The following is a 72,089-nucleotide window of genomic DNA, read 5'->3' on the forward strand; positions in this document are numbered from 1 at the left end:
TCCCAGTACATCACTAATGAAAATATACATATTCGATGTATCAAAATTACAAATTTTTTTTTTGCAAACCATCATAAGTATTGAATACATGTAATTCAAAGAGAAGACTAATGATGATGAGATATGGATGGCTTGAGATTTAGAAATCTTCCATTTTGAATATTCTTCTTCATTAATTAAAAAAATCCAAATAATGCAGGGGAACCAAAAAATATCAGCACTATTGATGAGAATTATTCACCTAGTGATAATTTGACTAAGCTATGGTAGCTCATTACACAACAATCTTTAATAAGGTGCTAGCTGAGCTTCCTTCTCATTTTACTAGTCGAGCAAGCACATCAAGTATATCGGGGGACTATGATGTCGCAGGAATAGTTTCAACAGAATTTGCATTTGTCTCTACCGGAGCTAATTAAAGGCTATCTGAAATTTCCAAGTCAAATTCTTCGGCTCACTCAAGTATTGGAGATGGTCATGTATTTGTGGGAGAGTCCATTCATTGCAGTTATGATGCTTATGTGGAATATAAAATTACCCATGTATTTGTGGGAACTAATTAAAGGCTATCTGATGCTTATGGTCATGTTTTGACAAGAAAGAAGTTACAAATGCATTACAAATACAAAATTACTAAATCCTAACAGGAAAAAGACATCAAATGGAAAATGAAGAAGAAAAATATATGAGTTTCAATTACAACAACAACGTTAAATGTCAGTTTGCAAACCCAAAAGAAGTATCATTAGGAACTTCGTGTAATGAGATTGTGAAGCTTTAGCTTTTGGTAAACCAACACATATTCTGGATGCTTGTATACCTTTGCCATTAACTGGACGTGATAATCGTGAGAACTGTCTGTATCTTTATATTAACTATATACTCATTCATTGTTCGATTACGGAAAGTATGGAGCTATTTCATCGAATTCTCGTGGAGAAAACATTACTGATAAGTTGATGCAACTATTGGATTTTACTACATATGGTAAGCATCTTGTTAGTGCTATCGAGGATGGAGAAATTCAAAGTCAGGACACACAAACAAGGAAATATTCTGGAATGCCATTCAAAGGACACAATAAATGGATTACTTCTGAAAAGAAGATGGTACGTACCAAGTACACCACCAACTTTTACATTCGACAACCTGAAAAACCTAGTACAACTGCAACAAGACCAATTTAATGATCCTTGATAATATGTATATAAAGTTTTATATCTCTATCTCTTGTCAATAAAAAAGTCTATACAATGGAGCCCGTGAACCTGACTGTTAAGAAGAGTACTTGGTTGATCTAAAAAATGAATATCCAAGATCAATCTAGTCATGTCTAAATATTCAGATCCAAATTATGCCAAGCAGGAAACTTGTTATATATCTTTCAAAATACGAATTCTACAAGAAACAAGTCTCTAATTGATCTTAATTATATAGATGTATCTACTAGAATTGAATACGTACTACTTGTGTAAATCCTATTATAAAGATAAACAATATAATGCGGAAAAGAAAAAAATACAAGACACCAGAAGTTTTGTTAACGAAGAAACCGCAATAGCAGAAAAACCCCGGGACCTCGTTCAAATTTGAACACCAAACTGTATTAAGCCGCTATAGACATTAGCTTATTATCAGGCTTCAGAATGGAATGTAGTTGAGACCGAATTCACCCTCCAAGCGATTCAGTTTGAGTCGCACTCCTTACGTCTCTTGAACCTCGCGAGGTTCCACGCAATTGATTCCCTTAGATGACGTCCTTTACAGGCTAAGAGTTTCTTCCACCTAAGTGAAGAATTTTCATACCAATTTGCCTCTAACAAATAAGCCTATTTGGTTTCCCTTTAGATCAGAGGTCAAGGATTGGAAATCTGTTTACAACAGACAAATCTAGCAAATCTCACAAATCTAGAATACTTGCACGCAGTTAGATGAGAAGCAATGATTCTTAACTACCTATCAAGAATAGTTTTCAGATAGCTATATTGAGGAATCACATAGTATTAGACGAAGAGAAATTTGTGATTTCTATCTATCTTGTCTGAAACAGAATACGAGAACCTCATTAATGAAAAAACAAGATCAGGATAGATGAATTATCAAGGTAAAGATGGTCGGACTTGGCTTCATGAATCCCCACATAAAGTTATCAAGTCATAGACTTAATTATGTTTCTCAGAAGAAATTTAAGAAAATAGAGGACGACTCTAGTAATCAACTAGGACACAAAGTGTCAGGGATTGACTTTCCCAGCTGAAAGAGTCTCTCTATTTATAGATGTTCAGGACTGGGGGTTGCTTAAAATTCAAGCTAAGATAACTTGAGATTCAAGCAAACACTTTCTATGTTTAAATGAATATCTAGTTAGAGTTTTAAGTAAGCATGTAGAAAGTTTGTCTTGAAATTATATAGAATAATATACACGGTGGTCCGGGTATACGTGAACCGTGTATAAAGATAGTTCTCGAAAAATATGCCTTTTGAACTAATAAACATGTCGTGTTCATTTAAACACTTAAGAATTTAATCTTGATACACATAAAAAAGTGTTTTAGTTATCATAAATGTCTTAGAGGTGTTTATGTGAGTCATAAAAATGCTAATCATATTTATAAAAGTAAGTCTTTGAGCATCTGCTAAAAATCCACCGGGATCGTTAATGAAGCGGTTCGTGAACTCTTAAGAAAAATCATTAATACGGGAGCTACGGTTCATGAACGGGGTTTCGCCAACCGTTAATGACTCGTGAACTCCGGGCGCTACGATTCGTAAACTGGGTTCGCCAACCGTTAGGCATTTCACCAATTTCAGATCATCAGGGTTCGTGAACTGTCCCATTCTGAACTGCTTCAAAAGGACCAATGAACATCCATTGCTAGAATCATATTTTGAGATATTTAACAAGACAAGCTTGACACGAAATTTATTATTTGCAATAAATCTACTAGAAGTCATACGACATAGTCTCAAATAGATAGAATGGTAAATCTTGTGAGTAAATAGAATGGTCCAGTCTTCACATACCTTGTTGATGAAGTTCTTCAAATATCTTCTTCAATCTTTTTCTTTTTTGAAATAAATCTACCAAAAGTCATACGACATAGTCTCAAATAGATAGAATGGTAAAGATTGTGAGTAAATAGAATGGTTCAGTCTTCAAATACCTTGTTGATGAAGTTCTTCAAATATCTAGTCTGAGAATTGACTTAGTAGACTAGAAATGAAGATATGGTTTTGTTCATCTAACATTGAAACAATCTTGAGATATAAAAATTTGTGAGTTCGACCAAGTAATGCTTTAAAAACTTCCATATCAAGGGAGCACAAAATTATTGTCTTATCTGATGTTCATATTCTCAATAGAGACAGACTCAACTGAAAGGAGTTCGGGAGCTGGATACCACCCACACGTGCAAGACATTCTACTATTGATATATAAGAACACTTGTTTATCGGTGGTTGCAGTGAACATCTCGTTGGGCTGAGTGACATGCCCTATTGGCATACACAATTACCGGTGTAAAGTGAAGCAAGACAAAAATTAAAGAGAATGTCACATGAATTTCATGACAAGATTCAACTGATATGGATTGAATATAGAACGCATGAATATGGATGGATAACACAAAAAGTTTTTTATTTGATGAACTTTATCGCAAATATAGTGAAGGTAATTGTCATCTAATTCCATAAAAAAATTCACGATTTAAACCAAAGTATACAGAGAGACTATTTCAATTGAATTTGGCTGCGACTGTTGGAAACTGTGAAGAATCTTTTGAGGATATTTCTGCATTATTTTTGGCATTAATAGTAATCCACTGTAAGCTTCCAGGTGAAGACTATTATTACCCTTGTAAAGGATTCAAACTTAATCATGAGAGTTTTGGAGTTATTACTCGTGACTATCATTCAGACTATTAAGACCATGCGAATCCATTGTCGCATACTCTATATATGATGCAAGTTTGCTTTCATAAATTTATCATGAAAAGCATGGAACAACAAGAGATACTCAAGGTTATGTCCCAAGTTGTTAGAGCACTGCTTGGTCGAACTCGCAAGTGTTGCTATCTCAAGCTTGTTTGTCAAGTTTAGTTTCCAAAATTATAAGTCTTGATTTCTAGTCTACTTATAGCTATGTCTTGGATTAGGATAGAATGTGTAGTTGAGCTTTAGACTTCACGACGTTCATCGATTGAAGACGAAAAACTACTAAAGGGAGCTTGTGGAACTTCATCAACAAAAATTATGTAGAGACTTGAACTTATCTATCACCCAGAAGTCTATTTTTATTCTATCTCCTATTGAGACAAAAGTCGTACATCTATATAGACTTTATATTATACACATTTGATATTTCGAGCTGAGTTTAACTCGCTTACATATTTCTCGAAATATGTGTTGGTAAGCTTTCGCTTTAACCAAGTTCATCTTTATTCTTGATGAAAGTCAAAATATGATCATGTGAAAATTTCCTGGTAACATCTTACATGATTTGTGTGAGACAGTCATTTGATGTAGATTCGAAATGTTTCGTATTGATCCATTGATCACTTGAAAATTGCTTTGAAGCTAATAGTTTGTGTGAGATAGCTATTCCCGTCTTCCAAGAATGTTTCAATGATTAATATGGAGTTTAGAATGATTAACCATTAATTGGATATAGCATAGTACGCGTACTTGTATGCTAACTGTTGCAAGTTATGCCAAGTATGGGAACCATAGTATGCATACCCGTATGCGTACTGGTTGGTTAGATGAAAGTACGGGAACTTAGTATGCATACTAGTATGCGTACCGGCGTAATAGTTCAAGTCCGGTAGTTCAACTGAGTTTGGTGGTGTATGACAGTATGCATTCCCGTTCACATACTAGCGAACCCAGACCAAGTCCGAAACTCTAAGTATGCGTACCCATTTGCATACTTGAGTGGGTCAAGTTCTAAAATCGGTTTGTTCATGAACAAATACATTTATATATTTAGGAATAAAATCTTTTGCAAACCGTGGCTACAATGTTCATGAATTGATTCAAGTGAATCAAAATCGATTTTGCTTCAATTATGTCTTGTATACTTCTATGATAATATAAACAATTGAACAACTCCATAACTAGTTTCATTCGAGTCATTTGAACTAGTTATGTTTAAGATGAACAAGGTTGATATTAAAGTGTTCATATGGCTAACTTCGGTTAACTATTGTGTTGATCCAACCATGTGCACACGTTTGGGTACGGTTACTCATACCTAAATGAAGTCACATTTCATTTGTGTATAAAAAGCTAAGTTCGATCTAACGGTTTAAATATATTAGCTTGATTCTAATCTGGTTTTCATCTAAAGATGAATATTGAATGCTTTGTTACCAAGGTAGCATTGATTGTAAACCCTAATTTGGAGACTATATAAGGGAAAACTCTAGAAACTGGGAAACCTAATCCCCACACCTCCTGTGTGATACTAGTTGCGACTAGAGTCGATTCTCCTTTAACCTAGGTTTTTCTTAAACCATTATAGGCTAACTACTTAAAGACTTCAATGGGATTCTGAAGCCAGACCCAACTATTTTCTCTGTAATTGTGCGTTCTGATCTTACTTTGTTCTATCGTATTTAGTACTATCTTCTCTAAGATTTGCTCGAGATTTAATCTCCGATAGTAAGATAAAAAGTAACCACAAACATCTTTGTCTCATCGTTTGTGATTCCACAATATCTTGTTTCGCTTCCATACGATTAAGATTATTGTGAGGTGATTGATATTACTAGGTTGTTCTTCGGGAATATAAGACCGGTGTATCAATGGGTTCCTGTTTTTTGTGGGAGACATATTTATCTATTCAATAGACTTTTCTGTGTGAGACAAATTTGTTTATCAAGTCTTCGACTTTGGGTCCTAGGAAGTCTTAGTTGTGGATGAGATCAACTAAGGGAATCAAGTGCAAAGAATCCAGCATGGTTTAAGAGGCGTAAGGAACGCGACTGTACCTTAATCAGTGTGAGATTGGTTAGGGATCAATTACATTCCAGTCCGAAGTTAACTTGTAGTAAGCTAGAGTCTGTAGCGGCTTAATACAGTATGGTGTTCAAATCTGGACTAGGTCCCGGGGTTTTTCTGCATTTGCAGTTTCCTAGTTAACAAAATTTCTGGTGTCTGTGTTATTTCTTTTTCGCATTATATTTTTATATAATTGAAATATCACAGGTTGTGCATAGTTCACAATTATATAATCCAACCTTTGGTTGTTGATATAAATTGATTGACACTTGGATATTGGTATTTGGTACCATCTTCCGCTCACAGATTTCTATCTGTTCGATTGCAGATTGTTTTGAGAAATTAAGATATAACTCTTGAATGTATTTTCCTTGATTGAATATGACTGTCTAGTTGATACTCTTGGAAATATATTGGAGTTAGTCCATACAGATTTCCTAAACGAATTATTGGGTGTGGTTGTTAGACCCCCGCTTTTTTCAATTGGTATTAGAGAAGGCAAACACGTTTAAGACCTTATAAGTCTGTATTTGTAAGCAATCTGGTTTATGTAGATAGATTGTCTCCTTCTCACGCACATAGAAATGTCTTTCAAAGTTTTTGTTTACGCCAAATGTCTTGGGCTTACCTCAAAGGATAAATCCTTATATGATTCTTCCGAATCCCGAGGAGAGTTCTTGCTATCAGATTCTGGTAACATTCGCCCTGATGAGACAATTGACACTATGTCAAAAGCTGAAACGGAACTCACCAGAACTTTAAAAAAATCTGCTGAGATTATTGATTTTCAAGATTCTAAAATTAAGTCTCTTGGAGAAAAACATGCTCAGCTCAACAATACTGTAGAACGGAACTCTACAGTATTGTTGAGTCTTTCTCTAACAATATCAAAAATCTTGTTCAAGAAACTACCCTACAGTGTGAAAAAATTAGTGTTCTTGAAGGTATTGTTAAAAAAAAAGATTCAATTAGAAAAAAACGTTTGATCGAGACTCATTTATCAGATCTGAACAACATTCGTGCTGAAAAAGAGAAACTGGTCGCATCTCTTCTCCTTTCCCAAGAACAATGCAATTCCTTGAAAATGGAAAACTATGTCTTAATGAGCAACTCTTTTTCTATGTCTTTCTCTACTTCTCACAAGGGATTACAGTACATGAAGAAAATTACTCCAAAGGAAGCATCTGCTAAGAAATGTTTACATAACTTGCAGTCTTCCAATAGGGTTATGAGCTTACAACAGGTTCCTTCCGATGTCTCTCATCCACGATCCTTTTCTTTTTGCGGGAAAAAAAATCATTATGACTCACATTGTTTTGCTAGAAAGAAACAGATTTATGATCTTCAAAATATACTTCTTTTTGCTGTTGACAGGGTGAATTTCCTGACAACATCCACAATGGATTTTATTCCTGTAGAAAACCAAAACTCTCATGCACAAGGTTTCCAAAGTAACTTTTCTAGAAATCTTTACAGGAATCGTGTCCCTCTTAATGGTGCTAATGTACACATTCCAAGTGCAAATGAGAAGAAGTCTGATAGGCCTAAGTCTAGAAGAAGTAATTTTCTTAATTACGATCCACTGGAACCAATCTCTAGAGGTCCTAGATTTTTTCCTCATAAATATCCTTCTGATGGATACTCAAAAAGGTTTATGTCTTATGCCTCTGGGATAAGAAATAACCGAAGAAAGGTAAGCAATACCATACTCAAACATTTGGATGGTATTTACAACTCATCTATCAATGATCATGGTGGGATTACATCTCACCTTGCTACCTAGCTCAAGTTAATTTCATCCTTGTATCTAACTTGAAGTTGCAAGGATGACAATTGCGAGATGCTCAAGTCTATTGTAGGCTACCATATGTATTGTGTTTGTTTTTGCTGTTTTCTACTTTTGTGAATGTTGAGTCATATCTTGACTCCTAGTAACTAGTGTATCTTTTTCATATGCTCTGATTAAATCTTTTAATTGTTGAGCTTTGAAGGTAAAAGATATCTGAAAACAGAGTGTATTTCCTTATTCTTGGATCTTTTTTTTGATCCATTAACACTTGTTAACAAGTCCAGGAACGTCCATATCTTTCTTGGGAGTTTTAGGTTTTCCATAACAAGGGTGTCCTTCTCTTTTTCGTAAACATATATATTTTATATGGTTTTTCCTTCCCTAATATAAAAAAAATGGAGAACTCCTAAAGACCTCAGGGAATGGTGAATCTTGAGATGGAAGAAGACATTAAAGGATGCAATACTGTTCAAGAACTTGTCTTGAAAAAGATGATTGGAAAGAAAGAGTACAACTCCTGGATTGTAGAATCTGTCAAGGATTTAATTCTTTTTCATAATGACTCTAGGGTCGAATTTGCAAATCTTCAACTGCAAATGAATCAGCTTATTGATGGTTAGACCAAAATCCTTGAAAATCAAAAGACCTTGATCAAGAATCAGAAGAAACTCATCGTGGAATGTGTCAAAGCTAGGCAACTTTCCCTTACTGTTGATCGAAAAGTTAAGGTTCTAATCCATGAACATGGAGTTTCTATGGTCAAATGAATCAAGGATATCAGTGATACCTTTTATGATGAAGCTTTTCAAAGGTATGAAGTTATCAAAGAAACTTGAGTTTGTCTAGAAAACTTCTTATGAGAATTTATTCTTGTGTTTTAAGAAGGATAACTAGGATTTGGAATAACCTATTTTGTGATTACATATTGCTATTGCCAACGATTTTCATCTTGCAATGTTTTTAGATTTATTTGTTTAAATTCTAAAGTTTATTTGGAAGATGATTTTGCAGTATTAATCTTTATTGGTTTAATATATTGCAAATTTTTTTTATGGGATATGTGTGTTTGCGTCAGTGAACTATGGTTGTCCCATATATGTCAAAAACTAAGCCTATTGTGTCGTTATGAAAATATTGATGGAAGATAGGATGAACTTGTGATTGCAAAGATTAAGTCTATTATATCATTATGCAAATATTGATGTAAAATAGAATGAATCTTTGAATATTCTGCAGTATTGATCTATTCCTGATCCACTTTTATGTGAAAGTACTGTATGACTTCGTAAGTTCTCTCATGTTGAGCATTTCCGATTAAATTAATAATCGGTTTTCTTGTGGTTAATTTAATTGAGTTTTCTGGATACAAATTCCCATTTCATGTAATTTTTTAATGTCCAAATAAATCCTTCTTTTCTTGCAAAAGAAAGGTCGTTCATGTTGTTCTTTCGGGAATGACATTTTATGGGGGAGAGTTCTTTTTGAACTTGTACTTGATTGCCAAATATTTGTGGGGAGTGCGACTGTGGAATTGTAGGAGTTTTCTTGTACCTTTATAAACTCCTTGATGAATACACTAAGTTTCAACTATGTGAAATCATCGAAACAAAGTTGATATGTTCTCTTTTAGTCATGAAGTATCTCTATGAGAATTTCATTTTGATCCCACTAGTTTTCGTACATTTGCCAATTTATATTGTCAAAAGGGGGAGAGTTAATTAGTGTGTAGTTCACACTACAAATACATATGGTTTACAGATCATTATGTAAGGGGGAGTGGTTTTAATTTTGAGATGAAGTATTGACTAAGGGGGAGTGATACATATCACCGTAGTATTGTTGTAAAAGTTGTGATACAATTGAACTTTGATGCTATGTAACAATAATGTGACAGTGTATAACAATAATTGAGAATAAATATTTTCTTATTGTTATGGCTACGGATCTTGAACAACTATGATGTTGAGTTGAACACGTTCAAAATCACTGGAGTACTTGGAAGTGACGAAGATTTCGAGTAATGTTGAAGAACCAAGGAAATCAAGCATTTGGATGAGAAGTTACAAAGTTTATTTTTTTTGTAGTCCATATGTATTGATAGTTTTGTCATTAAAATTGACAAAGGAGGAGACTGTTAGAGCATTGCTCGGTCGAACTCTTAAGCTTTGCTATCTCAAGCTTGTTTGTCAAGTTTAGTTGCCAAAACTATAAGTCTTGATTTCTAGTCTACTTATAGCTATGTCCCAGATTATGATAGAATGTGTAGTTGAGCTTTAGACTTCACGTCGTTCATCAATTGAAGACGAAGAACTACTATGGGGAGATTGTGGAACTTCATCAACAAAAGGTATGTAGAGACTATAACTCATTTATCACTCAGAAATCTATTTCTATTCTATCTCCTATTGAGGCAAAAGTCATATAACTATATATAATTTATATTATACACATTTGATATTTCGAGTTGAGTTTAAATCGCTTACGTATTTCTCGAAATATGCGTTGGTAAGCTTTCGCTTTAACCAATTTCATATTTATTCTCGACGAAAGTCAAAAGATGATCATGTGAAAATCGCCTGGTAACATATTACATGATTTGTGTGAGACAGTCATTTGATGTAAACTCGGAATGTTTCGTATTGATCCATTGATCACTTGAAAATTTCTTTGAAGCTAATAGTTTGTATGAGACGGCTATTCCCGTCTTCCAAGAATGTTTCAATGATTAAGATGGAGTTTAGAATGATTAACCATTGATTGGATATAACATAGTATGCGTACTTGTATTCTAACTGTTGCAAGTTATTCCAAGTCCGGGAGCCATAGTATGCATACCCGTATGCGTACTGGTTGGTTAGTTGAAAGTACGAGAACTTAGTATGCATACCCGTATGCGTACCGGCGTAATAGTTCAAGTCCGGGAATACAAACGAGTTTGGTGATGTACAACAGTATGCGTACTCATTCGCATACTGGCGAACCTAGACTAAGTCCGGAACTCTAAGTATGCGTACCCGTTTGCATACTTGAGTGGGTTAAATTCTAAAATCGGTTTATTCATGAACAAATACATTTAAATATTAAGGAATGCAATATTTTGCAAACCGTGGCTATAATGTTCATGAATTGATTCACGTGAATCAAAACTGATTTTTCTTCAATTGTATCTTGTATACTTCAATGAGAATATAAACAATTGAACAACTGCATAACTAGTTTCATTTGAGTCATTTGAACTAGTTGTGTTTAAGATGAAAAAGGTTGATATGAAAGTGTTCATATGGATAACTTCGGTTAACTATTGTTGAGCCAACCATGTGCACACGTTTGGGTATGGTTACTCATACCTAAATGAAGTCGCATTTCATTTGTGTATAACAAGCTAAGTTCGATCTAACGGTTGGAAGATATTAGCTTGACTCTAATCAGGTTTTCATCTAACGGTGAATATTGAAAGCTTTGTTACCAAGGTAGCATTGATTGCAAACCCTTATTTTAAGACTATATAAGGGAGAACTCTAGCAACTGGGAAACCTAATCCACACACCTCCTGTGTGATACTAGTTGAGACTAGAGTCGATTCTCCTTTAACCTTGGTTTTTCCTAAAACTATTATAGGTTAACGACTTAAAGACTTCATTGGGATTCTGAAGCCAGACCCAACTATTTTTTCTGTAGTTGCATGTTCTGATCTTAAATTTTTTTTATTGTATTGAGTACTATCTTCTCTAAGATTTGCTCGAGATTTTATCTCTGATAGGTTAGATAAAAAGTAACCACAAACATCTTCGTCTCATCGTTTGTGATTCCACAATATCTTGTTTCGCTTCCATATGATTAAGATTATTGTGAGGTGATTGATATTACTAGGTTCTTTGGGAATATAAGACCGTTGTATCAATTGGTTCATGTTCACCTTGATTTATCAAAAGATGGAACAAAAACTCGTAGGGTATTTATGTGGGAGACATATTTATCTATTCAATAGACTTTTCTATGTGAGACAGATTTGTTTATCAAGTATTCGAATTTGGGTCGTAGCAACTCGTAGTTGCGGGTGAGATCAGCTAAGGGAATCAAGTGCGCCGAATCCGGCGTGGTTCAAGAGGTGTAAGGAACGCGATTGTACCTTAATCAGTGTGAGTTTGGTTAGGGCTCAACTACATTCCATTTTGAAGTTAACTTGTAGTAGTCTAGAGTCTTTAGCGGCTTAATACAGTGTGGTGTTCAAATATGGACTAGGTCCCGGGGTTTTTCTGCATTTGCAATGTCCTCGTTAACAAAATTTCTGGTGTCTGTGTTATTTATTTTCGGCACTACATTTTTATATAATTGAAATATCACAGGTTGTGCGTAGTTAAATCAAATAGATAATTCAACCTTTGGTTGTTGATATAAATTGATTGACGCTTGGATATTGGTCTTTGGTACCATCCAAGTTATTTCTCATATTAATTCCGCTCACATATATCTATCTGTTCGATTGCAGATTGATTTGAGAAATTGAGATATAACTCTTGGATGTATTTTTCTTGATTGAGTCTGATTGTCTAGTTGATTCTCTTGGGAAATATATTGGAGTTAGTCCATACAGATTTCCTAAACGGAATATTGGGGGTGGTTATTAGACCCCCACTTTTTCACAAGTGATATTTAAAAAAATTTGAGGAGTTTAATGATTCCGTTAGTGATGCAAAACTAGCATTTTCTCCATGGGATTCACGAACTTCTATGATACTCGCTATACCGGTTATGAAATATGTTTGGAATAATTGTTTCTTAAGAGTTGTGCATGGCTCCAACGGTATTGTTAATAATTATGATCATGGTGACATTAAGGTTATATCATTCGCGGGTTCAAATATTACAGATAGCGTGCATATATATACAAGATCAGCAGTTAAGGTGGAATGTGTTCATCCAAAAGTGGAAGCAAAAAATCAACCAATTGTCATGCTTGATGCAAGCATAGAATTCATAAATGCTATAACGAATTCCTTTGTTACTGCTAAATTTAGTGCTTCATGTAGGCTTCGCGACTTTATTATATTGGTTATTGCTTTATATGGGTCAAACATCTCAAGATTATGGAAGATTTCCTGGCTAGCGTTGCAGAATGTAATAAATCATTTCGTCTTGCGATCGAACTTGAGGACAAGTTACATTTCATGGGGCTGGGAATTTTCGCACACCAATTCTATTTTTAGGCTAAATATATTTTGGAACTTATTTGTATATGTTTTACGAATGATTTAGTTTGGTCTTATGATCCAACTTGAGGAAAAGTTATGTCTCAAGGGGTTCGGGATGTTGGGACACCAACACCAATTATGAGAGTCTAGTTATCTCAGGAATAAGTATATGTTTCTTTATTTTTTATTTGCTTAGGACCCAAGTTATATCCTAGATTATAGTTTGTTCTAGGGTTTATGATATCAAAAAATTAATATAATAAATAAGCTTTGCTTAAAATGGTGGCTGCTCTCTAATCGACGGATTAAGATAGTTGATCGCCAATAAAACGATCAATTTATCTATCTTTAATATCATGATCCTCTATTTTTAATGTTGGATCTTAACATACAGAAGTAGAGTATAAATTCACAACCTTGTTTTCTGTCAGTTATGAATAATAAGAATAAACCCATGACCAAGATAATCTTATGAAATCGCTGGAATATATTCAAAGTATAATCCGAAGATTACATATTGTAATTTTGTTTCAAAAGTTTACTCCTCTTTTAGCTAATTACGAAAAACAGTAATTAGCAAAGAACCATCTCATAAAAAATAAGAAATACATAAAGATAGTCAACAAAGATCAAGTATTGCTAGCATGATCATCAAAATAAAATTTAACTAAATAGACTTCAATAATTGATAGATAATAAAAAGTAGTAATGCAAGAGAAACATTAATAAACTACTTCAGATACTAGTTTTTTCGTCCTTACAACAATAAGAATGAATCTTTACAAGTAGTTTAACTAGTCAATGCATCAAGTTTTTCCGAAAAGTTTGAACAAAGATTTCCTTCTTATTGTTGGTGAATTCGTTGATAAGGAGGTCATTAAATTCTTCTTCATCATCAGAGATACTGGTTAGATCACAGAGTCCAACTTTGAGATCATATAACTCTTTCTTGCATTGGTTATATTTTTTTCTCTCAGTGAATTAACTTCTTCAAGGTATGATTAATGCGAAATTTGAGAGAATTTCTTCGATCTACAAACTCGTGTACAATATCCTTTAAGTTTATTTCCCTATTGCAAGGACATGAAGAAAGTATAAAGAAGAGAGAAAATGGTTTTTTATCTTTGAAAGTTGATTCTTCTTTGATATTTAGTGACACATTTTCTTCATAAGAGGAAGTCTTAGCAGAATCAACAACATCTCTTTTTGCAACATTTCTAGTAATTGGAGCCATTGTTACAATGATTCAACTTCTCAAAGAGTTAAACAATATATAGAGAGAAGAATCATTTAAAGAAGGAAGTTTTTCAAAGCAAGGAAATTAGTCCTTAAATAGAACAATCTTTAAGGGAATTCTTGAACCAGTAAGAACCTGATACACAAGTATGTTCACAGACTCTTTCAATAATCATAAACTCAAAAGTTTGATTTTCATTATGATTACAATGAGTTATACAAGATGTCAGATGTTACCCAATCATAGAAAAAATATTTAAATTTTCCTTTTTTATTTTTAAGTTTAAATACCAACAATATGCTTAAACATTGTCTAAGATTATAAGTTTTATTTTAGCTTTGTTATGTAGAAATTCCCATGGATCATGTTCTTATCTCTTGCTTAGCAGTAAGATAGGAAGAGAGAACCGCTTCAATGAGCATAACATGTGTTGATACCCACATCGGGTCATTACTTTTTGGAGTCACTAATTATGTGGTATCACCACGGGACAACCACAAGGGATTATAAAATAAAGATGACAACCACAAGGGATTATGTGGTATCAGACATAAGTTGACTTAAATTATAAGTGTTTAGAAAACAAAGATGACAACCACAAGGGATTTTTAGAGTCATTTAAACAAATTGCGTAATTAATTTTTGAAAGTAATTCATCATTTTGGAGCAAGAGGATAAACAATTAAGATGTATCTTTTTATTGTCTTTCGTTTTTGGGAAAAAAAAAGGTAAATAACAATAATGGTTCTCACCAAAACAAGAAGTAAAACAAAATCAAATTATAAGAAGATTGTATAAAGATACACTTGAGCAACCTTGACATCGAAAAAGGAATCTCTCGATACTTTGTTCAATCTTCGTATTCTCAAGTCAATAAGGAAGATGCACCCATTACTACACTTAGGTAGTGATGGGTTTTGTGGGAGACTCATCACTAGCGTCAACAGAGGACACTTCAGGGTCATTAGGTTTATGATGAAGAGTTTGTTTCTTAAGCTTTTTCCATTTATTACACTTTGGATACAATTTTGTAAGGTCTCCTTTAGTAAAATTCTTCAAGGTTTGGTTCATTCCCTTTATCGTTTTTGAAGTTTCGTAACATGCTTGCTATTTTTCTTGAAACCTCGACATATTTCTTGGACAAGTCCAAAATTTCCATATGTTTAAAAGGATTTTCTATTTGAGTTTTCACTCGTTGCTAGTTTCGGACCTATAATATTTTCCTTTTGAAGTTCCTGCAAGAATGAAAGTTTATTCTTGGTGTAAGATGTGTTGCCATTAAATCATATACCGTTGGTGTTTCCAAAAGACTTTTGACCAAAAAGCATGGCCGAAATTTTATCAGAACTTCCGTATTGTAGATCATTTTCATGTTATTAATCTCTTCCTTCTTAAGAGATAGGTTTTTTAAAGTAATTCTTATAGAGTTTTTCATGTTTTTGAGTTTTCTTGGGAAGAGATTTTTCAGCCATGTCTAATTCTTTCTCCAGTTGAAGATTTTCTTGAATCAATTCCCCGAGTTTGATCAAAAAAATAAGAATTAGATCATACGATTCATCATGATCTGGATCATGACAAGAGTCTACAGATGTTTCTGCAACAAAGGCTAAATCATCTGCACAATTTTCGAAGATGTGTTGATCAGGCATGTATGAGCATTGCTCGGTTGAAGCCACCAAGCATTGGTATATCAAGGTTGGTTGTCATATTTTAGTATCAAAACTCATATGTCTCTTGATTAGATTACTAGAGTCAACTTCGTTAGGTTAGAATAGGAAGTCTAGACATGTTGATACATACAAGTATTATTCTGAAGACCTGAAGATTCCGAAGACACAACAACGATAACATCAGAAGCTTTGAACTTCGTTTTTGATTGAAAACATAACATGCGGAGTTATATATGTGAAACTCTAGTATAATACACTTGATCATCATATTGTGATCAATGTGTCAAGGAACAATATGATCAATGTGTCAAGGAACAATATATCAATAGTGATAAGTGCTTTATATTGAATTACGAAGTATAATGCTTATCTTTTGGACTTCGTAATTGCGACATCAACATAATCTTTGTAACTCCTTACTAGATTGTGTAGTGAACATATGTTTGATTTCATACCTAGAAAACTATGTTTAATTACATAAGTTTAAGGAAGTAGACATACGAACTTGTTTCGTAGTCGAAAGGAAATCAAAAGGATTGATGGTCCGGATTATGATAGTCAAGGTAGAGCCGATCTTAACTTATTTACTTTAGGTATCATGGTAGAACTGGTCCCCGCCAATGGAGAAATGTGTATTATGCATTAGAATCTCGAGACAGGTTTTTGCCATTAACTCATGCTTTTCAGTTTTTTTTTGCTTAATGATGCTTTTCAGTTCCTTCTCTGTAATCGATGAAGTCTTGGCAATCCGGACTGGAGTACCCTTGCAGATACTCACGGAACTGTTTATTTTTCTGCTCATGTGCAGGCATTTAGTAACACTTGATTTTCAGAAGGGTTTTAACTCTCTTGGAGGCGTAGAAGCTTGGGTTGAGAAGGAGATGGAAGAACTCAGAAAAATTCGTTCAAGTCCTTTTTATCATTTTCTACCCGACAAACTCTCCGTGCAAAATTCCCTCGCCGAGAATTGATGTATTCCAAATGATATTGGTGTTGCTTCCGTGAAAATGTAAAGGTATATATCATGTGAACCTTCATAAAGAGTATCTCTATCTTAATAGCCTCGAAAGCTTCCCCTAGAGAGATATATCAAAATGTTACTGACAGTGGGAGGCGGAAACTCTCTACTACAGCGACCTTCACTAGCAGCACCTTTACACAGATGTTGCTTCTCGTGTTGAGGGTGTAACAGCTGTGTGAAGATTATGGCCATGTAACATCTTCACTCAGCTGTTACATTCTCAACAAGAAAAGCAACATTCCTATAACTGATGGAAAAAAAATCACAATAACTTGCCCATATCAATGCAAAACAACAGCATCTAGGATGCTGAATCATCATTTAAAGGACGAATTTCAATTTCACTATTAGGTAATTCTTCTTTGAAAATGGTCTAGTTATTTGATTTTGCATGGTAACACACACGATTCTATTTTTGAATACCTTCCAAGTAGTTATGAATTCTGGATGGAGGTTGTTGTATAGAAGTTTATACTCATGAAGGGGTAGAGGTGTAGGCGTAGGCTCAAGCGTATGATTTAAGGGCGTCCCTTTAGAACTATACATTAGTGCAGTCGATTAGGAAAATTGATTAACTTTCTCTTGTTAATGTTCAGCTGATTTTCCTACAGGTCCACAAAGAGTATGTATAATAACTTTATGATCTGGTTTAGTTGATTCAACTTAGAATTTTGACTGTCGTAATAAGCTGAATTCCTGTTTTTTTTATTTAATTTCTTCTGTTTTGCTTTTCCCTCTCTTTGATGTATCGGTATTCTAATTTCGATCCATTCTTCTTCACTAATAATATTTCATATGCTGACTAATCCTTCATTGAGGAAATCACCAATCATTTCTGCACTACATAAATGGAATCTCTTGCAGAAGGATTTAAACATTGTTTCAAAGAAAAAGCATGACAAAATGATCAATACCAAGGAATTCCCTGAGTAATAAATACAATGGAAGATATTGGATGAGCCAAAAAGGAATGTGTATTGCAGCTCCTAACAAAATGATCAGTAAAGAATGAAGGAATACCCGACTTACGTCATTCTCAATTTGAGGTGATAAACGAATCTTGATTTACTTGGCCCATGCAACAGCATCAATCTCAGCCTGAGCACTTCTGTATAACTCTAGCCTCTTTGCAAGAGAAACTCTACGCTCCATAACAGCTGGATCCTCATTTAACAATGATGCCAATGCCTTAGACTGCAAAACAGAAAAAAAATCAGATAGAAGGTGCAGAGTCGATCCCTAATATTCTTCAACCTTTCCAAACACAAACCAGGATTACCTCTTTTTTACCCAACTCGGTGAAGAAATGGTAGAGAAGGGAGCGCTTAGCCTCACGTACTTGACAATGAACGATAGACTTTGGAATGGAGTTTCGCAGACCCGCACAAACCATGTTGACATAAGACAGGACATTTGTTCCTATAGTTAAAATGAGTTGAAACCATGATTACAGTTCGGACAAATAGTAAAACTAGCCAAGGGAGATAAGAGTCAGCATTCTGTGGGGGCCTAAAGAAAAGGCTCATTCTCCCACCCAAACTAAATGAAATTATTGGCTCGTCCTAAAAGTGTTTAAAATGCTTACCAACACCCAGTTAAGAAGTGAGAGAACAAAAGCATCTACAATGGGATGCCTGTTCTGGAAACTGGAACCACTACTCCATTTGGTTCCGAAGACAACCAGTCTGTGTGGTTGGTTTTATTCACCAATCTTACAGTTCAGTGAATAAAAGTGCAATCACAGAACATTATATGAGTGTAGATTCGGAATCCCAATTTTACATAAACTAAATAAAATCGAGCTTGAATAGATACTAACCTACTCGCCTGAGATATGAATCGTTGTATCTATCAAAAATTGAATGTGTTGGATTTCCACCCTTCTCGATATCTTGAGGAAGCTTCCGGAAAAATTCAACAGTTAGATAACAGCATTCCATATCAACCAGCTTAAGGGTAGCTTTCTTGCTCTCATCCCTCATCCTATCCAATGATTCACAAGCTGCACTTCCAACCTCCATCCTAAGGCTGGGGTACTGCTTTAGCTCCTGTATATGAGAACATGGAATCAAACAGAATACTCTCTTATTATCTTCTGATAAACCATGCTTCAAATCTCAAGGGGCTAAATTTTCTTCATGAATTGTACCCTCACGTGACAAAAAGTAATTTCATTTATCACTCTAAGCAGAATATATCAAAATGCAAATTCACAAGTTTGTGGATCTTCAAGTTATTGGCAAGGATACACTTACCACAGTCTCATCTACAGATTTATGGACCAGCTCCTTAAGTATTGAATGAACCTGGAATCATGGCAAAATAAATTCTTAATCATTATAACCTTAGTATTCTATCATAGAGCAGCCCTGCAACGTAAACTATCATAAATAGCACACGATAAAATTTGTTTGGTATTAAATGTGAGCTACATTTAAGTACTAAGCTAAAGAAAGGATTCATTATTGATGGCCATATCTATTATGAATTATGAGACTAGGACACCCTTGCCTTTGAAGGTAGAAATATTATAACACTTCTATTTGAACCATGTTTATGCGTACCGCGTCAACAGCTGTCTCAGCAGGACCTTTAATACAGACTAAAGAAGATTCAATAAGTCGACGATATCCTTGTTCTGGGGCTATCAAATGAGGCTGGTAACCATCTGCTTCAGTAATTAGCTTTCTCACATTATCCATTGACAGATACTTATCAAATTGCAATCTTTTCAGCGCTGCGGGGAACTGATTATCAAAAACGTTGTAGACTTTATCACCACCTGGACGGCTGCAGTTAGTAGTAGAGTGTAAAATAAGTTTGCAAGGAACCTTAAACCTAATAAGTGTTTAGAACATATTAAATCACATGGACTCCAATTATACATACACGCCATCAAGATGTTCTTTGTAAATTTGATCAAAAACGCGACAGATCTCCATGATCAAGTACAGCTTCCCCTGAATGGAATAACAAACCAAATGATCAAGCAGCATGTTAAAATATCAATAATAAACATAAGTGAACAGGTCAGCATAAAACACCAATAAGTCTCATTATTACAGATTCACACTCTAAGCTTCTTCCTAGGAACAACACCTATATAAGATATGTGAAGATATTAACGAGGTCGCGAAGAATGAAACATCCTGAAATAAATACAACTAAGTAAGACTTACTCCGGCATCAGCAGCAATAGGTTTTCCAAGACGGCCCAGTTCCGACTCTAGATCCGCAATACTTTTATTAATAAGTGACTGAATTCCTGGAATTCGAGATTTGATTACCGTTTCCAGGTGCTGCAAAAAGTATTTAGTATTCATTGTTAAGTAAGATTTAGTTGTACAGGCTGATTCTAGGTTCAAACTCTTAAAAAGTCACAGTAACTTTTAGATCATTCGCGTTTCTGTTCTTAGTCCACCCAGACACAAGTTACCAGAGATGAAAAGTAAACTTCACCTTTGAGAGCACCTTTCCTAGATGTTCAGAACCCATTCTGTCTGCTAGATGCTTGTACTCTGGAGAATTCATAAAATACTCCTTCTCTCTACGCCGAGCAGCAATCATGTCAACACTCTTATTAATATCAGCTTGGGATCGATTAACAACACCAATCCATGGGAATTGTAGACGGTAAGCTTTTCCTTCTAATATCTGAACCCGCAAAAAGTTTAGTCACAGGCCATCAAGCTCATGGAAATACGTCCATATAAGGCATAAAGCCATAATAAACTAACATAGAAACAAAAATACATTTGATCTTAACCTCCATGCTTATACTACAACAAAAATGTTTAAGAAGACATAAAATGTCCGCACGGCCATGTACTGTAATGCTTGTGTTGGCAATAAGCATACTTACATCAACTGCATCAGTACCCTTGTCCATAAGATCAATCTTTGTCAAAACACCAAACGTTCTCTCCCCTGAAACACGGACAAATGAAAGAAGCTGCTATTGTAAAACACATCCCCATATTCTTAAATCTTGCTGCAAAAGGTCTATTTGGAAGAAAAAAAACCTCACTTATTTACAAAGATACAGTGAGACTTGTGAAAATGGTACTTGAGGGGTAATCAGAGTCACCGTTGTGCTGACCAAAGGTGAAAGGACAGTAGTTATGAAATCTAACCTTTAGGGTCTACTTCCCGAGAGATCTTAATTGCATCGGACGTAGCAAGATCTTGATTGGCTGGTGAAATTGCCAGTATAATACAGTTGGGCTGCACAAAATACCGCAATGTACCAAATGAAGGAGGGTAAAATGCTGCCAAGCTATGTTTCCTGCAAACGCTCTTAGAAGATTCCGTTCAAAAAAGAGAAGAGAGAGTAACCTTTTCAATGTAGGAGCGAACCATGTTCTCAATGTCCATGACAGTGCTCTCAGGTTGACCCTCTAGAATTTCCCATTAATTTGTCAGTAACTTGGTATCCATTATAAAGTGAAACAGGATAAGCATCCACTACAGATAGCAAGAAACTTTACGACAGCTGAAACATCTATGAAATAAATGCAACTCACCGACTGCTACTTTTGTAAGTCCTGGAAGATCAATCAACGTCAAATTTACAACTGCCAAGGTTTAATCAATCATCAGAAGCCACAATCAGACACGAATTTCAAAATGAAAGAGTTACTCGGATCTGATATAAAATTGAATAAATAAAAGTATATACAGATTAATATTGATGTCAGATCAAAATTTGTTGTCACACACCAGGGATTTTAAACATGGGGGAGATAAATCTTGCAAGTTCTTCTGTAGCTACATGCTAAGTCAACAAAATTCAGAGAAAGAAGTCTCGTATATATGGGAAACAAGAAAACCAAGAATAGGATTCCCTTCAGTTGGAGCTTGTCCTTGGATATATTCTCATAAAAACTAAAAGCAAATCAAGATAGACTACTAGTGCATCTTGTCTCAACAAAAGTGGAACATGAGGTGTAAATGGTTAACCGTGGAAGCTCATAGCAGGAGTGGTGATATGGAACATTATTCAATCAACAACAACACAAAGGGAGTGAAGCTAGTGCACAAGCAGATGAGAACCAATACTGCATCCACATGCTTTTTCAGAAATAGTGTAGATACTTTCTAACAATGTACATGTGAGGATGTTTCAAGATGGACGTCCAACAATTACCAGTGCCATGATAAAATCAACTACATCAATTTCCAAATCTTTTGAAAAGCTGAACATGTAATCGATAGTTTCAGTACACTCCTTCAGTGAGTGGCCAAAGAAGCAAAATGCAATTCACATTTTTTTTCTTTCCCTCTCTCTCTCTCTCTCTCTGAATATGATAATACGACGTTAAATGAAAGAATGTCAAAAACATGAGCCTACCACCTGCACCTAAAAATGTGATACACATGGATATATGACCCAGGAAGTTCTCTATGAATCCGACTATTTCTTAGCCAAAACCCTGTAAACCCGAATGCACATGCAAACAAGATCCGATGCTCCATCCCCGATTATAGTAGGGATACATGTGAATTTTGTAAAATCATCTTACCATTCGGAGAATAGATGCTGAGATGAATTGGAACGGTGGAGATGGCTTTGGAGCGTCCTGTCTCTCTATCTGTTTCATCGGTGATTTCCTGTCTCAGAGCAGCTACGTAAATATAACAGATAAGTCAGTTGTACAGATTTTACTTACATTTCAGAATCAAACGTTCAAGGGGCACACCTTTATATACCAACCAGCATAATTAGTAGAATAATGACCAGAAAATAATTAAAATCATGAAGACTGGAAAATAATAGTTACCGAAATCAGTAAATTTCTTTCTTGGAAGGTGAAGGAATTCTCCATACTCTTTTCCTTCGTCAATCTGATGTAGTTGTAAGACAAGTGGACGCCGAGTCACAATGCCTGCACACACGTTGAACACAAAAACCAGTCAGTATTTGTAAAATAAAATGCAAGGTGTAATGCATGTTTGCCCTAGATTACCAGATCCACGAGGCAAGAAATCTTTTCCAACAATACTCTCCAACACCGAGGATTTCCCTGAGCTCTATTGCGAACAGAAACAAGCGAATTTAAGAGCGCACACAAATTCCTCAATGTAAAAATACGAAAACGTGAAGCATCAATAAACAAGACCTAGAAATCATTTCATTATCTTCGACTTCAGTGTAGAAAAGAAACTGAAAAAGATTACGCGAGAAAGATCTCACCTGACCACCAACAACAGCAATGGCAGGTAAAGAATCCCATAGAGTAGGCAAAGAACTTTCTTCACCATGATCACCTAAAGCAGTACAAGCTCTTTGTAACTTGTTTATCAATGAAATCAAACTCTCCATCTTCCTTTTTTTCTTTTAATTTTTTTTTGTTGAAGACGAAAAATGACGAATAAGAAAAAACTAACTAATTAACGAACTTATTAGAATATTTAGTTCCGAAATGTTTTCTTGTGTTTTTGTAGCCGAGTGAACCGGGCTACCCAGTGTTGTGTTAGTGCTCAAGTTGCTTTTAGCATCTGTATTGTGAAGCGTGCACCCACTAGCTTTCTCTTTCTCCTGTGTGTGTGGAATCAGGCTTGTCAATGTCTCTCGCACTCCGGGGTTTTGGCTACGAAGCTATTTTCTTTTTTCTTGGCGGTAAATCACATTTCCTCCATGCTTACAGTGCCGGTTTACGCCTTGTATTTTTTATATGGATCGCCATACACATTTATCTGTGGGAACTAATAAAAAGGTTTGCAAAGCAATTTTGATTTTTCTGTTTGACGTTAGCCTAACAGATCTCAAGTAAAGGGTGCATAATGCGTACATGAATCCAGTATCACAAGTCACGTTAGAAACACTTCACCAGAAACAATCACTTCCAAGATAAATTTCCAAGATATAAATTAATACAATAACATAATGTACATCTGTCTCTTACAAAAGCTTGTTACTACCCATGATATTTACCACAAAACCGATTAACCGGCCTAAGTTATTACATGTGTTAGTTTTGATTGGACAACGAGGTTAGCTACAAATACAATCAAAACTCAAAGAGAAGCCACACTGGCAATGGCGCAGAAGAGAAAGAAAAAGACTAATTTTATTAACAGGACATTTAGATGAATAAACCAACTAAGAACACTGTATAACCATCAACAGCCAACTAACAGACCCCAAATAATAGGTTAAAAGATTGGTGTAGAAAAGAATAATTATATATATATGAATAAGCTAGACTATATATATATAAGCTAAAGAGAGATATTTATATAGAAGGATGTGACGATGCTCAAAATCTGATCTAATCTGTCGTATCTGGAGGTCCATAGCCCCAAGGGTTCTTGCTAGCCCAGTTCCATTGATCCCGACACATCTCATCAACCCCATATTTCGCCCTACAAACCCATATCGTAATATTAGTTATGAAACAATGTGATGGTGACACTGAAATTCTTGTTATACAAGAGGAACATGCAAGGAATAAGGGACGGGTCACTGGGACTCCAATGACCACAGTCAGCATCAGGTAATATTTACGTGAAAACATGAACATCCATGACCCAGGGGAAGAGTGGGACCGCAAAATGTTGGGGATACCAGTCAAGTGACTAACTTAGAGGTGCAACTATGGTGCAAGGTTTAAGCCTTAGGTCCAGTGGAGATATCTAGGAACTCTGGATCAAATAACATAATCCCATAGCAAAGAAGGCACTTGGAGGGAAGTGGGGGCACTTCCCTCCCTTTGTTTCTTAAAAATATCATTAAAAGCCTTTGGAAGTGTGTTAACATTTTGTGGGGCCAAAAGGGTAAATATCACTAAATTACTATGTCTACTCCTCACTAGATTACTATGACTTGTCTCGTATTTTGGCAACAACTTCTCAAAGCAACCTAAAAGAAATAGGCACCTACTTTCATTCCATGGCACAAATATTAACCCAATAAGGTCTGGCTATGCCACTGCCAACATTCTATACATAATGCGAGGCTAAGCTGGTAAGCCCACCAAGAGAACCAAGCTCTAATCGATGTAGGTTACCCGGTATGGTAGTTAGGTGAATAAAAAATTTGATTCCTTGACACTATTGTTGCCAGTTTCATCTAATCCATTTCATCACTTTACTTATTCTTCACCTCCCCGTGAAAAGCTCTATATCTATATGATGCATTAGCAGTTTTTTCAGTGTTTTTAAGAGGTCAGTGTAACACTTACTCCCATCTCAGCTCGCCCTTTGCCTTATCTGTTGATCCATAAACGACCTCAGCATCACCCGGTCTTCTTGGTGCAATTACCAAAGGAATTTTCTGACGGAGGCAAAAATATCAAATCAGAACCGTAGACTCCAGGAAAGTTAATTTGCAAGGAGAAAAAATAAAAACTAAATGAAGCAACATTTTCAATGCTGCAGGAGGTTCGCCAAATACCTTTCCAGAGGCCTTCTCAAAGGCAGAAACCATCTCCAAGACTGAAGTTCCTTTCCCAGTTCCTAAGTTATAGACTTCACAACCTGAAAAAAATACATTTGGATTTATCAACACCAAGTCACTTCCTACCTTGCAGTCAAAATCTTTAGACTTTTTGCACGATTTAGAACACGTGTCAGTACTTAGCATGAACATAAGTACATACATAGATAGCCAGAGCGAGAGAGTACAAACCTGTGTTACTGTCCTCTAGCTTGTTCAATGCAGCGATGTGTCCATCGGACAGATCCATAACATGAATGTAATCACGTACCTGAGAGGAAATAATGAGCATCAAGAAAACAACTACATGATCTATTAAAATGTAAAATCCTGAAGACAACAGACATACCCCAGTTCCATCCTTTGTCGAATAATCATTCCCATATACAGTTAATGCAGGTCGCCTGCCTACAGCAACTTGTTGTACGAAGGGCATAAGATTATTTGGAACTCCACGAGGATCTTCACCTATATTGCCACTTGGGTGAGCTCCAACTGGGTTGAAATATCTAAGTAATATGATATTCCAGTCAGAGTCTGAGCGGTACACATCACGACATATCTCTTCAATGAATAGCTACAAAAGATCAAAACATCAGTTAATTACCGCATAGCATATACGAATTAAACTAAACATGGGACCAGTTAATTACCGAATAGCATATAAGACCACCCACCAGTTTATTATCTCAAAACATGAAATTAGTTTAGAGAAAAAAGATGAACAAGAAACATAACAAATTTTCGATAGTGACCAACAAAGCCGACAAAGACCAAAATTGTGGGCCTGATCTCCAACAATTTATAGGGTTTCAGCACCGGGTGACTCACAAGTTATAAGTTTTAGATGTACCTTTGTTCGTCCATAAGGATTTGCTGCACATAATGGGAACTCTTCAGTACAAGGTACTTCCTTTGGCCATCCATAAACAGTAGCAGACGAAGAGAAAACAAGCTGAAATATGTTCAATGAAAAAAAATTAGTTTGAGTTCAAGATACAATACTAGGCAGCATCGAAAAACACAGCCATGGATGATTTCCATTTAGCATTGACAAAATTTCTTCCTGCAAGCACATGTACACTCCTCTTAATGAACCGACCAAAGCATACATAAAGAAGCTCTCCATAATGTCAGGGAGGAAGAGTAACGACATTGGTTGAGCCGCCTCCCTTTTATAAGATAGAATTCCCTTAACAGCTCCACGAAATAAAAGGGTTCAAGTGCGGCACATTCTACCAGATTATAACAGTGACTTGTATGACTAGCAGAATTGCAAGTACGGATGGTCATGATTTTCTTTTGTTTGCTGATAGCAAATTAGAAAGTACGAGATCACTACCTTTTTGCATCCATGAGCATCCATGACTTCCAGAAGATTTACTGTGCCTATGATGTTGTTATTGTAGTAAAGCAACGGTTTCTGGACACTTTCCCCAACAGCTTTTAGTCCAGCAAAGTGAATTACAGCATCAAAACTGATAGCAGATAATTAGTGAAATAAAATGGTTAAGGTTACATGGAGCACAAAATACAGGACAATGCCCAAAAGATACGTTTACTTTTAATAAAGACTACACTTATGTCACCGAGTTTCGTAATAATGAATGTGGAAGAAGAATTTTAAAGACACTAATAACAACCAAAATGTTATCGAAGATGGAAAGGTATGCAATTATTGGTTGGATCGCTAAGCATGTGCAGCAAACCTAATACTGGGAAACATTTGGAAGGTAAGAATTGCTAAACCTAAATGAAGAAACATAATGCAGAATGCGGACTGATCAGAGTCCAAACATCCTAGCTTAAATGAGTACGAACGAAGTGAACCTCTACAGGAACTTACTTGTTTGAGGCAAAAAGTCTCTCTAGAGCTGGCTTGTCCCGAAGATCAATCTGCATAAGAAAGCAAATAAAACTTAGTAAATATCACAAATTCAAAAACATAAAGACAGCCAAGTATTCCATATTTAAACAAGCAAAGCCACACGAGTATAAGAAGAAATTAGAGTGACCACATCTGATTTGACCATGAACTAGGAAAAAAGTGAAATTCACAACCAAATAACAAATATCATTTCCCTTGTATCCCACTCCAAATGTAGAATTGAAAAAAGGAATAAGAAAATAAAGATTGTAGGCTAAATTCTTAATAAGGGTTTGTTCCTTGTTGTCTCACTAGCAGCCATCATCCATAATATTGGAAAAAAGAGAGACGTAACATGCTCTGGAATTTGGGACATAATGTGGGCCTTCATTGCAAACAATTATACAGGTGACAGATGTTCACTCTGTTGAAATCCAGCAACTTTCTTGTCCCTTCCAAATTATATTTCCCCATATTGCTTTACCCGAATACTTGTTCTCCAAATTAATGTACTATGTCTATGTAGTATTATGGTAGGACCCTCTTTAGACTTTATTTTTTTAAGAAGAATAGAGAAGAAGAAAGAAAAAAGAGAAGGGTATTCATGATGGTTGCAAGAACTATAACCGACGATTTCTTGTCGAATGAGTAGGGGCTAACCCTTAGTACAGATCTGGATGTAATGATACGAAGAGAGCATAATTTCAGGAATTAAAGATGTTAATTTTTTTTCAAATTTTTACACAATTTAGACTGACATTTTGTAGCAGAATAATGACCTTCCGAATTTCATAACAGATTAATCAGGGAGAAAATTCCACATGATCTTAATTTTTCAAAATATGATTACTACACTAAACAGCCAAAAACCTAATCATTTCTTAATAACCCTCAGAATTTTCCTATTTGACGATCTCAATTTAACATAATCAAACTTTCTGTAGGAAAACAAAACAAATTTCATATACACAAATAAAATAAAACCTAATAAGATAAAAATAAAACCCAAAATAGGTAGTGTTACCTGATGAAAATCCAAATTGGAGCCGAATTCAGCAGCTAATTCCGTAACTCTATTAATTGCAATTTGAGAAGCATTATCAAGATTATCAATAACAGTAGTTTTAAATCCACTGAGCAATAATTGAAGAACAGTATGACTACCGATGTAACCAGCACCGCCAGTTACTAATATGTTCTTCGACGACATGACCGACAAAAATAAAATAACAATAAGAAGAATCTGTAAATTGGAAACTGAAACCTAAGATTTTCTCAGAGAGAAAGACAGAGTTTATTTTCAGAGAGAGAGAAATATAGTTTAAGTTTATTTATAGATGAAAACGGAATCACGCTGGAGGAGGCGACAAGAGCCTAGAAAGGAACAAGAGAAAGAAGCATTTTATTGTTTCCGTTTCTATTTCGACACTTCTCTAGGATTTTGATGACACGTCTCCACCGTAATATTTTTCCGCAGCTTACGTATATTGAATAACCTCCTGGTTGAATCGTTTTTTATTTGGTTGCATTTGACTTTGTTTATGAATCTGGTGAACGTCGAGACCCTACTTGCGTTCGCGATTTCACACGCAAACTATGTGTATAATTTCATCCGTTCGAGTAAAAATGATATTTTCAGCTAATTTCAGGTGAAAATGGGAAAATGGAAGTATCATTTTCCTTAAACGGAAATAATACCAAATAAATAGGAATATTTTGGCCCCTTATTCTGATTGTATGGATATAACCAGGACCGGGCCTGATAAGCAAGCAGGGAAAGCCCCATTTGCAGGCAACACAGGTCGAGGGGCAACAAAAGGCCATGTTCTCATGTGGGGTTTTCATTAAAAAAGGAAAAAAATGGATTGAATTATTACTTATATACATATGAAGGGCTGAAAATGAATTATGTAATTAGTTTTAACTTTAGAATGTTTTCAGTTTTTGTTTCCATCACTTTTTATCGTCTTTCTCCTACCTCCTCATTTTTCTTCCTTACTGACCACCATTTGCTAGTTTAATTGTATCCATCAGAAGGATTTTTGTTTAATAACAAAAGGTTATTTTCTTACTACTTCAACTATTCTCATTCCGTAAATTATAGATTTGGTTAATTTTTTGATTTTAACTTTTAGTTGTTTATTTTTATAGTACTCTAATTGTAAATCAGAACTACACACAAACAAAGCCATTCGCTAAAAAAGTTCGGTGCGGCCTCCGACCGCCTCGCAGATTAATGCCAACCTCGCTCTACTTAAGAACATATCCTCGGTGTCGTTGCATAGGGGCAATAAAAAATTAGTTCGTTTCGGGACACCTATACATCTTGCAATAGCACAAAATCTATCATATCACAGAACTATATTTATTAACTTTAGAAGGTGATGTCTAAAGTGGAACACAAATTGGGCCAAGCAAGGATAATTAATTAACTTCCTAATTGAGTTAGTTTCGATAGACAGCGACATCGATTTTTTTCCCTAAAAAACTCAACCTCATTCTCACTTTGATCTTCTAACTAATTCAGTATAGGAGTGCACTAATTGAACTTCTCCGCAGTCCAAGACAGATCTTTGATCCTTCCTTTTGGGGTTGAGATTAATTGGTTAGTAAAGTTCTTTCATCGCCATTTCGGTTTTTTCTGTTTTATTATTTTGATTATGGGAAGAATTAAAGCAAGATAAAACCCTATTGATAAGAGGGTTTAACCAATCTTCGGGATCTGTGAGAGAAGGGAACAAGGAAAAACATATGGAGGATTCACTTGAACAAGCGAGGAAATCGTGGATAAGTTAAGACAAAGAAAAATGTAGTGACGAGGAAACATATGGAGGATTCTCGATATTTGATAATGAAGACCCAACTAGAAAGCTGGTGTTTCTGGATATGAAAACTTTAGCCTTTTTCATCTACATGTGACAACATGGATTAAAAATATCTTAGAAGTGGCCTCTGAAAATAGTAAATTTAAGAACCAAGTAGTCTGAAAAAAAATAGGTGAGGAAGTTTATCTTGGTCAACTTCAAAACAACTTTGAAGGAGAATTTTTGGGTTTCTTAAGATTTAGAAGGAGAGGTGAAGTAAACTCTTTCAACATTTGACTTCCGAGTGGGGATCAAAGTCGTTGTTGCTCTCTCCAAGAAAAAGTGTCAGATAACTTTATCACAAAGAAAAAGCCATAAGAAATAATAGGCAGTTTGAATTTCGTGATGACTATCCTGGTCGAATTTTTCGGAAATCAACATGAAAAGATTGACATTACGAAAATATACAAGAATGTTGTATGGGGAAATATTTCAGTTCTAATAAAGCAAAAATTAGATATGAACAGATACCTTAATATTAAAGCAATCAATGATATTACTACTGATATCTACCTTGAGGATCAAGAATGGAGGAGCTATAACAACCAGTCATATGGCTCACTAAAGGAATTATTATAAAGGTAAGCAAATGTTAAGAAAATTTCATGCAATTTATGGCTAAATTCAGCATGGGAAAAATGTACACCAATGGGAGGAGTCGAGCGTAGGAAGTAAAAACCATAACAGTAAGATATTTCCAATAAAAAAGGTGAGTCGGAGGGAGATATGGTTAGATAGTAGAGGTTTCCCTTTACCTTGGAACTTAGCCAATTTCACTTACATAACATTACATGGTGAAGGTGTAAGAGAATTCCTTGTGTGTTTACATGATGAACTGTGGCATACATTTCATTCGTAAATGGTGTCACAGGCAAGCACGTGGCGGTTCAGCATATATGGTAAAGTAAATCTTGTATTTTCGTACCTATTATATAGGCGGAATTTCCATTTTTCCTTGTACCACTATATAGGCAGAGTCCAAATTTCAAAACGGTTTTTTACTTATATTATCCCTATTTATTTGCTTGGGAATCATCACAATTGAATATATGTCTCTAACATTGGGAATATAATTAAGGGTAAAACAGGAAAAAACATAGAAATGTATAAAATCAATAAAAATTTCTTAATCTAAGAGAATTGGTCCCTCCGCCTATATATGTGGTACGGAGGGAGTAACTTTTAATAATTTTAGAGCATTTCTAAGAGAGTATGGGCATCTAAAAAAATTGATGACACTTGGGATTTTAGATACCCTTATAATAAAAAACCTCTCTAATGATTATTGTTTACTCCATCCGTCTCTATTATATAGGCAGAGCATGAGAATTCTCTTAGAATAAGAAAAATTCTAGTTTCATAAATTTCCTCCTACTTTCCCAACTTACTTTTAACTTATCCCAATATAAGTATTATATAATTCTAGATCTATATATATATATATTCTCCCTCTTATATTTAACTAAATTGTATGATACCCATGCACTATAAATAAGGGTATATATGAAAAAAATATCTTTGGAATTTGAACTCAGCCTATCTAATGGGACTAGAAAAATCCTAAACTGCGCCTATATAATAGGGACAAAGGGAGTAGTTAATTTTAATCTGATTTGGCAAATTGAATTTGGATAAGAATATCTATTTTTAGATTTTATCATCCATACCCACATCGTATATTTTTTTTTGTTTTAAAGTTATTATAGATTTTGTATCCTATCACTCATTGACAGATGTATTGAAACTAATATTAGTACAACAACAACTGGAGATACTTATCAAAAGAAAATTTTATTTGTACACTATATTAACAAAATTCTATTTTTTTTAGGTCTCCACATATGATACATATCCATATATTGTTGGAGATGCTCTTACAATTGAGTTTTATATGTAAAATTCTCCAAAGAATCCTTCATGGTGGAAATATTAAGATAACTACAAATATAAGGTTATCAGCTAAGCAGTGTAGTGGGCTTTGGATGTTTCAAGTAACAACTCGGGTTGCAGGTGTTGGAATCACTGGCATTACAACGACGAAAAAACTTAGGTCTTTTTCTCAAACTCCTCAAATATCTTGTATTCATTTCACAAACCATAAACAACAGAAATACAAAGATTATATCAGGATAAATAACCACAAAAAACGGGATTACACGTGTCTATACTAATGGATGTCAAAAATATCAAAATAATTTTGAGATTTTATACAGAAAGTAAGTCAGTTTGAACTCACTGAGAGCAGAGTAATTAATATATCATTTAAAATAATCTAAATAATTAAATACTAAAAATAAGACTATATAATTAGGACGATAGTTAAGGAATTCCTTCACTGGTCATATAGTCAACTAATTAATATAATTATCTTTCTCCAAATCTTTTTTGTCAACAACCCAAGGATAATAGGAAGCTCAATTACCTATATTGTTAGGCAAAATAATTTTCCACATAAGTTTTATTAACGAGAATACCTAGAATAAGCGCATTACATATAATATAGTGAATTGTTTCAGGTTCTTACTTCACAAATATAAATTGGAATATAACATCTAAACCAGTTCATTCGCACAGAGAGTCAAGGGATTGACAACTATTTTCAATTTCTTAGGAAAACATGAGGTTTTTGATTGTGGTTGAAAATAAATTATATCATAGCAAACAATATAGTACAAATTACCATAAATTAGAGAATATTTGTTAAAGGTTTCATCTTCCATTTCAACACATTGTCAAGCGAATTATAATTAATATCCATTATATATCAATGTCAGTAACTCTGAAGCATTCTAGCACCAGTTCACTCTGACATCGTCGAATGTGTTTAACTTTTCACACCCCTATTCGCATCTGTCACAAAACAATAAAGCCCGACTCATGTTTCTTTTCATTCTCTCTTTAGAAAGAAGTATATATCTGACACACTTTTATAGGAACAAATTTATTTTAAGGATAGAGTCAATGGACCAGATCTTCTCATAGAGATTAAAACCAGTATCTTTAGATAAAATATTATCGTGATGTTTCAGGTTGTAGAGAGCTTTGTAAGCCAACTTGAATGAGAAATAGCTCATGTTCATAATTGTTTTGTATAAAAGTGATTTTTGGATGATAAAATATTATCGTGATTTTCGGATGAAGTCCATGCAAGTTTATCATTACTACGCAAGAGAATTCTCATGTTCATAATCTTCTAGGAAGTAGAAGAGTCAAATATACTGAACATAATATATCGTTTCCAAGAGTGGGACTCCCTGTCTATGAGGTCAACAACAAAAGAGTAGTTACATGAATTAAGAGTTATGGAAGAGGGAATATGTGGTATGTCCAACTGAATATCCACTTGTCCTTACAGATTGAGATTTGAAACCATCTCCGAGAGACCAAAATGTATTATAAAATCAAACTCACTACTGATATATCTTCAACTCCATGTAAAATTGGTTTTCTTGACAAAATCCAAAGGATGAAAATTTCTGAAATATTTGACTTTGAAAGCAGAAGACCGTATATTGTTATTGATAAGACATATCCCTTAAGTATTCTTAGCTAGAAGTGCATCGTTAAATAAAGGATTATATCTACAATTTAAGCCACTATCTTTATAATATTTTCCTAAAGTTTTCCAACTAGTAGCAAACCATCCTTTAATGGTGCTTTTATTCCACCAGAATATGTTCTGAACAGGTCAATCTTATTTGCCAACTTGAGCAAACATCTCACCTCTCAATTAAGCCAGTCTAGAATTCGTACTATCAATATGAAGTAGAAGAGGGGTAGTAAGATATCTCTTGTCTGGATACATTTTATTAACTTGAAGAAGCTTCGTAATATGTTTGCAAGCTCTATGACTCAAGATGTTTCCAAAAGAAATATTTAATTTTTGGAAATTAATCAAATGACCCGAACATAAACTAAAGTCTTTAAGAATGCCCTGTAAATATGTGATATTGTCCAAATTAGCTTTGGCAAAGATAAGAAAACATTCTACAAAAAGCAGATGACTAATAGAATTAGGTTTCCTGGCAATCATGACTTTTTGAGATGTTTTACATGCAATCGTAGCTCTAAAGAAATCCTTTACACCAACGATGTAAGAAAATGGATACAATGGATCTCTGTTTATAATACCTTTAGCGGGGTGAAAAGGAGAACAAGGAGATCCATTGATAATGATGTATATTTTCAGTAGTATAAATACACTAAAAAAATGAGATTAACCACTATATCCTGATCCATAGAAACATTATCAGAAATTAGTTTTCTTGGGAAAAAGTGTGTTAACATATTACAATTGAAAATGAGAGGGTGCCAAACATACCACCAACTTTTTCATTCGATAAACTGTGTGTAGAAAATCTAATATAACTGCAAGCATATTTAAATTAAAGATCCTTGAACAATAAGACACGACTTCTCTTTCAAAATTGTATGAAACTTGCGATCTATCTTTCAAGATATGAATTCAACACGAATGAATCTTGTTTTTGATCTTAATAAGGACTTAAACTACCTGAATTGATTACATATTATCTGTGATATTTCTATTATAAAGATAAAATAATATAATGCAGAAAAGGTAAAAAAAAAACACCAGAAGTTTTGTTAACAAGAAAAACTGCACCTGCGCGTGACCTCGTTTAGCTTTGAATACTAAACTGTATTAAGCCACTACAAACACTAGCCTACTATCAGACTTCAAACTAATATGTATTTGAGACCGAATTAACCCTCCAAGCAATTCAGTTGCAGTCGTGCTCCTTACGTCTCTTGAATATCGCAGTGTTCAACGCAATCAATTCCCTTAGCCGACGTCCTTTACATCCTAAGAGTTTCTTCTACTCAAGTAAAAAATTGTGATACCAATCTGCCTATAATAGATAAGCCTATTTGAGATCCTTATTCATATTTCGATCTAGGTTTGGAAATATGTTTGCAATAGAAAAAGTCAACCAAAACTCACGAATCCAGAACACTTATACTCAGTTAGCTGAGAATCCTGGATTACTAACCACCTCTCAAGAACAATCTGAAAAAATCGAAGAATAGTTTACATATCTATCTTGAGGAATCGCAAAGTATGAAACGTAGAGAACTTTGCGATTTATATATATTTACATTCCTGATCTGAGATAAAGAGAACCTCGAAGATCAATAATAATGAGAACCAGATACACGAATTATAAGGTAAAAAGATAGTCAATCCGGCTTCACGAATCCTTAAGTGGAGTCTTTAAGTCGTGGCCTAATCATGTTTCTCGGAGGAAACGTAGATTTTTATATGACAACTCTAGAAAGCAACTAGGACACAGATCGTGTCAAGGATTAAGAAATCATGGTGTATGAGTCTCTCTATTTATAGATTTCCAAGGATATATGTAGCTTTGAATTAAATCTAATATAACTTGATATCCAAGCAAACACTTTATCGATTAAGATGAAATTCTTATCAAGAATTCATGTAAGCATGTGCCAAGCCCGTCTTGAAATTACAAAAAATATAAACTATGGCCCAGGGTTTTGGAACTATGTATACTGATAGTTCATATTGGTAAATATGCCTTTTGAACTTTCAGGCATAAGTCATGTTCATTAACACTCAAGACTTAAACCATGATTCACAAACACATAGTGATTTAGTGAAAAAAAGTTGTCTTAAAATGTTGATGAAAGTTGTAGAAATTCCAAACATAATTGTGAAAATAGTTTATCAACATATGCTTAGTTATGTACATGGTAGGTATATATATAGGGTTACACATACCTATGGACCAGTCTGTGAACTCAGGCTAATGGGGTACGCGTACCAGGTATGTGTACCCTTATCCATTCACAAACTCAGATCCCAGGGGAAGACATACTGGGTATGTACCTCCCCCTCATTCACGAATGCTTAACTATCCCATTTCAAAAACTTTAGACCATTAGGGTACACGTACCTACCTTATGTCCAAAATTAAGTATGTTTTGAAAAATCTCTTTAAGCAATTCGAAACATTCGCAATCGCCACAGATGATAAATATCAATACGTTGGCAACTTCCAAATGATCAACTTGAAATAAAAGTAATTCATGGGAAATAAATTTTTCTTAACCAAGATTGTTAAGGATCTATAAACATTCATTGATTGAAACATACTTCGAGAGATTTATCAAGACAAGCTTAACTCGAAATTTCTTTTTTGTAATATTTATCTACTAAAATCATACGACATATTCTCATAAGATAGAATGGTAAATGCCATGAGTAAATAGGATGGTTTAATCTTCACATATCTCTTTGTCGACAAAGTTCTACAACTGTCTTTGTTTGTTCTTCAAACTTCGAGGATTATTCAGTGATGTATGATACTCAACCACCTCACTTTAATCCTATTCCGAGACTTGACTTTAATAGAATTTAATTCAGGATATAGTTTTGAGAATATGATACTGAAAACAAGCTTGGGATAGCAAAGCTTGCGAGTTCGAACGAGCGGTGCTCTAACAGTCTCCTCCTTTGTCAATTTTAATGACAAAAATATCAATACATATTGATTCAAACTAAATAAACCTTTCAGCTTAAAATACGTCATGTTTGATTTCCTTGAATCTTCAATACCGTATTTAGTTCTTCGTTCTTCTATGGTTCTTGTTAGAGCATTGCTCTGTTGAACCCATAAGTTTTGCTATCTCAAGCTTGTTGTCAATGTTAGGTGATCAAAACTGTTAGAATTGTAGTTGAGTATCAGAAATCACCCTGGAAGATAGAAGATCGACGAAGACATTTAGAGAACTTATGTATCAGGTATGCGAAGATTAAAGCGTTCTATTTTACTCACTATACCATCATTATATCTATTGAGACTATGTCGTATGACTTATAGTAGAATTACAAAGAAGAAGTTTCGAGTCAAGCTTGTCTTATGAAAAATATCGAAATATGATTTAGCAATTAGATGTTCAAAGGTCCTTAACAATATTAGTTCTATGAATCAATTTGTGGATCAATTGAAAATTGCCCATGCAAATGATCATATCACTTGGGAATGTTTCAAACATCATAACATAGAAATATGAACTTACTGATATTTCTACTCAGGGTAGGTTTTCTAATCAGTTCGCAAACCATAGATATCTGAGATACAAAAATACAGAAAGGTTGGTGAACCAGTTCGCAGACTGCAAGTTCAGTTGGGAACAGTTCACGAACGTGGTTGGCAAACCGTGGTGAACTGAATTTTATAAGTTGAATAAATAGGCTAGCAGTTGCTGAACCCGGTTCACGAACTGTGGTCAAGTGAGTTCGGTAGTCTAGTAGGGTTGGGAACCCGGTTCACGAGCCGTTGCACCATGACTCGTGAATAAAACCCGCGGTTCACGAACCGTTATACCAACTGTCCCAGTTTATATTTTGGTACATGCTTAAAGACTTATTTTCATAATATGTTTAGCGTTACTAGAACTCTCTTAAACAATTTTAAGACTTCGTTGATCACTTAAACACTTATGTGTGTGTATCATGATTAAACTCTTAGGTGTTTAAATGAACATCAAATAACTTTCAGTTTTGTGGCTAAATCGACAAACCGAACACTCATTATACATGGTTCCATAACTGAACCTATGTGTATACTCTTCTACTGTACTTTGAAGACCTGAAGTGTTTGCTTGATTCTAAAGTTATCTTATCTTGAATTCTAAGCTAACCCAGGTCCTTGAAAACTATAAATAAAGTTGCTCTTTTAACTAGGAAATTCAATCTAGAATCGTCCTCTATTGACTTGGGTTTCCTCTGTGAAACGTTATTAGGTATACGACTAAAATACTTCGCGTTGGGGATTCATGAAGCCGGATCTGACTATCTTTACCTTGATAGTTCGTGAATCCTGATTTTGCTTTTTTGTTATCGAGGTTCTCGTAATCTCTTTCAGGCAAGATATATAGTAATCGCAAAGTTCTCTTCGTCCCAGACTTTGTGATTCCTCAAGATAGATGTCTAAAGGATGATCATAGTTGATCTTTTGAAGATTGTTCTTGAGAGGTGGTTAAGAATCTAGGCTGCTCTTCGGGAGTCATAGATGTCGGATTTGTGAGGTTTGCTATGTTTGTCTATTGCAAACAAATTAATACACCTTGATCTTTTATTTAAATGGAAATCAAATAGGCTTATTTGTTAGAGGCAGATTGGTACTAAAAGTCTTCTCTTCGGACGAAGCAACTCTTACGCTGTAAAGGATCAAGTGCATAGAACCTTGGAGGTTCAAGAGACGTAAGGAGCGCGAGTGTAACTGAATCTCTTAGAGGGTGGGCTCAGTGTTAACTACATTCTTGTCCGAAGTCTGATAGTAAGCTAGTGTCTATATCGGCTTAATGCAATGCGGTGTTCAATCTGGACAAGGTCCTGAGGTTTTTATGCTATTCAGTTTCCTCATTAACAAAAAAATTTTTGTCTTATGTTTTTCCTTTTCCGCATTGTATTGCTTAACTTTATAATTGTATTTGCACAAGTTTATACATATTCAATCTAAGCAGATGCGTCAGCTTAATTTTAATCGATTACGAGACTAGTTTCCTATAGAATTTGTATCTTGAAAGATATATAATAAGTTTAATCACTTAGATATTTGGATACAACTATATTGATTTTTGAGATCGTACAAATACTCTGCTTAACAATCAGGTTCACGGACCTTGTGTCTATATACATACTGATTGAGTAGAGGTTGAGATATAAACTCTATATACATATTTTCAAGGATTATTCTGTTAGTCAACTTTCTATTGTATTAAGTTTTGTCCATACAGGTTGCCGAACAAAAACTTGGTTGTATTTGGTATCCCTTGCGTTTTCAATTGGTATCAGAGCAGGCAAACACCGTACACCTAATAAGTCTGTGTTTGAAGCGATCTGTATTATGGAAAAGAGTGTAATCTCTATTAACGTACCGCAATATTTTGATGGCAAAAATTACTTATGGAGGATATCTGCTATGCATTTCTTTTTACAAGCTCGTGAGTTTCGAACATGTTTTTTTTTTTGTTGTAAGAGGATATAATGCTCCACTAGTGGGAGAAGGAGTTGTTGTTGTTCCTAAAGTCATAAAACATATGACGATGAATAAATCAAAGATGCTAAATACAACCATGATGGATTAAACGCCATTGTCCAGGCCATAAGATAAGATCTTTAACATCATGTGTTTAGGTGCACTAGATCTAAAGATGCTCGGGATATCTTAGAAATTGTATTTGAAAGGAATTCCGCAGATAAGGAAGCCATGCTCAAAACCTAACTTTTGACTGGGAAAACCTTTGTATGACTGATGAAGATTCGTTTGAGGAATATAATCATAAATTGTCAAAAATAGTGAATGCTTGTTATTCATTAAGAAAGACCATTCCTGAACAGGATATTGTGATGAAAATTCTGAGATCTTTGTCAGCTCGATACGAGTCTAACAAACATGCCATCATGGAAGGAAATGATCTTACTACACTTTCCAGAAGCACGCTTGTTGGAAAGTTAAAGATCTTTGATTATGAACTGCAAGCTAAAGCTGGTAAATCTACTGCATTCAAACCACTTAAAAACACTGATGCACTTGCTAAAAATGAAAGTGTTGGTATCTCTGAGAAAGAGGTTGTCAACGAATTTTCAGATGAAGATCTTGAAAATTCGGTTTCTCTTGTTACAAGACAGTTTAGAGACTTTATCAAAAATAAAAATAAATGGTTCTCAAGAGAACGTCCTTCATCATCAGCCAAACCTCATGAGCGTGTTACCCCTAAAAAGGATGATGACGAGAGTAATGATGAGGATATGCCAGGGTGATTCTAGTGTAAAGGTTTTGGTCATTTTTCTAATTAGTGTCCAAACCGACAAAAATACACATGAAACAAGGGTCTTGTTGCAACTCTTGATGAAACTACTGATCGTTATAATTCAAAAGAATAATAAGGTTCAAGCCCAACACTCCTGGATGAAACAACTAATCTTTATGAGAGTAGTGATACTTACAACAATATTGACAAGCTGTTTGAAGACCCCTCATCCATAACTTTTAAGGATTTAATGAATTTTTCTTCTTCGGAAAATCTTATTACCGACCTTCCGTGCTACTGAGGGTCATGAACTTTAACAATGCTTCATATACAAACATAAAGTGAGGTATGTCAATAAACTGCAACGGAAGACGAGTCATTTGAAAAATTGCTTAAAATTTTCCAAAAAGCCAAACCCATCTAAGGTACGAAACATTGTTTCTCTTTCTTCTCCTGAAAGTGTCATTATATCTAAGGAAAAGGTCAATCCAAAGGGAAAGAAGAGATCAAGGTCTAAACGATCGAAAAAAATGAAAAATTGACAAACTTGTACATGAACCAAGTAGTGAGCTCATTGATGATCACCCCAACACAAATTAATTATGTTGAAAAAGGGGTGGTTTCGTGTCCCATGTGCCCTGAAAAAAGACAAGAACTATGCACCTCCAAGGGCTTTGAGACAAACTCTCTTGTTTGTGTCTTGAATCCTATAACTTGAATTTCCATCCATTTATCACTGACTCAAAATTCTTGGTCCTAGATATTTCATGCTGGGAAAACGAGAATAATAACGATTCATGTTGAGCCTTGGTCCATTGAGTTTGGTCCAGTTTTATGGTTTTTGACTTGGTTATAATACTAAATGGTCAAAATTTATTCTTAATTCCTCAAGGAAAGCACTTGAATATTCAAAGTTTCTTATATCTTTAAACCTTTTCCTAGTGGAAAATAGAAGTTCCGCGACCGTTAGGACAAGTCATATATACGAGTTATACGACTAATTCTAACCGTCTCTGATAAAGCGTAGCTGTTTTGTACGACCCTTAGCCGTGTGTCTCAAAATAACGACTGCTTTTAAGGGTAACGAGGTACAGACCCTAGGCCGTGAGTCTCAGATTTAAATTATAATATAAAAAAATATACTGATTCAGATTTGCTGAAATGCCTGAAAGGCTAAATCTGAAATAACCTGAATGCATCAAGGTCAAGTCAAATGGAAGTCAAGTCAAACGGAAGTCAAGGAAAAGTCAAGGCAAATGGAACTCAAAGAAAGTCAAGTCAAAGTCAAATCAAATAGAACTCAAATTAAACCCAAATTGAAATTCAAATTTAAACTCAAACTTGAGAATCCGACATTCATTCATTCATTGGGTTTTAAATTACACAAAAAAGATGAAATTCTGGTTCAAGACAATACATGTCCAAGCTAGCTAGCTAGTAAGTTCTAACAACAAGATGCTAAACTAATAGACAATAAGCTAAAAACATGTTAAACAACAAAACGATAAGCTCCTCCGACGAGGATGAACTTAGCCAATACTTCATAAATGATATCAAGTAGAGCATCCAAGTGTTGTGTCCCTGGTTCACATACGACAAAGAATGTCATTCTTGCAAAGCAAATCAACAACAACACAATGACTTCGTTCAACGTTTTTTTTCAACAACATGTCCAAGCTAGCTAGTGAGTTTAGAACAATACATGTCCAAGGTAGCTAGTATGTTCTAACAACAACACGCTAAACTATAGACGATGTTCTGACAATGTGTGATAGGAAAGAATCGAAATGTTAAAGATGCAGAGCTGATGCCAAACCAAAAGAAACATATAAAAAATGCCTTGAGACTACCATGCCTCTCACTATGGTGTAAGCTCCAGAGTAACCAGGATATCAAGAGAACCTACATATCAAAACACAATAATTCAGAAGGAATAGGTAACAGTCCTGAATAATACAAACTGCAAAGATGAACAGTCCTGAATAATACAGGCTGCAAACATGAACAACTTACTCTCAAAGAAGCACATGACAACTTACTCTGCAGTTGAGAAAACAACCTCGCAACCCTTGTCACCACTTTCCATGACGAATCTCAGTACATCACTGCAGGCCCTAAGCATAAAAACTGCATTAGTGATGCATAAAGAGCTTTATGGATCCACAAATAAGACCTCTTCGATAAAAGTGTAAAAAAGTATTACCATACACTTCATATTCTTTGACATATTATAAATTATCACTCACAAAACTGTTTTAGTAACCTTATCTGCCTATAACATAGTCAAAGAAACAAAAACTGAAATAAATGGAGTGTTACAATAAACTAACCTTATGAATCAAAGAAAAATAGTTATAATGAGTAATCTTCTTGGAAAATAAATTTCATTCTAAGAACCCTAACAATGGAGAGTGGAGTAACCTGAGAAATACGTCAAACAAAAGAAAAACTATATATCCATTCTTTCCTTTACGCAAAAGTCTGTGTTATAATCTAAATAACCATCACACTACTCAAAGCTACAACACAAAAGAGTTAAAACTTGCATTACCATTCTAAAGATACTTTCAGGATTAACATGAAACAAAAACATCAAAATAGAACATGTACAGTGCAAGTAAGTCAAGGTTTTAGAACTGAACTTCCATAGTAATCACCATGAAAGATTTGGATCAATGGCTGGTCCTATGTATTAGAAAGCAACATTACCAGATGAGCTACGGAAAAGTTATGTCCAAATGAGCTACATGACAGTTGCAGGAATTGAGAATAATTCTCAAAAAAACCTCGAAAATGTTATGCAGTGAGCTTATTAACTGGTTAAGTTAAGTTATGAGGTAAAAGATTATAACTGAGCTCATTTATTACTATCTACCTTCATATTTCACAGATCAAAAATAACTTGTATGCTTTCACTCACAAGCAGCATACCAGCATAAGGTCTTAGTAATTCAAACCAGATGGGGGTATAAGTAAAGTAAAGGAATGATTATATTTCAAATAATCCACATCTTATAGTTTAATCATCTCATCCGTATAGTTGTGGATCATACCCAGGCGAGCATCACAAGCATTTCCAGTATTCCCACCTCCTTGTATTCTCGTTGATGTTAACTGCACAATTCAGGTGCAAGGTTCTGATAAGGAGACAAACATAAAAGTAACTAAACCATTTGGAGGAATCCAATTCCTTTATAGTTCACTAACCTGTCATGTAATAAGAACTCGTCTGCAGTTCTCATTATATTCTCCTCGTATTGCAGCTCTCCTTGTATACTCATTGATGCCAACTGCTCAATTCAGGTGCAAGGTTCTGATAAGTAGACAATAATAAAAAGTAACTCGTGCTTACTTTAAAATTGCAGCAGTATTAAAGGAACATATAACTTATAGAACCTGTTCAAACATCCAGAAACTTCAATTATTTTCACATATGCAGTTTTACGAAGTTTAGCTTCCACAATTCCTGGAACATGGTGAACTCCTTCAAAAGCTTGCCTTATCTCTATCCTGAAACAAAATCCATATCTCATTACAGAAAGAAAAAAAAGAAACCAGTTGAATGATGCAAAAAGTATTTGATGCAAAATAGGTGGAACTGATTTCGAAAATATACTAGACGATATAGTCGACATAAGGTCTGAAAAAGGACCACGGTCCACAGGTAACACATAGCCTCCTCAATTTGTGTCTTTAGAGGTGTCAGGTTTTTCTTCGACGACCAGAATTCCATAGACATAATGACATCAGTATTTTGGTACGAGTCTTAGCTTTTCCCCTGTCCCTATTTTATTTGCTGACTAACCGAGATTACTTTTTGGTGTATGACTAAAATAAATCTGAGGTTAAAGACCTCCAATTTGAACTGGAAACTGGGTTGACATATAATAAAAAAGAACAACCCTGTCTTGCAAGGATTATTAATGAAAAACATAATGAAGGCGTGTCTAAATGAAAAAGACATTATTTTGAAATTTTGGCAATGTGACTTTTTCGATTATCTTGGGGAAAGAAGCAAAAATTACTGGAGCACACCTGCGAGTCTCCAAATCTAGAGACAACGTATACGATTGCATTGTCAAGGTAAGATGTTATAGATGCAATTGATGTCTCACCCAAGAGCTCAATTTTCAGGCCAGTTACTGTGCAGCAAATAAACAGTTGATACAATGAGAAAAAACAAGAATTCATTTCAACATTATTTTACAAAACATAATTGGCTTATACGCGTTTAAGACTGTCCAAGTTAGAAAGATCAGTCACCTTTCTTTCTCATGGGTAATCACAAGTAAGTAAAAAAGACCTGCATGACCACTGAGTAAGAAACGAGAGCCATCTGCATCAACCCCTCCGTAGGCCCTTGTAATCGACTGCAAAATCATATTAAAAAGATCAATAAATTAAAAAGAAGCGTGTAAACATCCATCTGCCGGCTAGAGTTTAGGATACAAATCAGCAGGTGTTTGTAGTAACTTACAGGTCCAGTAGGGATTGCTTTAAATACGCCGGCACTACAATAGACAATTGTTTTCTTTCCAATAATGATAACACCCCCAAGAGGCATATGGACGGGAATTAACAAGCCATCCCATTATCAAGATTATTCTGTGACCATGGACCCTACGAGAAGCCTTTTTCCTTGAGTGCAACCTCATGTGTTTTAACATGTCTCGCATCTTTATTGTCCTGCAGTTCAGAGGCGCCACACCGGATTTAGCTTTTACTATACTAGAACAACTTACGAACAAAATATAAGTGCAACACCAACTAACGAACAACGCGTTGGAACATGTAGCAGGACCAACCCCATATACACCATTTATGATTCGACTTTAGTTTCCAAAATCTGACATATATCCATGTATTGTTTCCATTCTAATTAGACCTTAGACTTTGCTTAGGCCACACTATTACTGTTAAACCCAAAAATGCTACTGCACACATCATATACAAAGAAAAAGATTTAATCCACTATGTTATTGCAAAAGTACTCGATAAACCCCTGGGCTTCTACAAAGCACTGTATGATTTCAATGGGCGGTTCTTAAAATGAGAAGCTAAACATTCAACGTGTGCCTATAGAATGGATCCTTATCTACTTATAATTTCAACAGAATCCTAATATATAAATTATTATTGGCACAACCGAGCTAATCGGCACAATTAACGCAAACAATTCCTTCCTTCCAAACATGACATCACAAGCACAATGAAGTGAGATTCTTAATTTTAACCTCCTGTTACCAATATTAATTTTAACCTCATATTACAAATTTTGCAATAGACTAGCCACAAAAAGGAAATAAAAACTCATAATTTGTCATCAAAGATGTACTCTGAGCAGGATTAAATTCGACAATCGGATAGATTGAGTTTTGAAGTAATTTCCAAATAACAAGTTACCAAGCATTGCAAATTGTCCTGCAAACTAAGAATCACCTGTAACACATACCATTGAAATGTAAAAAATCAATAAAAAGACTGGAAACTATCCAAGTCTTCAACTAAATAATAAATGGGGACATTGAATCACTTGAGATTGAGCAGCAGTGGTGATATCCAAGATCTTAACCACTGTGAAAAAGATCAGAAAAGTAGAATGTGGATTAGGGTTTATAAATACTACACAAAACTTATTGTTTAAAAAAAATCAATAATTGCAAAGTATCAGAAATAGAAATCAGCAATTTCAATCCCACGCAGAGAAAGAAATCGCAAAAATAAATAAATAAAATCCTCGAAAATAAACAGAAATTATTAAAATCCTAGATTTGAAAAGTAAAGGGGTTTTTTCTTCTCACCTTGTAAGAAACATCTACAAATGTTTAACCTCTTAAACAATCTGCAAATAAAACCACAAACTGATCAGAACGGAAGTGTAGATCTATAAAATTAAAGTTATAATTCGGAGAATGTTAGTAGTGACTGGTGAGAAATTGGACAAATTAAGGTTTATACCTGTTGATTTTCGAGGGAGAACGTTAGGTTTTCTGATTGTGATGATAAAAACGAAGATAGGGTTTTGAAGATAAAAGGCATGTGGAAATAGAAGTAGTTAGAAGATGGAGAAAAAAGTGGTAGGGGTATTAGAAGTAGCAGACATTTAATTATTGGCAGGGAGACGAATATAAAGAAGAGATGGAGAAGAAGAAGATGAACTGCTTTTCTTCTGTCTGTTTGAAGAAGAGAAAGATAAGGAGAAACTCGTAAAGAAAAAGAGATATTTATCCTCGGTAATAACGAAGTCTCTTATACACGATCCAGCCATCCATCGCGTCTCGATCAATGGCTCAAATCTCAAGCATCTTCAATCGTTCATCTAATTACATATACATCATTAGTCGTGGGTAGCGGCATGGGTCCCTGAATAAGGCTAAAATAGTAAATATTCAGAGACAGTTTTTAACCGATTGGGAACTTTTTCATGTTTTTTTTATATCCGAGACGGTCTTCATTAGTCAAGGGACAAACTACGGTCATTGAGAGTCGCAGACGTGGGTTGCGAAAATCCCATTTTCCACTAATTTATTTACATTCCATTCACACTATTTTTCAAGTAATAATATAAAGATTTTCTCTTGTACAACTTTAAGAAAGGGTAAAAATTGTATTTCACATTTTTAGTTTGGTTTTTTGGTTCGTGAACGGACTTCTTTAAAGTCGATCAGTTCCTGAACTAATGGTTATTCTTCCTTTTATAAATCATTCACTAGTTTTCTGGAATTCTTTCAAAAACTTAAAGTGACTTGAAGATCTATTTTTGTTTCACACGAATTATTGCATATTCAAAATTTTGAGTTGTGGTATCCTCGAGTACTATCTTCTTTGGCGTACCTTTTACACTTATGGTTGTTGATTCCACAACTAAAATTGTTGAGAATTCCTATCCTAAGGAGAAAGATTCACTTTTTAAGAGAAAGGGGAAAAAAGTGATGAAACCTAAAACAAACTTCTCAAATCAGCAAAGGTTTGCAAATATTCTTGAAGAGCTTAACAAGACCAGGATGAAAGTTCAATGTATTAAAAATATCCTGCAAAAATCTCTTGAAATTCAAGAAGTACTGGTCAAACAATAGCCAAACAGGTTTGAAGGATCTAATGCTCTTCTTCATAAACCTTATGTTCCAATGTCAGTTGATGATGAAGAGTTCGGGAATGATCAAGCTTTCTTCAAAGATTTTTTTACTATTTAACTCCTTATAGGAATTTTGTTCTTGTTGTTTAGAGAGGAACACTAGTTTTTGGACTAGTTTTTGTGTTAGATTAGTTATTCCAAATATTATCATATTGCATGTTTAAAGTTTATTAATTAGATTTTATTATGGAAAATGACTTGGAATACCTAATTCTTCATGGATTATATATATGCATTGTTTATTTTGTGACATTTGTTCTTTGCTATCATTCTTTGATGATTATAACATATATCTCATATTTCCTCATAGATTTAGCTCTTTCACTCTTGCAAAAGAGGAGTAAACTATTTTTCAGAATTGCAGTTTTTGATCTCTCTACGATTATACTTTTTGTGAATAAACTGATACGGGATTCTGTAAGATGTTCTTTAGGGATTGAATTACTTCCTTGATTGTGTCTCCACCAGAGAATAAGTGGTGAACTTTAATATCTACGTTTGTACATGGATATAGAAGTTATAATTCTTATGTTGAGTCATATCGCACTAATTGTTCTCTTGTTCGTAACTGTCGCAAAGAATAATTTGTTTTGATGATTTTCTTACGAAAATATTGTATCTTCGTACCTCTAACATTAAGATCGCAATATTTAACTTCTTTGATCATAACTGGATAATAAATTTAAAGTCCAAGAAAATCCTTCTCTTGTGATTAGAGTAAAGGTCGCTCATGTCGTTATTTTGGGAATGACATAAATGTGGGAGAGTTCTGTAAACTTGCGCTTAATGGTAATATCTTTGTGGGGAGAGAAGATGTGGAATTATAGGAGATGCTTGTGCCTTATGTCTCCTTGACGCAAACCGAGACTTCTTGGTCGAAATTGTCTAAACTAAAGGTTGGTATGTATTTTGTAGTCCTGAAACTCTTTTGATTAATTCATGATTATCCATGTTGATACATGAAAAATAGTATCCCTTGGTAGGACTAGGGTGCCCCAAAGGGGAGGCAAATGCAACATAGATATGAGAACTTGGGGACTAAGGCTTAAGTCCAATAAGAAAGTATCCATTAGATGAATGGGACAAAGAAGGGATTAATGAAGAAGAAAGAGGTTATATTAGAGAAGGGGTAGCATTATTAGCAATTAAGGAGGTTTAGGACATGTGGCATGATGTCATAAAAGAGAGGGCTTTTGGAAAGTCTATATAAGGAAGGACAATATACAATGGAAAGCAAGTTCTCTCTCTTACTATTCCTAGTAAATGTTGTCATCAAGGTGTGACTAGGACGGGTAGAACCAAAACGATATTCCACCTTCAACATTTGGCGACCATACCCGGAGGCTCGTACCTAGCTCACCATGACACACCCAGGAGAAACTAGCTCAGGCGCGTCAAAGAATCGATCAACCGATCAACCTCTCAACCTGGATGTGGTAACAATATATGAGAACAAAGACAACGAAGAGGAGGTACTAGTTCAAGATATCATCATGCAACCAACGATGAACGAACCCCATAATAGAGAAGCAAGTGCGATACAGGAGAAAAACACACAAGCGACCCAGACGTAGAAGCCCACATCACTAGCCTTGCAGGATTTACAAAGAGAGTTGTAAGAACGCGCACGAAGAAGGCAGGAACTAGAGGACTAGATAGGGCAGGTTGTAGCGGCGGGCCAAAGATCCCCCAAGGAAGTAACACAGGGCGAAGGACACCAAAAAGGAAAATTAACAACAGCTTCACAAGAAGAAATGCCAAAATACCTGGAGAAAAACTACCACGTGGTAAAGCAAGACAACCATCATCTCACGAGTAGCCCTTACCCAACGAGTATCCGTGAGTACCAATACCCTGGAGACTACACATCCCCAAAATTCAAAACATACGACGGACAAGGAAATACGCGGGAACACCTCAGCTGATTCCTATCAGCAATGAACGACAAGGTATCCGATGGGAAACTGTGTTTAAGAGAATTCCCCAAGTCACTAATGGGCACAACATTCACCTGGTACGACAACCTAAAGGCGAAAAGTGTGGATTCTTGGCTGGCCATGTCCGCGCTCTTTCTTGGAAAATTTTACTCATCAAAGAGAAAGATCACATCAATTGATTTGAGCCGGAGTGGTCAGCGGACAGGAGAAGAAATAGGGAAGTACATCTTGCGTTTCCGGCGTCTCGCAGTGGACTGCCACGAGGACATCAGCAAAGGAGTGCTCGTCTAAATATGTGCGCGCGGAATGATACCCGCCTTCAAAGGGAGCTTAATCAACTTCAGATTCCAGACTTTTGTTGAGTTATAAGAAGCAGCGTAAAGGATTGCCGACAATGTGGAAGAGACATACACGGACCCCACCTGGAACCACGCAGTCCACGCCGTTACTGAAGCACCGCGTAATGTAAAACCCAACACTAACAGGGAGAAGAAAGATCAGTTCTGAACACTCGATGGGATACCTGGGGGTAATAAATGGACCAGACGGGACTCCAATCCACCACCCCCTTTGCCATGTAACAGAGAACAAATAATCGATCTCACGAATCAATGGGTCGCGAGAAGGGAAATCAAGATACCCCCAACAGTGGTAGATATCAATAAAATGGATAAAAACGCCGCCATATATTGCCATTATCATCAGAGGTTAGGCCAACCGATGATGGAATGTTTTGCCTTAAGAAGCATCTTTGAACGCAAACGCGTGGCTGGAGAACTCGAGGCAACAAAGCAAGCAATTGAATACGACCCTCTCTCTCATCACTAAAGTCACCAGCGGACATAGCATGCACAAAGCAAGTAAGATACGATTACGTTTCACCACCCGCGGCCAAAACTGATCAGTAATAGAAGGCAGTACCCTATGAGAAAGGAAAGTTTCGCTCTTTCTACCCGTTGTAAACAACAACGATACAGAATAAAGGAAACATTGCAGGATTTTCTTTGTAGTAGCACAATTTACATAAAAGGCTACGGGAATGCCAAAGACGCCCAGTCGGCCAAGAAATACAGAAAAGGCTACGGGATTTCCAAAGGCGCCCGGTCGGCCAAGAAAGCTGTGGGAAAGCCAAAGGCCCCCGGTCGGCTGACAAACTTGTAGAGGCTACGGGAGTGCCAAAGTCATCCAGTCAACCAAGAAATATAGAAAAGGCTACGGGAGTGCCAAAGGCGCCCGGTCGGCTGAAAAACTTGCAGAGGCTACAGAAATTCCAAAGACGCCAGGTCGGCCAAGAAATACAGAAAAATATACGGGAACGCCAAAGGCGCCCGATCGGCTGACAAACTTGCAGAGGCTACGGGAGTGCCAAAGGAGCCCGATAGCCAAGAAATATAGAAAAAGCCATGAGAGTGCCAAAGACGTCCGGTCAGCCAGCGGGTATAGTAAAGGCTGAAAGAGTTCCAAAGACACCCAATCCCGCCCTGTTCATCTGAAAAAAAAAGGGGGAGAGTGGTGTGTTTAACGTACGCTCTACACCATCCCGCCCCGCTTAATTGAAAAAGAAAAGGTGGGAGTAAACGCGTTTAACCTATGCTCTACCCCATCCCGCCTCACTCATTTGAAAAAGAAAAGGGGGGAACGCTCTACCCCATCCCGCCTCACTCATTTGAAAAAGAAAAGGGGGGAGTAGGCGTTTTTAACCTACGCTCTACCCTATCCAGCCCCGCTCATCTAAAAAAGAAAAGGGGGGAATATGCGCGTTTAATCTACGCTCTACCCCATCCCACCCCACTCATCTGAAATAGAAAAGGGGAAGTAGACGCGTTTAACTTACGCCCTACCCAACCCGCCCCGCTCATATGAAAAAGAAAAGGGGGGAGTAGGTGCGTTTAACCTACGCTCTACCCATCCCGCCCCACTCATCTGAAAAATAAAAGGGGAGAGTAGGCGTGTTTAACCTACGCCCTACCCCATCCCGCTCCGATCATCTGAAAAAGAAAAGGGAGGGAATAAGCGCGTTTAACCTACGCTCTACCCCATCCTGCCCCACTCATCTGAAAAAGAAAGGAGGGAGAATACGCGTTCCAACCACGCCCAACCCATCCCACCCAACTGCAAAAAAAAAGAGGGAAGGACGAGTATGCGCGTCCTACATATGCTCTACCCGTCCCAACCAACTTCTAAAAAAGAAAAAGGGAAAGGGGGGTGTAGAGTAGGCGCGTTTAAAACACGCCCAACCCTATCTCGCTCAACCCCTAAAACAAAAAAGAGAGGAGGGGGAGTAGGCGCGCATAATCAAACAAATCCCCCCTCCCCCTCCCCACCCATAACCAAATATTGTATCAAGAGAAATAAAACTTAAAATATTAAACACAAATAAGCAAACATAATCTTACAGTAAAAGATCCAGAAATAAAAAACAAAGTATCCGAACAAAGGAAAAGGTACACAATGTTTGACAAAAACAAAATAGAAATGTATCAAGCCGCCTAGAATGCATACCATTCTTGTTGCTTTTTCTCGATCTCTGCACAAACACTCTCTTGCGCCCGTAACACCTCATCACTCGCCACCCCCACATCGACAAGAAGCTGATTTAACACCGTCTTTCTAGTAGTAGTTGTCTTTGAGCGATTTGCTAGCTCCTCCTCCAGCTGAGAAATCTACCCCGGAAGGTGCATGCGAGGTTCATTACGGTCCTTCACCTTTTTCAACAGCTCATCCAGCCATCCTACTGGAAAGTTAAGATTAACCGCCGAACGAACGGTAGTCTCCCAGCCATTCATCACCGATGTATCAATATGACCATCCTTCACCCGCGTAAGTTGGTCAGCGACCTCCAGGAGGTTTTTAGTCATATAACACAAGATCCGCATGTCCAAGAGATCCACTTTCACCATGTGACCTCCGCCGTGCTCCACAATATCCCTATAAGTAATGGCAAAGGTAGATGGCACCCAAAAACCACAGACCAGCGAGGGAGTGGAGAGATCAACCCATCCTCAGCAGCACTCACTACCTTGGGGAAGCGAAACTGCATATCCTCGGGATGGTCAGTGCGTCAGGAACATTGGGACGCCCCTCCGAGAAATTGGATAATGCAGCATTATCACCATCCACGCGTGCACGCTTTACAAAACCGTCACCACCAGGAACCATGCGCCACACTCCATCAACGCTGGAAATCTCTGGCTTGATATTCTCTTTGCGCTTCTTACCCATGTCATACATCCAGAAAAGGACGAATACTGGTGAATACACTGAAAATATAACGACAAAATTACAACAACAAAAAAAAATAAACAAGAAAAAGAGAAACTGACCTTGGGAACAGCTGAATCGAGCGGGGGATCAAAAGGTTTACGCCGATATGCAGAAGAGGATTCAGAGTCATTCGGAGGATCTGAAGAATGGAAAGTGAGCAACATTACAAGAAACACCCGGATTTATACAAATAAAAAGAGGGGAGAGAGAAGAGGAGAGTGAAGAAGACAACAACACGTATTAAATAGAAGACCGGGTAAGTTACCTTTAGGGTCATCCGATGGTCGGTCCATGTGGGCTGAAGACCCACCCAAATCTATCTGGTTCTACCTAGAAGGACTCATTGAGTGCAACACGTCACTAGGAGAAGCTAGGGCCTCAACCCTGGAACGGACGATTTCAACCCGCAAAGGATTGACCAATGATATATGAAGGTGCGGAGTTACCCATCCAGCTTCCTCAGATAAATTAACTCCAAGACCTCGCACTAGATATACGAATGAAGGGATACCGGACGCACCTCGTGGAGGTTGTGACGCGATTCTATGCCGAGGCCTGTGAGGGGAAGTGGCGAGATATCAGCAGATGAACAAGGACGAGAAGAAGACGACTTATCCGCCTCTCGTCTAGCTTTATTTGCGAGGCTCTTGTCAGACCAATAACTCTCAGGCATGTTCAAGTACTCCTCTATCAAGTAAGAGGGATTGTTCCACCCCACAGGATTGGGTAGAGAAGTCGCCTGAGAATGCAGCCACCACCACTTAAACAAAAATAAAAATAAGATGGGAAGAGAGATGAGCATAGAAAAACAAATGACAAATACCTGCACCATTGGGAGACTGATAGCCGGCCTGGACACCTGTAATCTGGGAGGCTTGCGATCGGAAAATAGTTTTCCTCCTTTCTTTTTCCTTATGGGATCATGACCTTCGGAGGATACCAGGTAGTCACCAACGGCTCCAGGGGACGACCTTTGATATCCGAGCTAAGATTGTTCTCATCGGCTATGGAAACGTCAAGATTAACCTTGCCGGACGCGTGCAGTACCCGGAGGTCCTCATTAGATAGATCACGGAGAGGATATGGATCGCACAAAAGGAAATTCAAAGCTCGACGACGCATGAAAAGCTGATATTCGTGAGCTCCCTCTGTAACCGCCAAAGGTCGATCAAGCATAGGTCGCTGGAAATAAAAGTTAATCCCACGGTCGCTCATGCACTTTGTCCCCTTAAAAACAAATCGGTCAAATCTCGCAGTGATATCTTCAATCTCGGATCTAAGGCGGAAACCTGGGAGGAGCCCCTTGATCAAACCCAACTTGCCGAGATGCACGGTCAGGATTGTAAGACATAGCGATAAACTTGCCAGCATAAAAACCAAAAAGATAACCAGGCAATACCGCCATCACCGAATCAAAGTCCGACTCTGTCAAGGATTGTGTCATGTCCAACTCATGATCGAGAGGGTAAATAAAATCGTAATTCACTGGACCAGACCGATTATCATGATAAGGAAATGGCACAAAGATCTTGGCCACGTCTATGTACTTCGCTATGTCTCCCTTGGGCACCTTCCCCTTGCCATTCCAAAGATCCATCCACGGGTAGCCATAAGTAACGGGGACTTTATTAACCGAGCCATCATCCTGCTCAATATCTTCTTCACGATGAGACGCTAACACATGAGGGTCAGGCGCGTATTCAGAGAGGTGCTCACAAGACCACGCTTGCATAAAAGAGGCCGGAATGTAAGTCTCGACCTTATGAGTTGAGTTGACTATATGAACATCGTGGAAAAATAGGTCTAAGTGATGGTACAAACCGCCTAAGAACATCCGCGCCAGAGGAAAGGAAACACCACGGGATATCAACACCGCCATCGGTACAAGCCCACTCTTAATGGTATCCTGAGGACTATACTCAAATACATCATGGAAAAGCCATAAAAAGATATAAACAACTAGTTCAGCGCGGGGATTCTTCTCGATCGAGGGGGAGATCATAATCACCACGGTAAATAGCCATGCGCGGAACCTTTTTGAACGAAAAGGCATCCAAAGTATTTGACTCGAGGTGCATGAGCCATCCATCAGACGGGTAAGGCAATATGGAGGGGTTTAGAAGGCGCGGAATGAGGATGTCATCTAGAGGAACGATGCACTTACCACCACTGAGTCCTCTTAGCTTCAACGTGTGTTTCATAGCAGCGCTACTGGTGAATTCAGAAATTGTGTACAACCTGCAATCTGCTGGGGGAGGAATCTGGATCTCATCTTGCTCCGCGTGTTCCGATTCTTCGGAAGAAGCTCTCATTACCTCCTCATACTCTTCGGATTCCTCCTCAGACGAACTACTACTGGTTGAACTACTAGACATAGCGCGTACACGAGTGTTTAGAGTGACGCAGAAGGGAATCGAAAGGATAAAACGAATGAGAAGGAAGTATATCTCTTGACTATATATAGGGGATCTGGAAGCTCGAACGTGGCAGTTACAAAAAAAAACTGACAAGAAACTGAAAAGCCCCCGCACGAGGTAGAAGATCAAGCGCCACTTCGAGATCGTGGAGCCAGCAAAAAGGGGAAGTTTTTTTCCCTAACTTCCTGTTAGAGCATTGCTCGGTCGAACTCGCATGCTTTGCTATCTCAAGCATGTTTGTCAATGTTAGTGATCAAAACTATAAGTCTTGATTTCTAGTCTATTATAGCTAAGTCTCGGACTAGGATCGAAGGTGTATTTAAGATCAAGGAGTTCATGGCGATTCATCATACAAGTAGAAGAACTACTCAAGAAATCGGTGGAACTTCTCGACAAAGAGGTATGTGAAGACTTGAACTTATCTGTCACTCAAAAGTCTATCTACTCTATCTCCTACTATTTGAGAAAATAAGTCGTATGCTATATATATAGACTTGTATTATACACATTTGGTATTTAGATCCGAGTATACCTCGCCTATATATATCTCGAAATATGTGTTGGTAAGATTTTCGCTTCGATCAAGTTTATCTTTACCATGTGACGAAAGTCATGATATGTTTCAATCATCTTGAAAATTGCTTTGACGAGAAATGGTGTAACAACTGCATAACGTCCTCTAAGAATGTTTCAATGATTGAAATGAGAGTTTAGATTACATAACCAATGGTGGACATAAGCATTATTGTGGAAACACATTTATGTATAAGTCTTATTCCTTGAACCAAAGTTTGCGAACTTTGTTGATTAAGAGAACCTGAAGAATGGCGTGAGCCAAGTCCGTGAACTGCCGAAGTTCTAAAACCCAAGAATTTCTTCTGGAGTTGACAAACTACTTGCGTGAAGCTAAGTCCGCGAACCCAGTCCGCAAACCAGTGAAGTTCTCAAACCCGAGAATTTCTGTTGGAGTTTGTAAACTCTGCCCGGTAACTTAAGTCTATGAACCTAGTCTGCGAACTTGAGAAGGTTATATATCTGAAGATGATTTCTGAACTTAAACTTAAAAAGACTAAGGAATGCAGTTTGCAAACAGTGGCTATAAAAGTTCATGAACCGATTCGAGTGAATCAAATCATCTTTGCTTCAATTGTGTCTTGTGTAGTACATAAGATTTCCTTGCAATTGAAAAACTCTCTAACTAGTTCATTTGAAGTCATTTGAACTAGTTATGGTAAAGAAGAACATGGTTGATATGAAATGCTCATATGGCTAACCTTTTGGTTAACTATTGTTGAACCAACAAGTGCATACGTTTGGGGTACGGTTAACAAACCTAGAAGCGTGCATTGTCAAGTTTGTATAACAAGCTAATTTTTCGATCTAACGATTGAGAAATATTAGCTTGAATATAAATCAGGTTTTCATCTAACGGTGGATATTGATTACTTTGTTACCAAGGTAACCTAATTGCAAACCCTGATTTGAAAGACTATATAAAGGAGACATCTAGTATTGTGCAAAACTAATCGCCACACCTTACGTGTGATACTAGTGTGCGTGCTAGAGTCGTTTATCCTTTAACCTTTGGTTTTCTTCTTCTAAAACCAGGTTAACGACTTAAAGACTTCATTGGGATTGTGAAGCTAGACCGATACTACTTTTATCGTAGTTGTGTGATCTGGTCTTGCATCTTCCATCGTACGAGTACTATCGGATTGATTGGATTGAGATTGATATATCCGATAGGAAAGATATAAAAAGTAATCACAAACATCTTCGTTTCATTGTTTATGATTCCGCAACATCTTGTTTCGCTACCATACGATTAAGATTGTTGTGAGATGATTGATAACTCTAGGATGTTCTTCGGGAATATAAGACCGGATTATCAATTGGTTCTTGTTCACCTTGATTATTATCAAAAGACGGAACAAAAACTTTATGGTTTATCTGTGGGAGACAGATTGATCCTTTGATAGACTTGTCTGTGTGAGACAGATTTATTTATTGTCAAAGCCTACGATTTTGGGTCGTAGCAACTCTTAGTTGTGGGCGAGATCAACTAAGGGAATCAAGTGCGCAGTATCCTGCTGGGATTAGGGGCGTAGGGAGTACAATTGTACCTTGGATCAGTGGGAGACTGATTGGGGTTCAACTACAGTCCAGTCCGAAGTTAGCTTGGAGTAGTCTAGTGTCTGTAGCGGCTTAATACAGTGTGTGTTCAATCTGGACTAGGTCCCGGGTTTTTTTTTGCATTTACGGTTTCCTCGTTAACAAAATGTATGGTGTCTGTGTTATTTCTATTTCCGCATTATATTGTTTTATCTTTATAATTGAAATAATACAGGTTGTGCGTTAGATCATTAATTAGAGTAATCCAACCTTCGGTTGTTGATTGTCATTGATTGATCCTTGGATATTGGTCTTTGTTTCCATCCAATTTATTCCTTGTGTTTGATCAAAGACTCGTTGATTTCTATTAGCTTGAGTAAATCAAAACAAGAGAGAAATATTAACTCCTTGAGATACTTTTACCTAGATTGAGTCTGACTGTCTATTTGATTCTCTATAAAGTATTTCGGAGTTAGTACATACATATTGCTAAGCGAAATATTGGGTGGTGTTGTTAGACCCCCGCTTTTTCAATTGGTATCAGAGCAGGCAAACACCTCAAACCTTATAAGTTTGTGTTTGTTCGATCCTCAAAAGTCTATTCCTATGGGAAATATTTTTGGGAGGCTTGCTCATGGCATCTCTAACGCACACCAGAGTTCCTTAAAGGTTTTTCAGAGATTATCACATTTCATTCCTATGGATGCACATGATAATCCTACACCATCTAGCATGTAAGAAAATCTAGAGGTAAAGAGACGATCTAAGGAAAAGAATAAGAAGAATTGTCTAAGAAAACTTGGTCAACGCTCAAGGGTATGGACTCTCACGAGAATTACTCTTTATCTCTTTGAGGAATACTACCATAAAGGTTCCATTGACAAGGAGCTGTTCAGAGCGTTTGAAAGTGTTTTGCAATTCTTAGAAAAGCTTAATTCCATAGAGAATTTGAAGTATTCTGACAAGAGTGTTGTGCCTGTCGAATCATTTTCTAATGATGCACAAACTGTTCTCAACACCGATTCATGTGAAGCCGATAAAAAGGATTCATATGAATTGAGCAGAGGAACCATTTGTCAGAAAAGGCATTCTCTTTGTCATAAGAAAAAGGACCCACATGACTCGAAGTATTATCATTACGATTATACTCCTGACTCTGGGTACAAATATCAACCAAAAAATTTGCATGGGAAATCCTATGCAGTTTCCAACACCTGATTTCAGGATTGACTCTACCCCATTTGTATATAACTTGAAATGGGGCAAGTAACAGGTTGATTTTTGTTTTAATCTCTCTTTTCTTATGTTTTTGTGATAAGAGCTTTTCAGTAGGTACTTTTTCACTTGCTGTTTGTATTTTTAAAATCCCACTCCTAAAATGGGTCACGGTTCGTGCACGGGTCAAATCCCATGAAGGGTATATAAAAGAAGTTCGCGGACATCTTCATCTTAAACAGTCCGCGTACGTGAAACTATAGGGTTTTGTGTGTTTCCACCAGTAAATCCTCCTTGAAGAAATTGAAAGAAAGGGTGTTCAAGATTCACTCCAAGTAAGTAAATTTCTCTTGATCTTTTCTTATTTCTAGACCTATGATGAATCCTAGAAGCACAAAAAGGAGTTCTAAAAGCTCCAAATCCTCTAGCTTGAATTCTCCTTGTGACCAGAACTCTCTTAGAATTAGGTTTGTGGATGATTCTTGTGATAAAATGTTTGATAAGATTGCTTCAAAAGGTTTCATTCTAGAAAAGAAATTGGTTTTCTCTAGTGGGCATGAAGAGGATTTGGTATACTTTAGAAAATTCAAGCTTGGAAATATCTTTGATGGTCTTGGTCAAGGATTTGATTGTCTTACAAGGATTTTCTAGGCCAACATTCATGATGTTGATTACAACAAGATGGAGTTCAAATCCATGATTGGTAGAGAAATGTTTCTTGTTGATAGAGAATTAATTTCAAGGATTACCAAAATCCCGTTGGGGAACGTACGGCTTCCTAAACCAAGTGATGAACATCCATCATGTGATGATATCTCAGTTGGGCTTTGTGGGAAGAAGGTTGTTTGGAGTCAAGGAAAGTTCCCTACTAATGTTCTTAGTATTGCTTTGATGGCTTTCGGAAAAATTGGTATCCCTAATATTTGTCCCTCCACTATTTAAAATTCTTGGTGGAGTCATGAGTTTGCGGAATTGTCTATTTCCTTGAATCGGGTGTTCCTAGTCTCGATATTTGTGGTTTTATTATCTCTCAAATGATTTCGATGACTTCTCCCGTCAAGCCGTTGGGATACCCATGCTTGATCAGTCAAATTTTCCATGATCGTGGGTTTTATTCTATTGGAAATTCTCTTGGGGTTCCCAAACCAGTTCGTCCGTGTACCTTCAGGCGCATAAGGGGAAATGCTTGCAAGCGACAAAGAATCGCTTCTCTTGATTTCAGTGACCCTACCACCGTGAGCCTTCTTCAAAAAATTCATAAAGGTATGTGTAAGGTTAATTCAAGAGTGAAGTGTGTCCAAGAACAATTATCTTTGGTTGCAACAAAGTTTCCCGAGCTCAAGGAAGATCTGAACGCAATTCAAGCATCTTGGAGTATCTCTAATGAGGAAGAAGATAAGTAATTCGTGTTCTTATTATTGCCTAGTATGTCTTCTTTTTGGTTTAGTTGGAAGAATAACTAGTGCTTGAATAGAAATGATTGTGACTACACATAGCTATTATTTTTTCATCTTCTTATCTTTTTTAGGTTATTTGGTTTAAATTCTAAAAATATTTGGAGGATGATATTTTTGCAGTATTAATCTTTGTGATTTGTTATATTGCAATTTGTTATGGGATTGGTGTTTACGTCCGTGAACTATATTTGTCCCATACTTTGTCAAAAGTAAAGTCGTTCGTGTTCGGTATTCACGTACTGGTAAAAGAATGAATGGACTTTTGACAAATACAAAAGTTAAGCATATATTGTCAATTATTTGATGTAAGATAGGTTAAAATCTTTTGTGTTTCAAGGATTATATCTATTATTGTCGTTATGCAAATAGTGATTGAAGATAGAATGAATCCTTGTGTATTCCGCAGTATTGATCATTCCTGATCCATATTTTTATGTATTACTGTGAGGCTCCGTAATATATCTTATGTTGAGAACCATACAACCAAGTTGATCTTTTAGCTTAGTCGGTGTTCCGTGAGATATGTTATGTCGAGCATATTAAACTAAATTAATCATCTTGTTTGGTTATTTAGTTATTGCTCCGTAAGTATTCTTATGTCGAGCAAAACAAATGACAATTAAATTGATTACTTTTGTAATTAGTTTGGTTGTGTATTCCAATTAGATTAACTGTGAGTTCTCTTGTAATTAATCTAGTTGACTATTTTCGTGTCTCCATAAGTTCTCTTATGTTTAGCATAATCAATTGAATTGATCACTTTTTTGTGTTTAATTTGATTGCGTATTCCGATTAAATTGATCATGGGTTTACTTGTGATTAATTTTATTGAGTTTTTGGATATAGAAAATCATTCTTATGGTTTTTGGTGTCCAATAAAAATCCTTCTTTTCATTTGAAATTAAGGTCGCTCTTGTTGTTCTTTCAGGAATGACATCAAATGGGGGAGAGTTCTTTTGAACTTGTGCTTAATGGTCATATCTTGAGGGGTGTGCGGCTATGGAATTTTAGAGGGGTTATCTTGTATCTTTAAACTCCTTGATGAATGCATTTATCTTCGACTTTATGATTGCATCTAAATTAGTTGGTATGTATTTTTTCTTATGAAATGTCTCTTTCGGAAATTTCATTATGAACCGGTTCTTGTACCTTTGCCAATTTTATTGAAAAAAGGGGGAGAATTAATATGTAGATCACACTACAAATACATATGGTTTTCGGATCATTGTGTAAGGGGGAGTGGTTGCCATGTAAGATGGAGTATTGACTAAGGGGGAGTGATACATATCACCATAGTATTATTTGTTGAAGTTGTGATACAATTGAACTTGACATTGTGTAATAATACTATGACACTGTATAAAAATGATCGACACCGATGCTTTCTCATTGTTATAACTACAGATCTTCATCAGCGGTGATGCTAAACTTACAACTTTTGGGATCATTGGAGTACTTGGAAGTGACGAAGATTTCGAGGAATGCTGAAGATTGGACATGTGGAATAAGAGCTACTAAAGTTTCTTTATCTTTTTTTGTATTCCATATGTATTGATAGTTTTGTCACTAAAATTGACAAATGGGGAGATTGTTAGAGCATTGCTCGGTCGAACTCGCATGCGTTGCTATCTCAAGCATGTTTGTAAATGTTAGTGATCAAAACTATAGCCTTGATTCTAGTCTATTATAGCTAAGTCTCGGACTAGGATAGAAAGTGTAATTTAGCTCAAGGACTTCATGGCGATTCATTATATAAGTAGAAGAACTACTCAAGGATCCGGTGGACCTTCTCGACAAAAAGGTATGTGAAGACTTGAACTTATCTGTCACTCAAAAGTCTATCTACTATATCTCCTACTCTTTGAGACAAGAAGTCGTATTATATATATAGACTTGGATTATACACATTTGGTATTTCGAGACGAGTATACCTCGCCTATCTATATCTCGAAATATGTGTTGGTAAGCTTTTCGCTTCGATCAAGTTTATCTTTACCATGTGACGAAAGTCATGATATGTTTCAATCATCTTGAAAATTGCTTTGACGAGAAATGGTGTAACAACTATATAACGTCCTCTAAGAATGTTTCAATGATTGAAATGAGAGTTTAGATTACATAACCAATGGTGGAGATAAGCATTATTGTGGAAACAAATTTATGTATAAGTCCTATTCCTTGAACAAAAGTTTGCGAACTTTGTTGATCAAGAGAACCGGAAGAATGGCGTGAGCCAAGTCCGCGAACTGCCGAAGTTCTCAAACCCAAGAATTTCTGTTGGAGTTGACAAAATACTTGCGTAAAGCTAAGTCCACGAACTCAGTCCGCGAACCCAGTCCGCGAACCGGCGAAGTTCTCAAACCCGAGAATTTCTGCTGGAGTTTGTAAACTCTGCCCGGTAACTTAAGTCCGCGAACCTAGTCTGCGAACTTGAGAAGGTTATATATCTGAAGATGATTTCTGAACTTAAACTTAAAAAGACTAAGGAATGCAAATTGCAAACCATGGCTATAAAAGTTCATGAACTGATTCGAGTGAATCAAATCATCTTTGCTTCAATTGTGTCTTGTGTAGTACATAAGATTTCCTTGCAATTGAACAACTCTCTAACTAGTTCATTTGAAGTCATTTGAACTAGTTATAGTAAAGAAGAACATGGTTGATATGAAATGCTCATATGGCTAACCTTTTGGTTAACTATTGTTGAACCAACAAGTGCATAGGTTTGGGTACGGTTAACAAACCCAGAAGCGTGCATTGTCAAGTGTGTATAACAAGATAAGTTTTCGATCTAACGGTTGAGAAATATTAGCTTGAATCTAAATCATGTTTTCATCTAACGGTGGATATTGATTGCTTTATTACCAAGGTAACCTAATTGCAAACCCTGATTTGAAAGACTATATAAAGGAGACATCTAGTATTGTGCAAAACTAATCCCCACACCTTACGTGTGATACTAGTTTGCGTGCTAGAGTCGTTTCTCCTTTAACCTTTGGTTTTCTTCTTCTGAAACCAGGTTAACGACTTAAATACTTCATTGGGATTGTGAAGCCAGACCGATACTACTTTATCATAGTTGTGTGATATGATCTTGCATCTTCTATCGTACGAGTACAATCAGATTGATTGGATTGAGATTGATATCTCCGATAGGCAAGATATAAAAAATAATCACAAACATCTTCGTCTCATTGTTTGTGATTCCGCAACATCTTGTTTCGCTACCATACGATTAAGATTGTTGTGAGGTGATTGATAACTCTAGGATGTTCTTCGGGAATATAAGAACGGATTATCAATTGGTTCATGTTCACCTTTGATTATTATCAAAAGACGGAACAAAACCTTTAGGGTTTATCTGTGGGAGAAATATTGATCCTTTGATAGACTTGTCTGTATGAGACGGATTTGTTTATTGTCAAATCCTGCGATTTTGGGTCGTAGAAACTCTTAGTTGTGGGTGAGATCAACTAAGGGAATCAAGTGCGCATTATCCTGCTAGGATCAGAGGTGTAGGGAGTACAACTGTACCTTGGATCATTGGGAGACTGATTGGGGTTCAACTACAGTCCAGTCCGAAGTTAGCTTGGAGTAGGCTAGTGTATATAGCGGCTTAATACAGTGTGTGTTCAATATGGACTAGGTACCGGGGTTTTTCTGCATTTGCGGTTTCCTCGTTAACAAAATTTATGGTGTCTGTGTTATGTCTATTTCTGCATTATATTGTTTTATCTTTATAATTGAAATAATACAGGTTGTGCGTTAGATCATCAATTAGAGTAATCCAACCTTTGGTTGTTGATTGTCATCGATTGATCCTTGGATATTGGTCTTTGGTACCATCCAAGTTATTCCTTGTGTTTGATCAAAGACTTGATGATTTCTATTAGCTTGAGTAAATAAAAACAAGAGAGAGATATTAACTCCTTGAGATACTTTTACCTAGATTGTGTCTGACTGTCTAGTTGATTTCCTAGAAAGTATTTCAGAGTTAGTCCATACAAATTGCTAAGCGAAATATTGGATGGTGTTGTTAGACCCCCGCTTTTTTACTTCCAAAAAAGGATGCACCTGGAAAACGATGATTGACTACTGGGTCATTGGACAATTGACCCAATAGCCATGGGACTAATGTTGATACATGAAAAATAATATCCCTTAGTAGGACTAGGGTGCCCCAAAGGGGAGGCAAATCCAACATAGATATGAGGACTTGGGGACTAAGGCCCAAGTCCTATAAGAAAGTATCCATGAGATGAAAGGGACAAAGAAGGGATTAATGAAGAATAAAGAGGTTATATTAGAAGAGGGGTGACATTAGTAGTAATTAAGGAGGTTTAGGACATGTGGCATGACGTCATAAAAGGGAGGGATTTTGGAAAGTTTATATAAGGAAGGAAAAGGTGCAATGGAAAGCAAGTTCTCTCTCTTACTATTCCTAGTAAATGTTGTCATCAAGGTGTGACTAGGACGGGTAGAAGCAAAACGATATTCCACCTTCAACAATCCCGATTTTTCAACTTTGCCAATTTTGTTGACAAAAATGGGGAGAATTATTAAGTAGCATCTTACTACATTACATATGGATTTACGGAGCATCATGTAAGGGGAAGTGAATTGTTATCTATAGGTTTATTTATTTTGCAAAAGTATTATGTATTGACTAGGGGGAGAACATACCACCATATTACTGCTTCAAAATTGTGGTGCATTTGAATTTTAAGGAAGATAACAATAATATGTTTCTGTATAACGACTAATGAGTAGAGTGTATTTATCTCATTCTATAAAATCTCTTAATGAGTATTCTCACAAGTTGTTATCGCTACGGTTCTTCAACAACAAAGTGTTGAACGAACACATGTATAACATCAAAAGAACTTGAAATACGAAGAACTCAATACATGTGTTGAAGACCCAAGGGAAAACAAGCATAGTGGATTGAGCTGAAAAGTTTATTTATTTTATCCGTATATATTGGATAGTTTTGTCACTAAAATTGACAAAGGGGGAGATTGTTAGAGCTTTTTTTTTTTTTTAAAAAAAAAAAAAAAAAAAAAAAAATTGCTCGGTTGAACCCACAAATTTTGGTATCTCAAGTTTGTTGTCAATGTTAGGTGATCCAAACTATGTATTGATTTATAGTCTACTAAGTCAAGTCTCGGACTAGGTTAGAATTGTACTTAAATATCAGAGATCACCCTTGAAGACTGAAGATTGACGAAGACATTTGGGGAATTTCTGCATCAGGCATTTGAAGACTAAACCATTCTATTTTACTCATATACTATCATTGTATCTATTGAAACTATGTCGTATGACTTATAGTGAAATTACAAAGAAGAAGTTTCGAGTCAAGCTTGTCTTGAGAAAAATCTCGAAATATGATTTATCAATTAGATGTCAAAGGTCCTTAAAATTTAGTTTTACGAACTAATTATTGGATCAATTAAAAATTTCCCACACAAATGATCATATCACTTGGAAATATTTCAAATATCATAAGAGAGAAATATGAATTTACAGATATTTCTACCCAGGGTAGGTTGGAAAATCAGTTCGCAAACCATAAATATCTGAGATAAAAAAAAATAGAAATGTTGGCGAACTAGTTCGCAAACCGCAAGTTCAGCTAGGAAAAGTTTCAGAAAAAGGTTGGCAAACCATGGTCAACTGAGTTTTATAAGTTGGATAAATTGGATAGCAGTTGACGAACCCGGTTCACGAACTGTGGTCAACTGAGTTCGGTAGTCTAGTAGGGTTAGCGAACCCAGTTCACAAAATATTGCACCCTGACTCGTGAACAAGTCCCGCGGTTCATGAACCATTGTACCAGCTGTCCCAATTTATATTTTGGTATATGCTTAAAGACTTATCTTCATAATATGTTTAACATTATTAGAACTCTCTTAAATAATTCTAAAACATCATTGATCACTTAAGCACTTATGTGTGTGTATCATGATTAAACTCTTGTGTTTTTAAATGAATATCAAATAGCTTTCAGTTCTTTGGCTAACTTTTCAAACCGAATAATCATTATACACGGTTCCCGTAACCGAACCTATGTGTATACTCTTCTATTGTATTGAGAATACCTTAAGTGTTTGCTTGATTCACAAGTTATCTTAGCTTAAATTATGATCGAACTCTGGTCTTTGAAACTATAAATAGAGATTCTATTTCAACTAGGAAACTCAATCCTTGAAACTTTGTGTCCTAGTTGATTCTAGAGTCGTGATAAGTGCATAATTCATATGGTTTTAGTGTCCATTCCATACTTGTTTTAGCTATTATTCTTGCATGTTTTTATATTATTACTCTCGTTTTCTCTTATTTGTCTCTATTAGGTGAATCATCCAAAAAGGAGCTACAAACTGCTGAAAATATCTAGTAATATAAGTATTCCAAGTATCCAAGCGCCCAAGTCCAAGAGAAGTGGAAGAAGTGCGACAAAAAGGAGCAAAACGCTCAAAATCAAGAGAAGGGACAAAGACCGATCTTAACTCATTCGAATTAAGGATTTCTCACCATAATCTTGAAGAGGATTCAAAGATAAAAATAATTCAAAAATAATGAGTTCATTCCGAGTTCGGACGAAGAAGTTGTGGCCAAAACAAGCTTTTATTGAATACCGAAGATAGTAAAGTATGCGGACGGGTATGCATACATTAATTCCGAAAATTTCTGTTGAAATTTGAAGTTCGCAGATTGGGTACGCGTACTTAGAAAGTGAAAAACATGTATTAATACCTTGGAAGGCCTAAGGTCACGTTTGGGAGTCTTTATATCGTATTTTCGGGTCGGGTTCTTGAACCGAACTAAATACTTGGAGACCAAGTAATGTAAACCTATAAAAAGGTATTAGGTTATGTAAAATAAAATGAATTGAATATCATATCAAAGTTCTATATCAAAAACCTAGGGTTTACCCCTTTAGGGGGAAACCACTATTATTCATCTTCTTTGTAATATGAGTAGCTAAATCCTTTGTTGATTAAGGATGAATTCAATGTTTTAAGCGTGATGCTTTATTAATAATACAAGTCTATTTGAGGTTTTAATCATCATCGTATGTTTTCATTAGATCTAGGGTTTATGATTGATTTTTAGATTCGTTTGGGTGCGCAACCAGATTAGTCTATTTATCATTCTATTGCTAGTAGTGAGTTGAGCGATCCGTAATTGTCGTGCATCTCCTACACAAGTAGAAAACATGAGACCTTGTAGAGGGATTCTGTAAATCAATCGTGTGTGGAAACAACACCAGTAAGTGAACCGAGCGTACTGAGTTTAACTGTTGGGATCAAACCTAAATTCACACCCTAAAGCGTTCGATTGAGTTACACCTTGTAAACGTACCTCAAGGCGGATCAGTTGGATAGAATCCGGTAACTAAGCGCACCTGTTATCCGGTGATACAAGGAGTTTAGGGGATAGCTAAGCGTACCTGCTATTCTACGGTTGGTGATGACTGATTCTAACGGAAGATAGATAAGTATTCTAATCCAGTTATCGCTTGGTAACGGCGAAGAATTCCTTAAATTTTCTTCTTTGTCTTTTTATTCATATCATAACCAAAACCCACTTTGTTATTTACTTTATTTTTCTAATACAAATAACCTATCAATTACACAGCTCTCTGTGGGAACGATCTCTTACTACCGCTATATTACCAGTTAATTAGTGGGAAATATATTTATTAATTTGTTTAGCCTACGACATCCCATAAAAATTTTGGCGCCGCTTCCGGGGAGAAGTTGCTAATTGATTTGTTATTGTTTAGCTTGTTTTTGTTTTTAGATTTTCTCTTTTATTTTATTTTTATCTTGTGAGTCGTCTGTTTCCATACGGAAATAACATGTACGGAGCACAAGATCAGACATACGACAGTGGTAATCAATATGGTTTTCAATCTCAATATTATGACAACTAACAACCATCCTATGAGTATAATCAAAACCAAACTTTTGGTTACGATCAATATCCTACGGAACCTTTTGGTTATTCTCATACATATTAAGAACCTTATGACGGGTATGTAAGTGAGCAACCACAAGGATGGGAAGATAGTTGTGCTTCTAATGATAATTCTTCTAGTCTGGAAGATTTAATGCACCATTTTATGGATCATTTGCATCAGCTTAATCAACAGCTGGATGAGCACATCAAAAAGACTGAAGAATCACACCAAGAAATTCAAAGGAGCACGAAGAATTTTCAATTACAGATGTCTCAACTTAGTGAGACAAGGAACGAAGAAGAATTTTGGCCTCAAAACCAAAACAACTTTGAAATTACTAAAGATAATAATGAATATTTTAAAGATGAGAAACCTTTTGAAATTCCTTGTAGCAATGATGATGTTATTCCAACTCCGGATCTTAATAATGATAACTCACCTATTTAAAAGGAGGAGCCTTGGTATGACCGAACTATTGTTATGAACGGTGTGACATACTCAAATGCATATCAACGTTATAATGAACATCCATATTATAATGTTTTTAGGCCGGTTGATTTGCAAGAAGTAGACCCGATTATTCCCTCAACGGATACTCATACATAATACCCCAAAATCTATCCTGAAGAAGAGTTCATGAAATCGGAATTTGATTCAGATGATGAGAGTGTTGAAGAGATTAGGTTGAGAATTAAACCAAATTGATTAAAGTCATGGAAGACCCAATTGAGCTTTCCAAGGAATATATTGATGTTGAGATTTCGTTTGAAGCAGAAATTAAAAGCTCGATAGAGGACCACGATATACTTGAGGTAAATAATTCACTGTTAATTACAAATGAGGATCCGAAACAAGGTTTGTCTAATCCTTTGCATAATTCTATATCTATTGATCCTTTCCATCCAATTGAAGTAGCTTCTCAAAGAGTCGTTAACCCAACTTTTAAGAAATACCTCACTTAGGATTGGAGTTGTGTGCTTCTAAAGTTTTAACGGATTATTTTGCTTCTAAGTATCCACCACTTGATGTGTTTGAATCGAGTATCGTGCAGGTTTACCAAGCTGAGGAACCCTTTGAAGTTCCCGAATTTTATGTTCTTTATCCACTTCCGAGTATATAAAGGACCAAGTGTGGGGGAAACTTCAATAAATTGATAGCTTCAATATTTATATTTTGTGCTAACGTTTTTGTGAAGCTGTTATTTGAACTGCAGATTGTTATTTGGAAGGATTACCAAATTTTCAGATTGTTGGTGTACGGACGATAACAATAGCGTCGGGCTGACGACGTTGAACCAAACGCTTAATGGGAGGCAACCCATCAGTTTAGTATCTCTATCCCTTTTGTTTTTAATTTTCTTAGTTTTTCATATCATATCATTCATTCCCATCTTAGATTTTACAAGTCCTCAATCTTTAATGAAAGTTTTGACGAATTCTCGTCAGAAAATTCTGACTACGCACTTGTTACGAAAACAGCTTTAGAGACTTTATACGAAGTCCGATTTGAGTGGTTGACCCAAACTTTTAAAGAGGACAGACTTACCTTTCATTTCCAAAAAGAAAATCTGAATTCGGAGTCTGTTAAGTTGGAGCTATAGGCCTGGACATTTGAGTTTCGGTATTTTTCCAGAACTTTTTCAGATTACATGTCTGTCAGTCCGAAGGCCATAAAAGTCAGACCGTTTATCGAAACACTGTGCCCTTTTGAAACCTTATAAAAAATATGTAGGCGAACAAATTTAGTTTAGGATGTTTTTCCTATTTACCTACCCATTAGTACAATTTTTGAGTTTTTCAGAGCTGTTATGTCAGAAATCAGAATTTTTGGTTTTGAACATTGAGGACAATGTTGAGTTTAAATGCGGGGGAGCATTTAGTGTTATAATATATGCATATGCATATAAATAATAATACTCTTTGATTTCTTGCATTCTTGAGACTTCATCTTTTGGAGTTAATTATTATCTATTTAGGATGACACTCTAAACCTTTTTAGGTTGAAACAGTTCTTACGGCTATAGATTGAGTTCCACTTTATCGTTCTAAAATCCTTAAATATATACGTTCATAATTGAATACAAAACTAAGCTATGGTAGTAATTTGAAAGATTCATCCTTGCAATTAATCAATACTGAATCACTTTATTTTTATTTTTGCAGTTACATGTTTCTCTAAAGTGATTTGGTGGGATCCTGATACTACTGTGGATGTTGTAGCAAGGTCATCATTGGTTGAGTTATTTTAAAATCCCCATAAGACAATTGTCTTGTACTCATAAAGAGTGAGCCGAATAAAAAAAAAATTAAAAAGAAAAAGAAAGAAACATTTATATTAGGCTCTTGTTCATTTATCAACACTAATAAATGATAGGTCCGGAATTGCGGCCTAATCACAGTCGTTGAAAACAAAAACCATATCATCATTATATAGCAAGTCAAAAATACTATTGATGAGGTTCTTGACACTTTGATAGCAGTATGTGTGAAACGTTGTCCCTGTCTCCGTCGCCTAAGCAAGCGTGGAACGCAGGATCCAAGGAAACTATCATGTACATGCTGAAAAGGAACATGGGCTTAGAGTATCTAATCATGTGGTCGAGTTAAATGGGTACTTCTCTCAACTATTGCGCTATAAATAGAATCCTTTGACGACATTCATACAAGTATTGTGGGTAACATCTTTCACTTTAGTCAACATTTGCACACTTCACTTTTCTATTTCCATTTTCTTATCTATCCATGTGATTTCAGTACGCGATTGTTGTGGCAAACGTTGCAACAAGTACGATGACTATCTTAGTAGAGTTTTGCGATCAGGTTGAATGTCATACGTAAGTAATTTCTTGTGTGTGATGATTGGAATGTATGTGGCATATTTGCAGCTAAAGAACATATGCAAGCTAATTATTTGGCTTTTTTCTTTGTGTCTATCCTTAGTGGTTCTTCCAAGGTTATAAATTGGAGTATGTTTTGTGGGTATACCTCTTGTAAGCCCTCATGAGACTATAACTCGTCCACTAGGGACACCCAGGGGTTTAAAGGCTTGTTATACATGCTAAGTGTAACCGTTTTCTCAACGAGATGGAGTTGTTGTATTTAGGATTAGTTTTATTTAGTTGGACTAGCAAAAGATAAGTGTGGGGGAATTTGATAAGTGCATAATTCATATGATTTTAGTGTCCATTCCATTCTTGTTTTAGCTACTATTCTTGCATGTTTTTGTATTACTCTTGTTTTCTCTTATTTTTCTTTATTAGGTGAATCATCAAAAATTAACTACAAAGTGCTGAAAATATCTAGGAAGAGAAGTGTTCCAAGTATCCAAGCGCCCAAGTCCAAGAGAAGTGGAAGAAGTGCGACAAAAATGAGCAAAACGCTCAAAATCAAGAGAAAGACCAAAGACCGATCTTAACTCATTCAAATTAAGGATTTATCATCATAATCTTGAAGATAATTGAAAGATAAAAATAATTCAAAAAGAATGAGTTCATTCCGAGTTCGGACGAAGAAGTTGTGGCCAAAACAAGCTTTTATTGAATACTGAAGACAATAAAGTATGCGGACGGGTATGCAAACTTTAATTCCGAAATTTTTTGCTGGAATTTGAAGTTCGCGGACTGGGTACGCGTACTTAGCAAGTGGAAAACGTGTATTAATACCTTGTAAGGCCTAAGGTCACATTTGGGAGTTTTTATGTCGTATTTTCGGGTCAGATTCTTGAACCGAACTAAATACTTGGAGACCAAGTAATGTAAACCTATAAACAGGTATTAGGTTATGTAAATAAAATGAATCGAATCTCATATCACAAGTTATATATCAGAAACCTAGGGTTTACCCCTTTAGGGGGAAACCACTATTATTCATCTTCTTTGTAATATGAGTAGCTAAATCCTTTGTTGATTAAAAATGAATTCAATGTTCTATGCGTGAATCTTTATTAATAATACAAGTCTATTTGAGGTTTTAATCATCATCGTTTGTTTTCATTAGATATAGGGTTTATGATTGATTTTTAGATTGGTTTGGTGCGCAACAAGATTAGTCTATTTATCATTCTATTGCTAGTAGTGAGTTGAGCGATCCGTAATTGTCATGCATCTCCTACACAAGTAGAAAACATGAGACCTTGCAGAGGGATTCTGTAAAGCAATCGTGTGTGGAAACAACACCAGTAAGTGAACCGAGCGTACTGAGTTTAACTGCTGGGATCAAACCTATATTCACACCCTAAAGCGTTCGATTGAGTTACACCTTGTAAGCGTACCTCAAGGCGGATCAGTTGGATAGAATCCGGTAACTAAGCGTACCTGTTATCCGGTGATACAAGGAGTTTAGAGGATAGCTAAGCGTACCTGCTATTCTACGGTTGGTGATGATTGATTCTAACGGAATATAGATAAGTATTCTAGTCCGGTTATCGCTTGGTAACGGCGAAGGATTCCTTAAATTTTCTTATTTATTGTCTTTTTATTCATATCATAACCAAAACCCACTTTGTTATTTATTTTATTTTGCTAATACAAATAACCTATCAATTACACAGCTCTCTGTGGGAGCGATCTCTTACTACCGCTATATTACCAGTTAATTAGTGAGAAATATATTTATTAATTTGTTGAGCCTACGATAGCCCAGACAAGTCGTCCCCTATTGAACTAAATTTCTTATGTGAAACGTTATTAGGTCTTTGGGGATTCGTG

The 72,089-nt window shown here is 36.0% G+C and overlaps 2 protein-coding genes and 1 long non-coding RNA gene across 5 annotated transcripts; all 3 read right to left on the reverse strand.

Annotated features, from left to right (window-relative positions):
* Positions 1–17,750: 17,750 nt before the first annotated feature.
* On the reverse strand, positions 17,751–23,270 carry LOC113358473 (dynamin-related protein 5A-like). 2 transcript variants are annotated; one of them, XM_026602066.1, is made up of 16 exons: positions 23,103–23,270; positions 22,876–22,939; positions 22,690–22,794; positions 22,432–22,533; positions 21,433–21,483; positions 21,245–21,306; positions 21,043–21,133; positions 20,772–20,836; positions 20,369–20,563; positions 20,089–20,208; positions 19,799–19,869; positions 19,474–19,699; positions 19,165–19,215; positions 18,729–18,957; positions 18,189–18,328; positions 17,751–18,103 (listed from the first exon to the last, which is right to left on the reverse strand). In XM_026602066.1, exons 1-16 carry the CDS (start codon positions 23,229–23,231, stop codon positions 17,975–17,977), a joined length of 1,830 nt encoding a protein of 609 aa, XP_026457851.1. In that variant the 5' UTR covers positions 23,232–23,270; the 3' UTR covers positions 17,751–17,974. The 2 variants fall into 2 exon arrangements, 1 of the variants encoding a protein (XP_026457851.1); XR_003364548.1 differs by lacking the exon at positions 17,751–18,103 and adding an exon at positions 18,495–18,620.
* Positions 23,271–23,764: 494 nt separating this feature from the next.
* Positions 23,765–28,636, reverse strand: LOC113358475 (UDP-glucose 4-epimerase GEPI48-like). Its single transcript, XM_026602067.1, has 9 exons — positions 28,238–28,636; positions 27,193–27,242; positions 26,689–26,824; positions 26,200–26,301; positions 25,696–25,923; positions 25,539–25,617; positions 25,305–25,387; positions 25,093–25,184; positions 23,765–24,274 (listed from the first exon to the last, which is right to left on the reverse strand). The coding sequence occupies exons 1-9, from the start codon at positions 28,421–28,423 to the stop codon at positions 24,181–24,183; spliced, it is 1,050 nt and encodes a 349-aa protein (XP_026457852.1). The 5' UTR covers positions 28,424–28,636; the 3' UTR covers positions 23,765–24,180.
* A 12,908-nt stretch (positions 28,637–41,544) lies between these two features.
* On the reverse strand, positions 41,545–44,220 carry LOC113362054. 2 transcript variants are annotated; one of them, XR_003365524.1, is made up of 6 exons: positions 44,145–44,220; positions 43,278–43,391; positions 43,089–43,171; positions 42,935–42,995; positions 41,921–41,986; positions 41,545–41,783 (listed from the first exon to the last, which is right to left on the reverse strand). It is a non-coding gene; the product is annotated as an uncharacterized LOC113362054 (long non-coding RNA). The 2 variants fall into 2 exon arrangements; XR_003365523.1 differs by lacking the exon at positions 44,145–44,220 and adding an exon at positions 43,917–44,007.
* Positions 44,221–72,089: the final 27,869 nt, after the last annotated feature.

The sequence above is a fragment of the Papaver somniferum genome, chromosome 3 (assembly GCF_003573695.1).
Source record: "Papaver somniferum cultivar HN1 chromosome 3, ASM357369v1, whole genome shotgun sequence".
Taxonomy (NCBI): domain Eukaryota; kingdom Viridiplantae; phylum Streptophyta; class Magnoliopsida; order Ranunculales; family Papaveraceae; genus Papaver; species Papaver somniferum.

What these genes read in the sequence shown, in the direction of transcription:
- LOC113358473 (XM_026602066.1), bottom strand. Translation starts at nt 23,231, where the DNA reads ATGGAGAGTTTGATTTCATTGATAAACAAGTTACAAAGAGCTTGTACT. An exon ending in TTTCTTGCCTCGTGGATCTG is followed by an intron (nt 22,795 to 22,875) that starts GTAATCTAGGGC and finishes ACGTGTGTGCAG; the next exon opens with GCATTGTGACTCGGCGTCCA. An exon ending in CCGAGTTGGGTAAAAAAGAG is followed by an intron (nt 18,104 to 18,188) that starts GTAATCCTGGTT and finishes TCTGTTTTGCAG; the next exon opens with TCTAAGGCATTGGCATCATT.
- LOC113358475 (XM_026602067.1), bottom strand. Translation starts at nt 28,423, where the DNA reads ATGTCGTCGAAGAACATATTAGTAACTGGCGGTGCTGGTTACATCGGT. An exon ending in CGACAAAGGATGGAACTGGG is followed by an intron (nt 25,618 to 25,695) that starts GTATGTCTGTTG and finishes ATTTCCTCTCAG; the next exon opens with GTACGTGATTACATTCATGT. An exon ending in AAGGGCGAGCTGAGATGGGA is followed by an intron (nt 24,275 to 25,092) that starts GTAAGTGTTACA and finishes ATGGGTTTGTAG; the next exon opens with GGCGAAATATGGGGTTGATG.